Genomic DNA, 72,089 nt, shown 5'->3' on the forward strand with positions numbered 1-72,089 from the left:
TAGATGATTATCTATGGTAGTACTTTTGGGATAGAAGCGATCAGATCAAATGATGCAATTCTCTTTAATGTGTTCAGTTGTTGTACCCTCGAACAAATGGTTATGTATATATTCATTAATTTCAGTTCAGATCAGTTTGTTTGTGATAAGTTCATATTATTAATTGCACTATTAACACTTAAGAGAGTGTCATGAAGTTTATATAACTTGAGAATTCATAATTTGCAATCATGCAAGGACTGAACGAGGGAAAGACTTAAGCAAAGTAAGTAAGACAAATATCCAGAGATTCTAAAAAAAAAAATTCCAAGCATTATGCCCCCACAAGGAATAAGATTAGGGGCAAACCTTGAATGTGATAATCAGGGAGGTCGCAATTAAGATATAAAGAACCAGAACATAATGAAGTGGAAAACAAGGATTTTAACGTATAAGATAACTCCAAGTATGGGAGAAGGATGAAACATTTCATACTAAGGAAATAGAAGGTCGAGTAAGGAAAGGAGACCCGAGATGGTACTCATATGTGGCAATTCATGGACCTGTCTAAAAAGAACTTAGACTATTATCCCCAACCACCACCTGGAGGAAACAATGTGGTGTGAAATTCTTTTAGGACCTTTAAGTCTCTAAGCTCTCAGAGTTCCAAGGAAATAGCTGACCCAGTCGAGGAAAGGGCCTGGCTAAAGGAAATATAGGAATCATTTGAGATTCTAAATGAATGATGAAGCACAAAAGACTTTTTTTGTCACTTACCCTCCTAAGAGAGAGACCACCCGCTGGTGAAAGACCAAGAAAGGCACAGAGCCAGAAGATATAATAAACTGATTAAAGTTCAGACAATTATTTTCGGGAAAGTACTTCCCAAGGCTATGGAGGTAGTGTAAAAGCTTTAGAGCCAGAACAAAAGCGGACGAGTATGATGAATTAAGAATCTAAGTTGTAAAAGTTGTAAAGATTCATTCCGAGGACAAGAATCCCAGAACGATGTGATGTTTGAAGTAAATAATTAGTGGGTTCATGAAATGATTGTAAAAGAAAGGAAAATAAAAAGAAACTGAAGTGGAAAGGAATATAAAGGCGATAGAGTTTGAGGAATGATAAGGGAGTGGGGTGTGAGGAAACCCTAAAGAATCATAGTAATAGAAATAGAAAAGTTGTGATCGTCAGGATGAGGATGATTCACTATGAGTTAAAGTTGATGGTTGAAGGCATAAGAGATGTACATATTGTACCCCCTTTAAGTTGGGAGAATTCGAGGAAACCTTGAGATAGTTCGAAGGATAAATAATGAGACGCGGATAGACTGAGGAGACAAGGAAGTAAGAAATTAGGAAAATTGGATGAAGGAAGTGACCTTCAAGAATGTGGAGTGTAAGACCGGTGGCTTGATACCCAGGAAGGGAGACGCCAGGAATGAGAGATATCCCAACATTGAGATGACTGTTGAGATAAATAACAAAAGTAAATACGGAATTATTAAGAAGAAGTTCATGTTGAACACGACCAATATCTTCCAGAACATCCTTGTTATCATTACCGAATCAGGCAAGAAAAGTGGATAACCGTTATTGTCTTTTGGAGGCCATATGGATTGACCTCATTTTGGATAAGGATATTATTATGAAATTAGGCATATACTATCGAGGTGGGAATGATTGAATAAAGACACCCTCATCAAGGATATATGACTTGATTTATCCATGGAAGGATGCATGTACCTTTTTAAAGGTTGAATTAAGGATAGAACCTCGATAACTTGAGATTAATCCTAGGGGAATGCATAAAGGTTGGCATTTCGCCCTTAATAGGGACATCATGAGTTTTGGCAGTATGAATTGGAAAGGATTAAGGTAACAACAACCTTTAAGAATCAGTGGAGAAATTTTTCAGAAGTATATAGACAATGATTCTGGTATTAATAAATGGTATCTTGATATGCCCTGTATCTAGGGAATACAGGAGGAACGATTCAAGGATAACCTTAGAGGTTTACAAGAAGAAAGGTAATATTCAAAATTCTCAAGAATAAAAATGTTGATAAAGGAAATATGACGTAATTATAATGATGCCAAGTGGGGCACGTGTTAAACCACGAGAAAGTATGGATCGAACCAGTAAAGGCCGAAATTATTCAGGGCAATTAGGGCCTAAGATAAAAGATGTTCTAAGTATGTTTGAGAGTCAGTCGTGACAGTGATTAACCTCTAAAGACTGAAGAAATAACTTATGGAAAAATGGTGATATTTTTTTTTACTCATCAGATTTTAAGGAAAACATCTTCACATAAGCAGTGATTGAAATGAGGTAGAAAATTTATTTGGAGGTGGTTAAAATGACATTGACTGTAAGGAAATTTTACTATCAGGAAAGGCCCAAGAGGTGGCCGACACCTTAAAGGTAAGAGGATAATTATAGGCGCTTGTGCCAGAGGAATGCAGTGATAATGGTTGAAGCCGTGAAGGTTGTACTATGATTTGGAAGATTGACATTCCTTCTGATGACTGTGCAATACCCAACCGTAATAGTAGTTTGGTAAAGGTTTAATTCGTGTAATCGCCATGAGCGGGCTATCTATCTTAGAAGGAACTATCTTGAGAATAAGCCAGGACCATGTTTCAAAAAGGACTAAACGAACCTTTGAGTTAAGTCTTCTATTGAAGGCATATGATTAAGAATGGTATTAACCTGCTATCATTGCTTTGATTGAAACTCTTCTGCAATTTTATCTGCTTCATGTCATGAATATACGTCAGGATCTGGAATTTTCTTCATAAATTATGAATGGTGATTATGTTAACTCCTTAGAAGAATTCGATAAGGTAGGTATGGACTTTGTATGGTTAGATATTAAGATTTCATGGAAAACGAATGACGACAGTGGGTCAGCAGTGGACCATAGTAATGCAGCAATGATTCTGCGAGTAATGAGATGATAACAACCGTGAGAGTTGTATTGTAATGGATCTTAAGATTATATACCACTAATCAGGTCGTGGTAATGTACAAGTTATCGTTGATAGGCTAATTAAGTCGATTATCTACTTATGATATATTTATTCCTTCTTATCCATAGAGAGTCGTATTACTATACGAGGAAGGTTACGGTGCAAGCATAGAATTCTAGTAACAATGATGTCTAGAATAAGATCCCAGATTCGATTTTTCAATGTCGAGGGAATTTCAAAGGTGATTGTGTATAAGCTCGAGGAAGAGCATGGATCCATAGAATGATGGACAGAATAGCAAAAATATTTAGGCATGTGAAATACGATGTTATAATACTTGATGTTGATATATATATGCATATGTTTTGTTCTTCTATGATAAACCTCTATAGTTTAGAGGTAGATTCCAAGCCAGATATTTTGTGGCAGTATATTTTTATATATCTACAATTCTCTTCAATTCGTTCTTTTCTCTCCTTTTCATTTCATGTAAGCTGAGAAGAACAACCCTTCCAGAAGGGGAGGTATTGCCGAATGACTATCTATCTGTGTGATAGAAGCCTAGTAGGATACCATCTATTGTTTAATTGCTTGTCAAGTACTAAAGGCTGGCCACCTTCTGTACTAACTATGCGATGTAACAAGTGTTCATGATCATAGTGATCTCTCAATAAATTCTTTTACTTCTATATGATTGATCAAACGTTGGAAAATAGAAACAGTTGAAAAAGGAGTAGTATGAATATGGTGGTATTCGGAATGAAAACACATTCGTGATACTAAGGTTGACGCGTGTATTAAAAGGTTATAGAATGCTAACGAGCAAAGGTGTAACCAGTATAATATTAGGAACGGAAGATAGTAGCGATTACGAACTGGAAAAGAGTGGGTATTGACAAGCAAAAGCTATAATTCTAGAAGTTATGATGAGAGACTGTGCAATAGGCTTGAAAGAATTTGAAATGGTCACTTAACACGGATTGAGTTTTCTTACGATAATAGATCATATGTCATTATCGAGATGTCGCCTTATAAGATCCTTGAGGGAAGACAATGTCGATCTCCCTTATGTTAGGATGAAGATTGCAGAGCGCAAGATGCTCGGACCAGCAGTGGTCCAAAGGACCAAGGATATAATAGATCTAATCAGAGGACGGCTGGTGGTAGCCAAGATGGACATAAGAAGTATGTTGATTTGACACGAAAGGACAAAGAATAGGAAGTAGGGGACCTAGTGCTGTTATAGGTATTCCCTTGGAAAGGATGGATGAGGTTCGGAAAAAAAAGGGGAAACTAAGCCCAAGATACATTGGACCTTTTGAGATATTAAGAAGGATTGGAAAGTTAGCTTACGAGCTAGCCTTACCCCCGAACCTACAACAATTTCATAACGTGTTCTATGTGTCAATGCTAAGGAAGTATCATCGGGATGCCAGAAACATAGTGAAGTACGAGCAGGTGGATATGCAACCAGATCTGACTTACGTGGAGAAACCAGTAAAGATTCTGGATAAGAAGGAGCAGGTGCTTCGGAACAAAGTGATCAAGTTAGTCAGAGTGCTATGGCAGAATCATAATGTGGAGGAATCAACTTGGGAACTAGAGAGCGCAATGCTAGAAAAGTACCCCGATTTGTTTTCTATCTGATTCCGGGACGGAATCCTTTTAAGGAGGGGAGACTGTAATAACCCCAAAAATTTTGAACTTTTTGTAACCCTTATGAATAGTGATTTTGCCGATTATGCTGAATAAGAAAACTTTTCTTGCCACACTATGTAGGGGTTCTTTGATTGATATTCCGAGATTTTATTAGTACTCTATATGGTATATAAGTGTATGTAAAGATCGTCAGAATCCAAATCCGAACACTTTGATTTTTCCCGAAAATCCACCAGATACCGAAAGAATTTAGTATAAGGTAATAGGATAAAAAGGATTTAAATTCAAGGATTTTAAGAGAGGATCATAGAAGGAATATAATGTATTGAGAAAGGTTAAGGGAACCCAAGTAATAAGATCCCGGGTATGATCCCTCAAATGATAAACGAGAACGAAAGTTAAGCGAACCGTATAACAGATCAGCGGTCATTAGGCAAGCAATTAAGAGTTAATCAAGGAGGTTAGGGATGATGATGTCATCAAACCAACAAGAAGAGGACAAGTGTGGGAGGGTGATATCACATGATGACCTAAGCATGACATAAGGGAAGGAGGTGTGGTTGATTAATAACCACACAATTTTTCATGGTTAAAAAGGTGATTAATCAAAAACAAAAGCTAGCAACCAAGCAAACAAATCACAAAACACAAAAACACAAAGTTTATTTCACTTTCTTCATCAAAGCTCTCGGCTTTCTTCTTCTTCAAACAAAGAAAAAGTCAAAATCCTAGATCCAAGCTTTGTTAATTAGTAAGGTAATTATCTAAGGTTCCTTGTGTATAGATATAGATATCTTATAAGTTTAAGCTTCAATTTCCTTCACAAACTCTTCCTGAAAATCATGGAAGAAGAGGGTGAATAGTGTTTTTCAAGAACTTAAAATTTTGTTCTTAAGTTTTTGTTTAGATTAAGCTTTGGTAAGGACATTCAAGGGTGATTCCAAGCTCCTTAGTTACTTTTACTCACCAAGGAAGGTATAACCTCATACCCTAGCCCTACTTTTGTATATTTAGAGTTTTGTGTTTCGTATGGTTCATAAGATGCTTGGTTATTGTGTATTTAGAGATGGGTTGGTGTTATGATGTGTTTGGAGTTGTAAATCTTGATAATTAATTAAAGAACTTAAGTAAGCTTTTAGTTCATGATTGGGAAGTAGTATAAGTTGATAATATTGAGTTGTTGGGGCTGTTATGGTGAAGTATGGATGGAGTTTGGTTGTGATATTGATTGTGGGTTGATTGTGGGTTGATTTGGAGTGGTATAAATTTGGGTAATCGCGTAAACATAGCCGTCGTAATGCCCGATTTACCTTAGACTGTTTTTGTTCTTAACATCAGAACCCTTGAACTCACTGTTAGGTTTTGACCATTGCCATGTTTAGATAGTTCATGTTACGAGCTTCGTTTTGATATGTGGTTTGTTTGATTCCGATGTACGGTTTAGGAGAAACGACCGTTTTAAGTAACGGCGTTTCGCGAACGAAATATTTCCCCTCGCCTTACTTTGAGACCTTGGTAAAGGACATTAAATGACTAATTGGGATATGAAACAATTATGTTAAGTGGATTAGGCAGTTGGTAAGGTACTCGCGAAAGAATCGCTTTAAAATTTTTAATGGTTAATTTATTAAAAATGGTGGAGCCGAGGGTACTCGAGCGACTTAAGTGAATCGTTAAGCGCATAAGCGAACGTTAGGGGTCTAATTGGTTAAAGTCTAGTTTCTTAAGCGATCGGGGTTTAATTCCGACTTATGTTGTTATTCATAGGTTATCGGACCCACTCTAAGCTTAACTCTATCAGGGAACACTCAGGCAAGTTTTCTACCCGTTATACTGTTGTTGTGATGTAAATATGTGTATATGCATTATCTTGTGATAAGTGCATGTTTGTTATTAGCAAATCTTGCGATATATTGGAGCATGTGATATGGTATATATGCATGTCTGTTTCGTAATCTTGTTATATATTGTTGATTCAATTGCTTATAAGTGCATAATACCTATGCTAGAGATAAGCAGTAGTTGCGTATACCCTTAGTATAGGGGACCCAAAGGTGAACATATTTCTAAACCGGGAGTCGATGTTCCCGAGTATAATATATATATTTATATTTATATATATATTGATATAGTTTTCAAAACTATTAATCGAATAAGGTTTATTCGATAACTTTATTTTATTTAATGAATATTATTCTGAATATTCATTCGAGGACTTATGACTCCGCTTACTTTATTTAATGAATATTATTTTGAATATTCATTCGAGGACATAAGACTCCATTTATTTTATTTAATGAATATTATTTTGAATATTCATTTGAGGGCTTATGACTCCGCTTAATTATTAAATAATATTCTTTATTTTATTAAAGAATAATGTTTCGATAATCAAACTTATTTTCAATTATTCAAATAAAGATCGTACTTTCGTATAAGTATATCTTTGGTTATTTATTATTCATTTCAAGTATAAGTTTTAAAACTTTTACTTCAATTATTTTTATAAGGATTATCCTTATGGGAATATTATTTAAATAATAATATTCAGATATTTTCTTATATATCGGGACTGATTTATTTCATTAAATCAGCTTTACTCCAAACATTCTTAAAAATGTTTTCGAGTCTTCAAAATGATTTTAAAAGTTAGAGCGGATCCCAAAACTCGTTTTCAGATTTAAGGTCTTCCTTTCGAAGGAGACTTGAATATTCTCTCAAAAATCTTGGGGATCCGGCTCTGTGGTGTATTTTATATTCGCAACGAGGTTGCTGTTTTGAGAAAACAATTTGATTACTTGCCCAACGTTCGGGAAGTAAGTCCATCTAATTGAGTCGGCATAAGCGACATGCCGGGGTACGGTCTATGAAGGTGTAAGCGGCTGGGTAACAGTCCATCCACGCGTGAGTGGCCGGGTAACGGTCTAGCGCGAGGTCCTAATGCGGCCAGGGTGATGATCGGCGAGGAATTCATCCATCTACAGTAGAAAAGGTTACTTATTGGTATCTTTGCCTGATCAACAAGATATCAGGTTTATGCCAAAATTCTTTTCTTTCCAAATTCATTGGATATTACAACTCTGTTCATACTTTACATGACCGTGGTTTTCAGGAAATGTATGAGAGATATATATATGGATATATATATCGAGACTTAATGAAGTATATCGTAACTTCATTTCTTTTGAATGATATTTCAAGGATTGAATCTATTCAAATCATATCTTGTAGTCTCATCTATGTGATGAACTTTTGACATAGATTATACCTTGAACGGTGGTAGTTCAAGTAGTATTTGGAAAAGATATAAGTATATTGGAGTATCTTGTAACTTCATCTTTTAAACTTATATATAGTAAATGATTATCTTGTGCATGTCAAAGATTTTCAGAAAAACGTTGAGATAAGGTTAGATATATGAGATCACCTTGCAACGATATTTTTATACATTTATAAACTGGAACTTTGTGTATATGATGCATGGAAGAGGATTTCCAAGATTTTGAAAAGTATATATACATATGTACTGAATATTTTGCGACTTGGTCGCGTTAAGATATCAAACTTGGCTCATTTCTTCTTGACCAAGACTTTCATGAGTACGATGAGAATGCTCATACATTGTTAATTATTATATATATTATTTCTGTGGACTTGTTGATCACCCTTGCTTTCTTCTTTCATCACACAACAACATATAGAAAAGATGAACAGGACCAAATTTCCAATTCGCAAGCGGTTAGGAAACATTCCGCAGTTCTCTGGAGGCGTTGATGCCGCAGTAGCCGAGGTAGGAATTACCAGTAGGCTAGGTTTTCAACTTTTGATGCTCCAGACATATGTATCTATATGAATTGTAATAATGGCAAGGAAATGAAAATTTATTCAGAAATCCTTTCGAGGTATAACGATTTATAATTGTGGAATAAATTGACTTGGGTTATTTTGGTATTCATCTCTGAGACTATAACTTGTGGTGTGTGTGTGTATATTATGGGGTCACAGTACGCAGTAGTTGATTGTTTATTAATATTAAGTGTTATTAAGGGAAATGAAACCCGTGACAAACCGGATCCCCGACCCCGGATTTGGGGGTGTTACAATCAACCAGTCCAAATTTCTTTAATAAATCTTTAACATACTTAGTTTGGTTGATGAAGATTCCATCACTTCTTTGGCTGACTTGAAGTCCAAGAAAGTAACTTAATTCTCCCATCATGCTCATCTCAAATTCATTCTGCATGAGTCTTGAAAATCTTTGACATAATTTTTCATTTGTAGAGCCAAAAATAATATCATGCACACAGAATTAAACTAGGATCATATCACCACCATGTTTCTTGTAGAATAAAGTCTTGTCAATTGTTCCTCTAGTGAATCCATATTTGAGCAGAAATTCTGACAGTGTGTCATACCAAGCTCTAGGTGCTTGCTTCATTCTATAGAGAGCCTTCAATAGTTGATAAACAAAATCTCGAAATTCTGGATCTTCAAAGCCAGTTGGATGTTGCACATAAACTTCTTTTGCCAACTCACCATTAAAGAATGCACTCTTTACATCCATTTGATACACTTTAAAATTTGAGCGTGCAGCAAATGCAATAAATATCCTTATTAATTCAAGTCTTGCAACTGGAGCAAAAGTTTCATCATAATCAATTCCTTTTTCTTGTGTGTAGCCTTTTGAAACCAACCTTGCTTTGTTCTTTATTAAAATTACATTTTCATCCATTTTATTCCTGTACACCCATTATGTTCCAATTATTCTTCTGTTCTTTGGGGAAGGAACCAACTTCCAAACTTTGTTTCTCTAAAATTGATTTAGCTCTTCTTGCATAACAAATATCCAGTCAGGATCAAGTAGAGCTTCCTCAGTTTTCTTAGACTCAATTTGTGAAAGAAAACATGCATGTAGACATTCATTTGCAGTTGCACTTATAATCCTCTCTCCAGCTTTTGGATCACCAATAATTGCATCTCTTATGTGACTCCTATCCTATTTCCTGGTGTGATTTTATTGACTTGAATTTTCTGCATTTTCTTCACTATTGGCATGACTTGCAAAACTTTCTCATCTTTCTCCCCCTGAGTTTATGCCATCAAATTTAGATGTATGAGACGAGTTTTCATCTTCATGATTCACTTACTCAGTTGACTTTTCATTTATTCTGTTGCTTTTTTTGATCTCAGCTTCATCTTCAGAATCACTATCAATGTTTAAATTTTTAAACTCAAGGGCTTCATCTTCATTCTCATCAAGGCATTCCAAGCCTGAACACTTGTCATCATCAAAAGTCACATATGTGCTTTCCACAATTTTCTTGTGTTCAAGCACATAAACTCTACAGGAAATTCTCTCCAATGAATATCCGAGAAAAATTGCTTCAAAAACTTTAGAGTCAAATTTTCCCACATATTCACAGTTATCTCTTAGCACAAAGCACTTGCTTCCAAACACATGCAGATGCTTGACAGTAGGCTTCCTTTTTGACAAAATTGAGTAAGGTGACTTGCCAAGATTTTGTTGATGAGATATCTATTTTGAGTGTAGCATACAGTGTTGACAGCTTCCTCCCAAAAACCTTTTGGAAAATTGGCATCTTGCAGTATTGTTCTAGCAGCCTCAACTAGAGTTCTATTCTTCCTTTCAACTACCCCATTTTGATGAGGTGTCCTTGCAGCTAAGAACTCTTGAACAATACCCTTATCTTTGTAGAATTCAATTATAACTACATTCATGAATTTTGTGCTATTGTCACTCCTCAATCTTTTTACACAATTTTGATCTTCAGCCTGCTTCCCAATCTTCTTGATATGTTCAATAATGATGTGTGGATTTTCATCATTTGAATGCATAAACTCTACCCATGTATACCTTGAGTAGTCATCCACCATCACAAGTGCATATTTCTTTGAAGAAATAGATACACTACTAGAAAAATGTCAATAGACATCGGCTAAAAATCGATGTCTATGAATGCAAAAATCCTATGTCTTCGTGGGTGATGTTAAAGACCACCCCATTTAACATCGGTTTTAAACTGATGTTAAATACAGCATATAACATCAGTTATTTGTTTAAAACCGATTTCTATATCTTGATATTAAATTTCTCATGCATATATAATCTTCATATATCATCATAATATGGTATTTTTATCAATTTAAATATATTTGAGCTAAGCAAAATCTTTCAATTTAACTAATAAACTGATGTTACTAGTACGAGTAACAACAATTTTCATCAAAAACCGATGTTAACAATACCTTTGACATCAGTTCTTAATTGGTAACCGATGTCTATTTGTAACAAACTGATGTCTATAATACTTAATAACATCAGTTTTTTGTTTTAAGATTTTTTTTGTTGTAGTATTTAACATCGTTTTTTAATGATGTTAATGGTCCACTAGAACTGAAGTATTAAGCTTTGACAGACATCATTTTCCATTGTAACGATATTTATACCTGTTTTATTAATGCACATTTTAAAAATATAGATTCCAAAAACCAATGAACTACCAAAACCAATTGCTGCATAATACCAGTTATCTATAAATCTAACAATCAATATTCAAACATCTGGTACAACAGATTCATCTAATCCAAATATCAAGTACTACACATATCCATTCATATATTCTACTACTGTCTATACAAAGAATTTGACTTTGTACCGATAATAGCATGTAAAATATCATTTGAGGAACGCCCTTATTCTTCTGCATCTTCCCACTTCTTAGTAAAGCTCCTGTAGCCTCTGGTCCCGTATGATGACAATAAGTTTTTGCAGACCTGAGAGGATTAATTTTATTGTAGAATACTTCAAGCTATTAAAACAGTAACAAATAACTATACTAAAATAACAGAAATAAAGAAAAACACCAAAAAAAGCATGACATTCACCTGCCACTTTACTGTCTCAAGACTAGTTGCTAGTTGACGCCTATGATTGTTTACCGAGGCAAGTAGCCTATGGTCAGGATTACGGGTTTCTTGAGCAAGACTTTGCTCGAGCAACAAAACTGAAAACACTGATTCCATCCTATAACAAAAATCAACCATTTTAAGTTATAGCATAAGCAACAACTTAAACATCTTCTCTTATAATGTATAAGATAACACTCATACTCAATATACAGAGCAAATAAATCAAAAACAAGTTTTAAAATTACCATTTCAAGGACTTCTATTCTATTGTATGCCCTGTTAGAGATCACAATAAGATCTTCAACAACCAGGACTGTCAGAGTGTGTACAAAATCTGTGTCCAACATTCTTCAGCATCCTGTAGAATATCAATATGTATAAGAAAATAATGAAGTAAAAAGAATACAAGAACGTATGTCCCTAAGAGAGCCTAGTATCCACCTGGCATAGAAACAATCATGGTTCCACTACCCCTGCAATAACAAGCATGAGAAGCACTAGTCTAGCAGTCTGTGCCAAAATTCAGATTACTAAATATGTCATCAGCGAGATAATAAGACAACATGGGAAAAACAAGTAGAGTATCATGCAAATATCAGGTAGTTATAGAAAAAAGTCTTGTTAAATGTGACCAATGCCTCTTTAGAAGTTAGAACCAGCAGGGAGGCCTTGAATGATCAAACACCTAAAATTTACCACAAAACAGAAAACAAAAGGTAACTTCACAAGAATGAACATTCTATCCCTCTACTATCGAACTGGCATGGAAACAATCAATTACGATTACAATTTAGATTACTAAATACATCATCAGCAAAAGCAGAAGACAAGTAAAATAACCAAGTAGAACATCATGCAAATCTCGGGTATTTAAAAAGAAAAGAAGGCAACATATAAATGTTATTGTCTGCTCAAAACCAGAAGAGAGGCCTTGAATGACCAGTAAATCATTTTTGTACATCAACCCAACATAAATTCTTATTAATCTATAGGCATCAACTATACATGATACAAAGGATCTAACTGTAAACATGGTATAAAATATAGATACATAAAAACTTAATACAAAGCAAGTAAATCACAGACAAATATCTTGAAAATGGGCAATGCTCAAATCAAATCAAAATTTAAAGAACCAGAAAACTTACAAAAAAATCGAAATATCTTCTGAAAAAGAACTAGCAAGAAATCAAGCCCTGCAAATAACAGGTAGATATGAGACCAATAACAAATTCTCCTATTCTTATTTATTTACTTACAGTGCAATCTTTTACTCTACAGGATTATATTATCCGTCTATACGAGGATGATGGTCGCTAAGAATGTACAAATAAGCTAAATGCTGCTATACATAGTAATGAGGTGCTATCAGTATCAGTTGGAAACTTAGAATGAACTAATAGAGATTCAGTTTAAACCTTGAAGTATTACAATACTAGGCAAGAGGACTGGATGTCTTAGACTCATAGACACTATTTAAAGATGAATATAAAAAAATCATAACCACTTCAATCAAGAAAAGAGTATAATTTTGACTAACAGAAAAATGGTGTTTTCGGAGCAATTCTATAGATATCTAACTACCTTGAAAGCTACAAGCGGGAAGTTGGAAAAACTGGGTTATCCTAAAAATGTAAATCTTACGGATTTAAAAAAGACCAAGAGCAATTAGCATGGATTTTGTTTCTATCCAGCAATTTACACATTATACATTAACTTACCACCAAATGCCTCATTTTCTTGTGGATGCTTGCACTTATCTGGATGGACCATAAGCGACAACTACAACATAATAATTTAAATGAAGCACGTCACCGTAAATCCTAAAACTGAAAGGGGAAAAAATGAAAATACAGCCAGCTTAATGCTTATAAAGAAATTATCTTGCGATATTGCTTTTTAATTTCTTCAGGAGTAGAATCAAACGGGAGGTTAAGATACTCAAAAGGATTCAATTTGAAGCAGGAAAGAATCCTACACATAATAATAAAGAACCAAACAACTAGTTAACTAAAAGCGCATATATTGAACATGTAATTCACAATAATTATGTCAAAAAAACTAGTGAATTCAGCTATCTCAAAACAATAATAGAACTAATTAAATCATGATATCATCCAAACCCAAAAATAAGTAGTAATTTTCACACAATTAAACAAAGCTTATGTCGAACTAATTAAAAGAAAGGAGAAGCATAATAAAAGAGAAATGTGTATGTATAGAAAAATAGATATGAGGGGATGGATTGTAAGGTATGTATACCTAGCGACTTCATTATCGCGCTCAACCTCGCGCTCAACCTACAATAATCATGTTAAAGTAGAACTTTAGAACTTTAAAGTACAATTTATGTGGCACAAAATAAAATTAAAAGTATATAACAGAAGCATGGCCTGTTTTAATAGATTTTCAGGGGAAACTGGCAAACTGCAATTGTCAAAGAACCATCTAGGATTAGCCGGTGATAAGGTTATTTAAAGACCCACTTTGGACCTAACCTTAAACACACAATGCTTGATTATTAATACCCGGAGACCTTAAGTTTTTATTGCTCAAATGACAGGACTAAAGCTCACAAGTTGCTTTTTTTACCAACACTGTATATTCAATACTACAGTGCAATTCTTGTATTGTTGCCAATTTGGCTACATATACTAAAAAAGAAAGCAATGGCCTAAAACCTTGTCTTTCATTCCTCCATCAGCTCCTCACTTAAGATTAAGATTTCTAAAAGTTTAAAGGCCAAAAAATGTACATTTGGATTTGGAATCATGATGAAAATACTAATACATATAACACCTACCTTGGAAGGGTCAAATCCAAATCCACTCATTTGTATCATGCATTGTGTGTCATCTATAGCTGCATCACATAGACATTTTAATCCAATAGTAACTGATCTTGCTATATGTATTAAGCTATTAAAATCGTGAAACAGTTTTAAAAGTTGTACAATATACTTACCATTTTCTTCTCCTACCATAAGACTAAATAAACCTCTTAATCCAAACAGATTGAGGAAGTACCTGATAAAGAAATAGAACACAATCATTAGCTAATCACTGCCAATAAACATTACAAAAATAACTTGATATAAACTATAGGCATATCAAATAATCACAAAAATAATAGGGAATTAGAGAGATTACTTAATTACGATTGAATTTTATTTTCAACTCGGATACTGCAAGGTGAAGTGTCTAGGGGTTTTAATAAGAATGATCTAGAAATTGTAAGCGGACTTTCATCAAACACATAGCAATCAAATCAAACTTGCTTAAAACTATCATATTAAAACCATTAAATTAAAAGAATACAAACTATGAGCATCAGTAATTCCAATGGTCACCGTCTAATAAAAAAACAAATAACCACAAAATAATGAAATTAAGATGAATAAAGATGTAATATATGAGTTAATATTATAAAATAAAACCACAAGTAAGAATGGAAAAATAAAGAAGAAAAATACCTAATTTTGAGTAGAGCAGGATTGTAGTAACATAATTGAAAAATCAAGCAGAGACACCATGGCGATGCAATTAGGGCAAATTGTTTTTACCTATTTTATCAATTGTATAACATCTCTATATAACAAGATTTATTATTGCTAAATGTATAAATACATATACTACATTTCTTTTCCCCAAATTGTAATAATTTGGGGAAAAGAGAAGAGATTTTTACTGAAAATAAGAGCACAGAGAGGGAAACGATAGCAGGTGTGGGTGTTTAGAAAATGTGTTCTTGGTGGGTGTTCTCAACGCAAGTGAGGTTGAGAGATGATTTTTGATGTTTTATGTTTTTGATGTTTTTTGTTTTATTATTAATAAAAAGAGGGGGAAGAAGTGTGTGAAAAGAGGGGGGGAAATTTTGTTAAGGCAAAAAACAGGGGGGAAACATGGAGGGAATAAATTATTTGGCTAAGGGGGAAAAACGGGGAAGCCGCGCTGATTAATTTTTTTAAAACAGACATATAACATCGGTTGGGCTAAAACACTGATGTTTATAAAACCAAAAGACATCAGTTGCCTAAAACTGATGTATAAAACACCTTTTACATCGGCTCCAAAAGCAACCGATGTCTAAGAGGCGATGTCTATTCTACTTTTTCTAGTAGTGATAAGACATTAACTGGTCCAAACGAGTCCATGTGAATAAGTTGCAATGGTGCAATTATGGAATTCACATTTTTGCTTTTGTGACTGGACCTTTTCATTTTTCCTTTTTGACAAGCCTCATAAACTTCATCTTGTGCAAATTCCAGATTTGGCATGTCTCTCACTAATTCCTTTTTCACCAAGGTATTAATTGCTTTATAATTTAGGTAAGAGAGTTTCTTCTGCTACATTTTGCTTTGCTCAATGGATTCCTTGGTGTAGAATCAACATATACCATCCTTATTTGTAGAGTATAGTTCTGCAACAAACAAGCTTCCATTCCTTGCTCCTTTCAAAGCAACTTCACTAGTCTTTTTGATCAAGACCATCTACAAGTGCTACATCTCCCATGACAACATTTCCAGAATTTAACTTGCCATATCCAATTATGAATCCTTTGTTGTTGTCTCTAAAAGTCACCAATGGGACAACCATCTCCTTAAATTGTGATAGCAGGACCTTATCACCTATCATATGTCTGAAGCATCCACTACCAATGATCCATATGACTCTCTTGATTTTATCCTGTACATAATGAGGATTAAGTATGTTTAGCTACCCAAGTAGTGTTGGGTACTGTTGAGTGACATTTATGACACATTATAACGCTCCGTAAAGCTTTGGGTTGAAGTTTTATACTCGAGTTGTTAGTGTTTTTAACGTATTTTTGTATTGTTTTTGCATTACAGGCATTTATCAAGAATACAGGTGAATTGGCATTGTTTGGTTGCTAATTTGGTATTAGGATGTAGTCTAGAATAAAAGCTCGTGAAAAGACCAGCTCAAACCAACAAGAAATGAAAGAAGTCAAATTTTCTCCAGAGAAACGGCGCGGCCGTGCGTGCCGGGAAGGCAGAATGTCAGCGCGCCCGCACTGGTCAAGTGCGCGGCCGCGCCAGGTCGGGAATTAAAATCCTATTTCTCATGGTATTTTGATCAGATGGATTTCTACTCTGCATGGGATGCTATATATACATAACTTATGCTCATTTTTATTGAGGAGACGTACCAGAGGTTAAGGAGAAGGTGTGAGAAGACCGTAGAGCACAATTCAACCAAAACGAAGAAGATCTAGTTTAATCTTGTGATTCTTTATTTTAAGTTGAAACTTTGGATGCTAGTTTTCTTATTCGTGAACCTATACTCTTGTTTCGTACTTGGTTTTGTTCTATATAAAGACTACGTTTATTATACCATGTTTTCATCGGAACCTATATTGATGATGAGTCCGATTATGGGCTAATCGTTATTGTGGGGTTCTAACGGATTTATTTATGGATTTCTTTATTTAATTTGTTTCGAGACCTTAGTGTGTTGTATTAACTCAAATTTTTGAGACCTTGTAAAACGTTTAATGAATAGTAACCCTAACGAATGGGAAAAACTTTTGAGCCCACACTATGTAGTACATGAGAAAATGAGTTTCGGAGTTGATATTACGATTATACATACTAAATGAGTGTATGTAAACGCTATTAGTTTTCGAAGAAAACGAACTTTAAAAAACGACAGTATTTATGACTCATCGAGGATTACGGGAATCATAATATAATTACGAGATTAAAATCCTACGGATTTATATTCAAGTAGGATAAATAAAATATAAGGAATAAATACGAAAGGAATTACATCGCGAACGATTTACGAGTGAGTATTACGAAGAACGTTTAAGTAACCGAGCGAACACGTAAACGATTAAATAAACGTAACGCACTAACTAAACCATGGTAAGGAAGTAACCATGGTTACTTCATCAAATAGTGAGCTAACCATAGGATGATCAAGCTAGCTAGCAAAATAGTGTGCTAAGGAAGCTAAACCTTGTAGTTAGCTTGTAAGCTAGCAAGCTACAAAGATTTGTCCCTAAGATTTGCAACCAGGAATCAACCTAGAATGCTATACTAGGAGAATAAAATCAATTGCAAAGATATCACCTCATCTTCCTAAAAGCAACCTAGCAAAGCATCCAAGAGAAGCAACCAAGAGTAGTATAAATACCCCCCATCCCAATTGCTTCCATTCGGCAATTTGAAGAAAAAAAGGGGAATTCAAATTCAAATCTCCAAGTTCTAGCTCTTGTAAAATCATCCAATTAATTCTAAAGCCTCCTAGCAATTAAAATAAGGTAATAAAATTCTTTCATCTCTTTTTATCAAGGTTTGATGGGTGGGATAAATTCAAGAAACTCACTAGTGAATAGTATGAATAGAAACCTCTCTTTGGTTTCTTGATTTCAATGGTGGTTTTAGGTTCTAAAAATCATACCAAGCACTTCCAAGCCTCCACCATCCTCAAGAACACATCTAAAGCTTTCAAGAAAGGTAAAAAATCTTTGGCCCAACTTTATTTAAGATTCATTTTAAGATCCATTTAGTATGTGGTAGTAAACCTAGTGTAATGAGTGTTATTGGTGAAATCTTGATGATTAAGTTAAATAGATTTAAGGTTGGTTGTTGTTGCCTCAAGAACATGATGTTCTTGAGATGAGTTTGTGTGTTGATAATTATATGATGATTGTTGGTGGTTGTGTTAAGAGTTAGGGTGTAAACGAAACCCCGATCGTAAACGTAACTCCGTTAAAACCAACAAATCGTAACTTTAAGTTTCTGCAGAAAGTCCCAAAGTTGTAAACTGTAGTTTCTTGAAAAATAACCTTTTTTAGGATAGAAAATGTTATAAGGATCTTTTAGGCGCTTGAATCGCTTGATTCTGATTTACGGATCAAAAGTTATGACCGTTTGACTAAAAGTGATTTACGCGACAAAAACTACTACGAATCACGAACTTTGAAAATATAAAGGATAGACTTAAAAGTATTCATAAATCATGAGATTTTTACAGAGAGTAAAATATTGAGTTTCCTAACTTCCATAAAAATTTCAAATGAAAATAATGATTTCTCAATTTTATAAAAATATTGGAGCCGAGACCGCGCGAGTAGAAACCGTGAGAATCCATAAGCGGAGCCGACGGCGATAATAAGAACGAACCTAAAATACTTAGGAAAATGAAGTGACCATAATGTGAATATGACTTAAAGGAATGATAAGGGTAGTGTATATTGAGAGGGTGCATAATAAGTAGCGCATGAGTGTGGGTTACCGTAAATTAGAACGAAACCTAACGAAATGAAATGTGTTTATGGTTATAGATTTCCGAGCGGAACCTAGAGCATCCCCCACCTCGAGATACCCAGGCAAGTTTCCGAACCCAACTCCAGTTTTACTGTTGTGTTGTGAAAGAATGATTTTATTATCATTGCATAAATACCATGTTTGCCATGATACGTAGTTGTTGAATTTTCGCATAATATAACGATGTTGTACGATAAGTATATATCGTGAAATGTTATTTCGCTTTAAGCGTGACGTATTATATAAGACCGAAAGTCGGTCGGGATTTAAGATAAAACCTGAAAATCATTCCGGTGATATTATAGGACAGTTATAAGTCCATAGTAGTATGTTTTAAAAGGGACTCATCGTCCACTTACGAAACACTAAAACACTTCGAACTTTTATTAAAACGATTTCCCAACGATCATATTCCCTCAACTATATTTTATGGTTCGAATAATAAATACTATATACTTATTCCTTATTATGGGAATAGTATACTCCAACATTTATTTATTTCAAACCCGATTAATCACTATAGATTATTAATTATGGAGACACAAACTAGTTGAGAAATATTATTTTAAATATTCTTTTAGAGAGTAAACCCATTCGAGGTTTAATTATTTATCGATTATCATTTAATTATTTATTATTTATTAAAGGGTTTATTATTGATTTAAAAATCATAGATCCTGATTTAAAATATACTTTCTGATTTCAGAATATCATTCGAATAATTTCAGATCGTCGGTGAATATTATCCCGACTTATTTAATATTTTGAATATAGTTTCAAAGAGAAACTTTTCCCCCTTATTAATTATTTGTTGACAACGGTCAACTCACTTCCTTAGTACTTCCTCCGAAATTCTCCCAAGTACGTATATACATATATATATATTTATATCTTAGAGAGATAAGCTGTTTCTATCAACAAGCAAGACGCTTGGGGAACCTCGATGTAGTTCGAGTTCTCGAGATTGATAGAATTCTTTTAAAGGACATGGGAGGGGTAGACTCTGGTACTATGTGTGCTAGATGGACTACCAAAGGTACCGCAGGAGAAGGTACTCAGTGTACTCAGGAACTTGTGAAGTATGTGTATACCCGAAAATGGGACACGTAGCCCGAATGCGGCAAGGGTGATAACCGGGATACGAAGGTGTCATCCTTCTACTAGTAGAAAAGGTTACTATTATCGTATTACGACTGATCATCGTATACGGTGGCTCCAACAAGTGTCCTAATTCTTCCAATTGGAATTGCGATGCAATACCGTAACCCAAGCCTAGGTGCTGGGATTACTATTAAGGTATTCGCAGGATATTAAAATCCCTTAAAGAATTATTTTCATAAGAAGGTGTGTATCACCAAGGAAAACTATTTTTGAATAAAATATAATTATCATATATGATGTTATTATACAGTCATTTTCATACTGTACTTTATTATGCTGGGCATTATAGCTCAAGCTTGTTTTCTTAAATTGACACAACACAATAGTGAATCAAGATGCCTACCATGAGAACCACATCCAGGAAACGGGTAGGAAATGGCCAGCTGTTCTGTAGATTATTTGGTGCTGTACCACAGGTAGTCAGAATAAGTTTGATTAGTTTTCAGTTGTTTATAGTTCGGCTTATTTATAAGTATGACTTATGTAAGGTAAGAAATAAGAAACGTATATTTGGCCGGCGGACTAGCCTTACTTAAAGGTTCCTCCCCGGTAAGATTAATTACTTTTGGGTTGTAATAAATATCACTTGATGGTTCACAATTACTCTAGTTATGATGGTTCATTTCCAAGACAATAACCTGTAAGTGTGTGTGTGATAAGTGTGGGGTCGTGAAGCGTGAGTATTTATATACTGTAGTGTGAGTTGTGTGAGTTTAGATGGCGTGGCCTCCGAGACTCCTGACCCCGGGTTTTGGGGTGCCACATGTGTGGTGATTGTATGATAACCTAGTATTGGTTGGGCTTAATTGTCTTATGAGCGTCACGAACTTGTAAGATAGTGTGTTAATCTTTAATGAAGCAAAAGTGAATTTAAGGGTTTAGAACTTGCCATGCTACCATAGGTTCATGTATGTGATATGCATGATTGATATGTAATTTTAACCATTTTACTTGCCCTATGTAATCACGAGAGATAACTTGTGCATTAAACTGTTATGTTGTCCAATTCTGTAGACATATAGGGTCTTAATATAATTGGTGTCTATTCGGCTTCTAACTCTTTTATGGATGTCTGGAAGTATGGTATTCGTACAACGAAAGTTAGCATTTATAAGTTTCGTGTTATCTGATTAGTGTCATCACAATTACATGCTAAGGTTAAGAACGAAAAGCCTATTAAATGAAGTATTTAATGAAGTTAGAATCCCATGTTTGTGTCATATATTATTCAAACCTCTTTAATCTCTTAGTTTATGTTCTTTAATACAATTCTTAGTTAATCTTAGTAATAATCAACCTCAATTGTTATTCGTCTTAGCATTGGATAATATCCATACTATTTTTCCATAAATATATTGATTGAAATTAACCTAAACCAATCCATGTGGGAATGAACTAGAATTTATTCTATATTACTTGTGATCGCGTATACTTGCATGAATTTTAGTGCGTGTTTAGTAATTAACAAGTTTTTGGCGCCGCTGCCGGGGACTATCGGTGTTAATTTTTAGTTTATGTGTTTGTCATCATTGGTCGTTAACGTTCAATGACTCGGACATTATTATATATTTGTTTCCTTATTTTGTTCAGGTACTCTTGCGAGCGTGTATGTATACGCATTCTCGGAATCGTAAGAGAACACTGGATAAAGCTGAGGAAGAAGTTGTAGTCATTAAAGAGAAAGTTGAAGAAGAGATCTTAGTTGAGAGGGAAAAGAAGCACTTGTTGTAATGGGAGAACCAGAAGTGAATCCAAAGGCTTTGATGGACTACTCTCAAACGAAGATCGATGATATTTAGTCTAGCATTGTTCGACCAACCATCTTCGCTAATACCTTTGAGATTAGGCCGAGCACGATTCAGATGATACAGAACTCAGTTCAGTTTGGGGGTTCTCCGATAGAAGACCCCAACATGCACATCAGAGATTTCATCGAGATCTGTGACACTTTCAAGTTCAATGTAGTTCCTGAAGATGCTATTAAGTTGAGGCTTTTCCCATTCTCTCTACGGTATAAAGCTAAGTGTTGGTTACATTCTCTACCACCAGTGTTTATCACCAAATAGGAGGATCTCGCTCAGAAGTTCTTAAATAAATTCTAACCTATGGCGAAGACTGCTGCAATCAGAAACATACTTACTCAATTTGCTCAGCAATTTGGAGAATCTCTATGTGAGGCTTGGGATCGTTAGAAGGAGATGCTTAGGAAGTGTCCTTATCATGGGATGCCTAAATAGATGATCATTAACTGTTTCTATAATGGATTGGGTGCTACTTCTAGACCAATGTTTGATGCAGCATCGGGAGGAGCCTTGTAGTCCAAAAGCTACTATGAAGCTTATAAATTAATTGAACCAATGGCTGCTAATGAATACCAGAATCCTACTCAGAAACAATCTCAGGGCAAGGTAGAAGGAATTCTGGAGTAGGATGCAGTTACTGCTATTGCTGCTCAACTTAAGGCTCTGACAATGAAGGTGGATTCTTTGGCTAATTATGGAGTTAATCAAATCACTAGTGTATGTGAACTTTGTGCTGGTGCCCATGAGACCGATTAGTGTGCCATTTTTAGTGAATTAGCTCAGTTTGTGTGCAACTTTCAGAGGTCGCAGAACCCTGTACCAGCCACCTATCATCCTAACAACCACAATCATCAAGACTTTAGCTGGAGCAACACTCAAAATGCGGTTCAACGGCCTTATTAGCAGTATCCAGGAAATCAATTGTGTCATATATTATTCAAACCTCTTTAATCTCTTAGTTTATGTTCTTTAATACAATTCTTAGTTAATCTTAGTTATAATCAACCTCAATTGTTATTCGTCTTAGCATTGGGTAATATCCATACTATTGTTGCATAAATACATTGATTAAAATTAACCTAAACCAATCCCTCTGGGAACGAACTACAATTTATTCTATATTACTTGTGATCGCATATACTTGTATGAATTTTAGTGCGTGTTTAGCGACGAAAAAGTTTTTGGCACCGCTGCCGGGACTATCGGTGTTAATTTTTAGTTTATGTGTTTTTCATCATTGGTCGTTAAAGTTCATTGACTCGGACATTGTAACGTATTTGTTTCCTTGTTTTGTTCAGGTACTCTTGTGAGCGTGTATGTATACGCATTCTCAGATTCGTAAGAGAACACTGGATAAATCTGAGGAAGAAGTTGTAGTCTTTAGAGAGAAAGTTGAAGAAGATATCTTAGTTGAGAGGGAAAAGAAGCACTTGTTGTAATGGGAGAACCAGAAGTGAATCCAAAGGCTTTGATGGACTACTCTCAAATGAAGATTGATAATATTCAGTCTAGCATTGTTCGACCAGCCATATTAGCTAATACTTTTGAGATCAAGTCGAGAACGATTCAGATGATACAAAACTCAGTTAAGTTTGGGGGTTCTCCGACAGAAGACCCCAACATGCACATCAGAGATTTTATCGAGATCTGCGATAATTTCAAGTTCAATGTAGTTCCTGAAGATGCTACGGGATAAAGCTAAGTGTTGGTTACATTCTCTACCACCAGTGTTTATCACCAAATAGGAGGATCTCACTCAAAAGTTCTTAACTAAATTCTAACCTATGGCGAAGAATGCTGCAATCAGAAACATACTTACTCAATTTGCTCAACAATTTGGAGAATCTCTATGTGAGGCTTGGGATCGTTATAAGGAGATGCTTAGGAAGTGTCCTTATCATGGGATGCCTGAATGGATGATCATTAACTATTTCTATAATGGTTTGGGTGTTACTTCTAGTCCAATGTTTGATGCAGCATCAGGAGTAGCCTTGTAGTCTAAAAGCTACGATGAAGCTTATAAATTAATTGAAGTAATGGCTACTAATGAATACCAGAATCCTACTCAGAAACTATCTCAGGGCAAGGTAGCAGGAATTCTGGAGTAGGATGCAGCTATTGCTATAGCTGCTCAACTTAAGGCTCTTACAATGAAGGTGGATTCTTTGGCTAATTATGGAGTCAATCAAATCACTAGTGTCTGATAACTTTATGCTGGTGCCCATGAGACTGATTAGTGTGCCATTTCTAATGAATAAACTCAGTTTGGCGCAACTTTCAGAGGTCGCAGAACCTTGTACAAGCCACCTATCATCCTAACAACCGCAATCATCCAGACTTTAGCTGGAGCAACACTCAAAATACGGTTCAACGGCCTTATAAGCAGTATCCAGGAAAGCAATTGTGTTATATATTATTCAAACCTCTTTAATCTCTTAGTTTATGTTCTTTAATACAATTCTTAGTTAATCTTAGTTATAATCAACCTCAATTGTTATTCTTCTTAGCATTGGATAATATCCATACTATTGTTGCATAAATACATTGATTAAAATTAACCTAAACAAATCCCTGTGGGAACAAACTAGAATTTATTTTATATTACTTGTGATTTTGTATACTTGCATGAATTTTAGTGCGTGTTTAGCGACTAACAAGTTTTTGGCGCCGCTGCCGGGGACTATCGGTGTTAATTTTTAGTTTATTTGTTTGTCATCATTGGTCGTTAAAGTTCATTGACTCGGACATTGTACGTATTTGTTTCCTTGTTTTGTTCAAGTACTCTTGCGAGCGTGTATTTATACGCATTCTCGGATTGGTAAGAAAATACTGGATAAAGATGAGGAAGTAGTTGTAGTCATTAGAGAGAAAGTTGAAGTAGATATCTTAGTTGAGAGGGAAAAGAAGCACTTGTTGTAATGGGAGAACTAGAAGTGATTCCAAAGGCTTTGATGGACTACTCTCAAACGAAGATCGATGATATTCAGTCTAGCATTGTTCGACCAACCATCTCAGCTAATACCTTTGAGATCAAGTCGAGCACGATTCAGAGGATACAGAACTCAGTTCAGTTTGGGGGTTCTCCGACAGAAGACCCCAACATGCACATCTGAGATTTCATCGAGATCTGCGACACTTTCAAGTTCAATGTAGTTCCTGAAGATGTTATTAAGTTGAGGCTTTTCCCTTTCTCTCTACGGGATAAAGCTAAGTGTTGGTTACATTCTCTACCACCAGTTTTTATCACCAAATGGGAGGATCTCCCTCAGAAGTTCTTAACTAAATTCTAACATATGGCGAAGACTGCTGCAATCAGAAACATACTTACTCAAGTTGCTCAACAATTTGGAGAATCTCTATGTGAGGCTTGGGATCGTTGTAAGGAGATGCTTAGGAAGTGTCATCATCATGGGATGCCTGAATGGATGATCATTAACTGTTTCTATAATGGATTGGGTGCTACTTCTAGACCAATATTTGATGCAGCATCAGAAGGAGCCTTGTAGTCCAAAAGCTATGATGAAGCTTATAAATTAATTGAACTAATGGCTGCAAATGAATACCAGAATCCTACTCAGAAACTATCTCAGGGCAAGGTAGCAGGAATTCTGGAGTAGGATGCAGCTACTGCTATGGCTGCTCAACTTAAGGCTCTGACAATGAAGGTGGATTCTTTGGCTAATTATGGAGTTAATCAAATCACTAGTGTCTGTGAACTTTGTGCTGGTGCCCATGAGACTGATTAGTGTGCCATTTCTAGTGAATAAGCTCAGTTTGTGCATGACTTTCAGAGGTCGCAGAACCCTGTACCAGCCACCTATCATCCTAACAACCACAATCATCAAGACTTTAGCTGGAGCAACACTCAAAATGCGGTTCAACGGCCTTATTAGCAGTATCCAGGAAAGCAGTTGTGTCATATATTATTCAAATCTCTTTAATCTCTTAGTTTATGTTCTTTAATACAATCCTTAGTTAATCTTAGTTATAATCAACCTCAACTGTTATTCGTCTTAGCATTGGGTAATATCCATACTATTGTTGAATAAATACATTGATTAAAATTAACCTAAACCAATCCCCGTGGGAACGAACTAGAATTTATTCTATATTACTTGTGATCACATATACTTGCATGAATTTTATTGCGTGTTTAGCGACTAACAAGTTTTTGGCGCCCTGCCGGGACTATCGGTGTTAATTTTTAGTTTATGTGTTTTTCATCAATGGTCGTTAAAGTTCATTCACTCGGACATTGTTACGTATTTGTTTCCTTGCTTTGTTCAGGTACTCTTGCGAGCGTGTATGTCTACGCATTCTTGAATTCGTAAGAGAACACTGGATAAAGCTGAGGAAGAAGTTGTAGTCTTTAGAGAGAATGTTGAAGAAGATATCTTAGTTGAGAGGGAAAAAAAGCACTTGTTGTAATGGGAGAACCAGAAGTGAATCCAAAGGCTTTGATGGACTACTCTCAAACAAAGATCGATGATATTCAGTCTAGCATTGTTCGACCAGCAATATTAGCTAATACCTTTGAGATCAAGTCGAGAACGATTCAGATGATACATAACTCAGTTCAGTTTGGGGGTTCTCCGACAGAAGACCTCAACATGCCCATCAGAGATTTTATCGAGATCTGTGACACTTTCAAGTTCAATGTAGTTCCTGAAGATGCTACGGGATAAAGCTAAGTGTTGGTTACATTCTCTACCACCAGTGTTTATCACCAAATAGGAGGATCTCACTCAGAAGTTCTTAACTAAATTCTAACCTATGGCGAAGAATGCTGCAATCAGAAACATACTTACTCAATTTACTCAGCAATTTGGAGAATCTCTATGTGAGGCTTGGGATCGTTATAAGGAGATGCTTAGGAAGTGTCCTTATCATGGGATGCCTGAATGGATGATCATTAACTGTTTCTATAATGGATTGGGTGTTACTTCTAGTCCAATGTTTGATGCAGTATCAGGAGGAGCCTTGTAGTCTAAAAGCTATGATGAAGCTTATAAATTAATTGAACTAATAGCTGCTAATGAATACCAGAATCCTACTCAGAAACTATCTCAGGGCAAGGTAGCAGGAATTCTGGAGTAGGATGCAGCTACTGCTATAGCTGTTCAACTTAAGGCTCTGACAATGAAGGTGGATTCTTTGGCTAATTATGGACTCAATCAAATCACTAGTATCTGTGAACTTTGTGCTGGTGCCCATGAGACTGATTAGTGTACCATTTCTAATGAATAAACTCAGTTTGTGCGCAACTTTCAAAGGTCGCAGAACCCTGTACAAGCCACCTATCATCCTAACAACCGCAATCATCCAGACTTTAGCTGGAGCAACACTCAAAATACAGTTCAACGGCCTTATCAGCAGTATCCAGGATAGCAATTGTGTCATATATTATTCAAACCTCTTTAATCTCTTAGTTTATGTTCTTTAATATAATTCTTAGTTAATCTTAGTTATAATCAACCTCAATTGTTATTCGTCTTAGCATTGGATAATATCCATACTATTGTTGCATAAATACATTGATTAAAATTAACCCAAACCAATCCATGCGGGAACAAACTAGAATTTATTTTATATTACTTGTGATTTTGTATACTTGCATGAATTTTAGTGCGTGTTTAGCGACTAACAAGTTTTTGGCGCCGCTGTCGGGGACTATCAGTGTTAATTTTTAGTTTATGTGTTTGTCATCATTGGTCGTTAAAGTTCATTGACTCGGATATTGTACGTATTTGGTTCCTTGTTTTGTTCAGGTACCCTTGCGAGCGTGTATGTATACGCATTCTCGGATTCGTAAGAGAACACTGGATAAAGCTGAGGAAGAAGTTATAGTCATTAGAGAGAAAGTTGAAGAAGATATCTTAGTTGAGAGGGAAAAGAAGCACTTGCTGTAATGGGAGAACCAGAAATGAATCCAAAGGCTTTGATGGACTACTCTCAAACGAAGATCGATGATATTCAGTCTAGCATTGTTCGACCAGCCATATTAGCTAATACCTTTGAGATCAAGTCGAGAACGATTCAGATGATACATAACTCAGTTCAGTTTGGGGGTTCTCCGACAGAAGACCTCAACATGCCCATCAGAGATTTTATCGAGATCTGCGACACTTTCAAGTTCAATGTAGTTCCTGAAGATGCTACGGGATAAAGCTAAGTGTTGGTTACATTCTCTACCACCAGTGTTTATCACCAAATAGGAGGATCTCACTCAGAAGTTCTTAACTAAATTCTAACCTATGGCGAAGAATGCTGCAATCAGAAACATACTTACTCAATTTACTCAGCAATTTGGAGAATCACTATGTGAGGCTTGGGATCGTTATAAGGAGATGCTTAGGAAGTGTCCTTATCATGGGATGCCTGAATGGATGATCATTAACTGTTTCTATAATGGATTGGGTGTTACTTCTAGTCCAATGTTTGATGCAGTATCAGGAGGAGCCTTGTAGTCTAAAAGCTACGATGAAGCTTATAAATTAATTGAACTAATAGCTGCTAATGAATACCAGAATCCTACTCAAAAACTATCTCAGGGCAAGGTAGCAGGAATTCTGGAGTAGGATGCAGCTACTGCTATAGCTGTTCAACTTAAGGCTCTGACAATGAAGGTGGATTCTTTGGCTAATTATGGACTCAATCAAATCACTAGTATCTGTGAACTTTGTGCTGGTGCCCATGAGACTGATTAGTGTACCATTTCTAATGAATAAACTCAGTTTGTGCGCAACTTTCAAAGGTCGCAGAACCCTGTACAAGCCACCTATCATCCTAACAACCGCAATCATCCAGACTTTAGCTGGAGCAACACTCAAAATACAGTTCAACGGCCTTATCAGCAGTATCCAAGAAAGCAATTGTGTCATATATTATTCAAACCTCTTTAATCTCTTAGTTTATGTTCTTTAATATAATTCTTAGTTAATCTTAGTTATAATCAACCTCAATTGTTATTCGTCTTAGCATTGGATAATATCCATACTATTGTTGCATAAATACATTGATTAAAATTAACCCAAACCAATCCATGCGGGAACAAACTAGAATTTATTTTATATTACTTGTGATTTTGTATACTTGCATGAATTTTAGTGCGTGTTTAGCGACTAACAAGTTTTTGGCGCCGCTGTCGGGGACTATCAGTGTTAATTTTTAGTTTATGTGTTTGTCATCATTGGTCGTTAAAGTTCATTGACTCGGATATTGTACGTATTTGGTTCCTTGTTTTGTTCAGGTACTCTTGCGAGCGTGTATGTATACGCATTCTCGGATTCGTAAGAGAACACTGGATAAAGCTGAGGAAGAAGTTATAGTCATTAGAGAGAAAGTTGAAGAAGATATCTTAGTTGAGAGGGAAAAGAAGCACTTGTTGTAATGGGAGAACCAGAAATGAATCCAAAGGCTTTGATGGACTACTCTCAAACGAAGATCGATGATATTCAGTCTAGCATTGTTCGACCAGCCATATTAGCTAATACCTTTGAGATCAAGTCGAGAACGATTCAGATGATACATAACTTAGTTCAGTTTGGGGGTTCTCCGACAGAAGACCCCAACATGCACATCAGAGATTTTATCGAGATCTGCGACACTTTCAAGTTCAATGTAGTTCCTGAAGATGCTACGGGATAAAGCTAAGTGTTGGTTACATTCTCTACCACCAGTGTTTATCACCAAATAAGAGGATCTCACTCAGAAGTTCTTAACTAAATTCTAACCTATGGCGAAGAATGCTACAATCAGAAACATACTTACTCAATTTGCTCAGCAATTTGGAGAATCTCTATGTGAGGCTTGGGATCGTTATAAGGAGATACTTACTAATCTATGTGATGCTTGAGATGCTTGGGATCCTTATCATGGGATGCCTGAATGGATGATCATTAACTGTTTCTATAATGGATTGGGTGTTACTTCTAGTCCAATGTTTGATGCAGTATCAGGAGGAGCCTTGTAGTCTAAAAGCTACGATGAAGCTTATAAATTAATTGAACTAATAGCTGCTAATGAATACCAGAATCCTACTCAGAAACTATCTCAGGGCAAGGTAGCAGGAATTCTGGAGTAGGATGCAGCTACTGCTATAGCTGCTCAACTTAAGGCTCTGACAATGAAGGTGGATTCTTTGGCTAATTATGGACTAAATCAAATCACTAGTGTCTGTGAACTTTGTGCTGGTGCCCATGAGACTGATTAGTGTGCCATTTCTATTGAATAAACTCAGTTTGTGCGCAACTTTCAGAGGTCGCAGAGCCCTGTACAAGCCACCTATCATCCTAACAACCGCAATCATCCAGACTTTAGCTGGAGCAACACTCAAAATACGGTTAAACGGCCTTATCAGCAGTATCCAGGAAAGCACTTGTGTCATATATTATTCAAACCTCTTTAATCTCTTAGTTTATGTTCTTTAATACAATTCTTAGTTAATCTTAGTTATAATCAACCTCAATTGTTATTCGACTTAGCATTGGATAATATCCATACTATTGTTGCATAAATACATTGATTAAAATTAACCTAAACCAATCCCTGTGGGAACGAACTATAATTTATTCTATATTACTTGTGATCGCGTATACTTGTATGAATTTTAGTGCGTGTTTGGCGACTAACAGGTTTTTGGCGCCGCTGCCGGGGACTATCGGTGTTAATTTTTAGTTTATGTGTTTGTCATCATTGGTCACTAAAGTTCATTGACTCGGACAATGTTACGTATTTGTTTCCTTGTTTTGTTCAGGTACTCTTGCGAGCGTGTATGTATACGCATTCTCGGATTCGTAAGAGAACACTGGATAAAGCTGAGGAAGAAGTTGTAGTCGTTAGAGAGAAAGTTGAAGAAGATATCTTAGTTGAGAGGGAAAAGAAGCACTTGTTGTAATGGGAGAACCAGAAGTGAATCCAAAGGCTTTGATGGACTATCCTCAAACGAAGATCGATGATATTCAGTCTAGCATTGTTCGACCAGCCATCTCAGCTAATACCTTTGAGATCAAGTCGAGCACGATTCAGATGATACAGAACTCAGTTCAGTTTGGGGGTTCTCCGACAGAAGACCCCAACCTGCACATCAGAGATTTTATCGAGATCTGCGACACTTTCAAGTTTAATGTAGTTCCTCAAGATGCTATTAAGTTGAGGCTTTCCCATTCTCTCTACGGGATAAAGCTAAGTGTTGGTTACATTCTCTACCACCAGTGTTTATCACCAAATTGGAGGATTTCGCTCAGAAGTTCTAAACTAAATTCTAACCTATGGCGAAGACTGCTGCAATCAAAACATACTTACTCAATTTGCTCAGCAATTTGGAGAATCTCTATGTGAGGCTTGGGATCGTTATAAGGAGATGCTTAGGAAGTTTCCTCATCATGGGATGCCTAAATGGATGATCATTAACTATTTCTATAATGGATTGGGTGCTACTTCTAGACCAATATTTGATGCATCATCAGGAGGAGCCTTGTAGTCCAAAAGCTATGATGAAGCTTATAAATTAATTGAACTAATGGCTGCAAATGAATACCAGAATCCTACTCAGAAACTATCTCAGGGCAAGGTAGCAGGAATTCTGGAGTAGGATGCAACCTTTGCTATAGTTGCTCAACTTAAGGCTTTGACGATGAAGGTAGATTCTTTGGCTAATTATGGAGTTAATCAAATCACTAGTGTCTGTGACCTTTGTGCTGGTGCCCATGAGACTGATCAGTGTGCCATTTCTAGTGAATAAGCTCAGTTTGTGCGCAACTTTCAGAGGCCGCAGAACCCTGTACCATCCACCTATCATCCTAACAACCGCAATCATCCAGACTTTAGCTGGAACAACACTCAAAATACGGTTAAACGGCCTTATCAGTAGTATCCAGGAAAGCACTTATGTCATATATTATTCAAACCTCTTTAATCTCTTAGTTTATGTTCTTTAATACAATTCTTAGTTAATCTTAGTTATAATCAACCTCAGTTGTTATTCGTCTTAGCATTGGATAATATCCATACTATTGTTGCATAAATACATTGATTGAAATTAACCTAAACCAATCCCTGTGGGAACGAACTATAATTTATTCTACATTACTTGTGATTGCGTACACTTGCATGAATTTTAGTGCGTGTTTAGCGACTAACAAGTTTTTGGCACCGCTTCCGGGGACTATCGGTGTTAATTTTTAGTTTATGTGTTTGTCATCATTGGTCGTTAAAATTCATTGACTCGAACATTGTTACGTATTTGTTTTCTTTTTTTGTTCAGGTACTTTTGCGAGCGTGTATGTATACGCATTCTCGGATTCGTAAGAGAACACTGGATAAAGCTGAGGAAGTAGTTGTAGTCGTTAGAGAGAAAGTTGAAGAAGATATCTTATTTGAGAGGGAAAAGAAGCACTTGTTGTAATGGGAGAACCAGAAGTGAATCCAAAGGCTTTGATGGACTACCCTCAAACGAAGATCGATGATATTCAGTCTAGCATTGTTCGACCAGCCATCTCAGCTAATACCTTTGAGATCAAGTCGAGCACGATTTAGACGATACAGAACTCAGTTCAGTTTGGGGGTTCTCCAACAGAAGACCCCAACCTGCACATCGGAGATTTTATCGAGATCTGCGACACTTTCAAGTTTAATGTAGTTCATCAAGATGCTATTAAGTTGAGGCTTTCCCATTCTCTCTACGGGATAAAGCTAAGTGTTGGTTACATTTTTCTACCACCAGTGTTTAGCACCAAATGGGAGGATCTCGCTCAGAAGTTCTTAACTAAATTCTAACATATGGCGAAGACTGCTACAATCAGAACATACTTACTCAATTTGCTCAGCAATTTGGAGAATCTCTATGTGAGGCTTAGGATCGTTATAAGGAGATGCTTAGGAAGTGTCCTCATCATGGGATGCCTAAATGGATGATCATTAACTGTTTCTATAATGGATTGGGTGCTACTTCTAGACCAATATTTGATGCATCATCAGGAGGAGCCTTGTAGTCCAAAAGCTACGATGAAGCTTATAAATTAATTGAACTAATAGCTACAAATGAATACCAGAATCCTACTCAGAAACTATCTCAGGGCAAGGTAGCAGGAATTCTGGAGTAGGATGCAACCTTTGCTATAGTTGCTCAACTTAAGGCTTTGACGATGAAGGTGGATTCTTTGGCTAATTATGGAGTTAATCAAATCACTAGTGTCTGTGACCTTTGTGCTGGTGCCCATGACACTGATCAGTGTGCCATTTCTAGTGAATAAGCTCAGTTTGTGCGCAACTTTCAGAGGCCGCAGAACCCTGTACCATCCACCTATCATCCTAACAACAGCAATCATCCAGACTTTAGCTGGAACAACACTCAAAATGCGGTTAAACGGCCTTATCAGCAGTATCCAGGAAAGCACTTGTGTCATATATTATTCGAACCTCTTTAATCTCTTAGTTTATGTTCTTTAATACAATTCTTAGTTAATCTTAGTTATAATCAACCTCAATTGCTATTCGTCTTAGCATTGGAATTTTAGTGCGTGTTTATTGCATAAATACATTGATTGAAATTAACCTAAACCAATCCCTGTGGGAACGAACTATAATTTATTCTACATTACTTGTGATTGCGTATACTTGCATGAATTTTAGTGCGTGTTTAGCGACTAACAAGTTTTTGGCACCGCTTCCGGGGACTATCGGTGTTAATTTTTAGTTTATGTGTTTGTCATCATTGGTCGTTAAAATTCATTGACTCGGACATTGTTACGTATTTGTTTTCTTTTTTTGTTCAGGTACTCTTGCGAGCGTGTATGTCTACGCATTCTCGGATTCGTAAGAGAACACTGGATAAAGTTGAGGAAGAAGTTGTAGTCGTTAAAGAGAAAGTTGAAGAATAGATCTTAGTTGAGAGGGAAAAGAAGCACTTATTATAATGGGAGAACCAGAAGTGAATCCGAAGGCTTTGATGGACTACTCTCAAACGAAGAACGATGATATTCAGTGTAGCATTGTTCGACAAGCCATCTCGGCTAATACCTTTGAGATCAAGTCGAGCACAATTCAGATGATACAGAACTCAGTTCAGTTTGGGGGTTCTCCGACAGAAGACCTCAACATGCACATCAGAGATTTCATCGAGATTCGCGACACTTTCAAATTCAATGTAGTTCTTGAAGATGCTATTAAGTTGAGGCTTTTCCCATTCTCTCTACGGGATAAAACTAAGTGTTGGTTACATTCTCTACCACCAGTGTTTATCACCAAATGGAAGGATCTCGCTCAGAAGTTCTTAACTAAATTCTAACCTATGGCGAAGACTGCTGCAATCAGAAACATACTTACTCAATTTGCTCAGCAATTTGGAGAATCTCTATGTGAGGCTTGGGATCGTTATAAGGAGATGCTTAGGAAGTGTCCTCATTATGAGATGCCTGAATGGATGATCATTAACTATTTCTATAATGGATTGGGTGCTACTTCTAGACCAATATTTGATGCAGCATCAGGAGGAGCCTTGTAGTCCAAAAGCTACGATGAAGCTTATAAATTAATTGAAATAATGACTGCAAATGAATACCAGAATCTTACTCAAAAACTATCTCAGGGCAAGGTAGCAGGAATTCTGGAGTAGGATGCAATTGTTGCTATAGTTGCTCAACTTAAGGCTTTGACGATGAAGGTGGATTATTTGGCTAATTATGGAGAAAATTAAATCACTAGTGTCTGTGACCTTTGTGCTGGTGCCCATGAGACTGATCAGTGTGCCATTTCTAGTGAATAAGCTCAGTTTGTGCGCAACTTTCAGAGGTCGCAGAACCCTGTACCAGCCACCTATCATCCTAACAACCACAATCATCCAGACTTTAGCTGGAACAACACTCAAAATGCGGTTAAACGGCCTTATCAGCAGTATACAGGAAAGCACTTGTGTCATATATTATTCAAACCTTTTTAATCTCTTAGTTTATGTTCTTTAATATAATTCTTAGTTAATCTTAGTTATAATCAACCTCAATTGTTATTCAACTTAGCATTGGATAATATCCATACTATTGTTGCATAAATACATTGATTGAAATTAACCTAGACGAATCCCTGTGGGAATGAACTATAATTTATTCTATATTACTTGTGATCGCGTATACTTGCATGAAATTTAGTACGTGTTTAGCGACTAACAGGTTTTTGGCACCGCTGCCAGGGACTATCGGTGTTAATTTTTAGTTTATGTGTTTGTCATCATTGGTCGCTAAAGTTCATTGACTCGGACATTGTTACGTATTTGTTTCCTAGTTTTGTTCAGGTACTCTTGCGAGCGTGTATGTATATGCGTTCTCGGATTAGTAAGAGAGCACTGGATAAAGCTGAGGAAGAAGTTGTAGTCGTTAGAGAAAAAGTTGAAGAAGATATCTTATTTGAGAGGGAAAAGAAGCACTTGTTGTAATGGGAGAACCAGAAGTGAATCCAAAGGCTTTGATGGACTACTCTCAAACGAAGATCGATGATATTCAGTCTAGCATTGTTTGACCAACCATCTCAGCTTATACCTTTGAGATCAAGTCGAGCACGATTTAGATGATACAGAACTCAGTTCAGTTTGGGGGTTCTCCGACAGAAGACCCCAACCTGCACATCAGTGTTTTTATCGAGATCTGCGACACTTTCAAATTTAATGTAGTTCCTGAAGATGCTATTAAGTTGAGGCTTTTCCCATTCTCTCTAAGGGATAAAGCTAAGTGTTGGTTACATTCTCTAACACCAGTGTTTATCACCAAATGGGAGGATCTCGCTCAGAAGTTCTTAACTAAATTCTAACCTATGGCGAAGACTGCTGCAATCAGAAACATACTTACTCAATTTGCTCAGCAATTTGGAGAATCTCTATGTGAGGCTTGGGATCGTTATATGGAGATGCTTAGGAAGTGTCCTCATCATGGGATGCCTGAATGGATGATCATTAACTGTTTCTATAATGGATTGGGTGCTACTTCTAGACCAATATTTGATGCAGCATCAGGAAGAGCCTTGTAGTCCAAAAGCTACGATAAAGCTTATAAATTAATTGAACTAATGGCTGCAAATGAATACCAGAATCCTACTCAGAAACTATCTCAGGGCAAGGTAGCAGGAATTATGGAGTAGGATGTAACCTTTGCTATAGTAGCTCAACTTAAGGCTTTGACGATGAAGGTGGATTCTTTGGCTAATTATGGAGTTAATCAAATCACAAGTGTCTGTGACCTTTGTGCTGGTGCCCATGAGACTGATCAGTGTGCCATTTCTAGTGAATAAGCTCAGTTTGTGCGCAACTTTCAGAGGTCGCAGAACCCTGCACCATCCACCTATCATCCTAACAACCACAATCATCCAGACTTTAGCTGGAACAACACTCAAAATGTGGTTAAACGGCCTTATCAGCAGTATCCAGGAAAGCACTTGTGTCATATATTATTCAAACCTCTTTAATCTCTTAGTTTATGTTCTTTAATACAATTCTTAGTTAATCTTAGTTATAATCAACCTCAATTGTTATTCGTCTTAGCATTGGATAATATCCATACTATTGTTGCATAAATATATTGATTGAAATTAACCTAAACCAATCCCTGTGGGAACGAACTATAATTTATTCTACATTACTTGTGATCGCGTATACTTGCATGAATTTTAGTGCGTGTTTAGCGACTAACAAGTTTTTGGCACCGCTGCTGGGGACTATCGGTGTTAATTTTTAGTTTATGTGTTTGTCATCATTGGTCGTTAAAGTTCATTGACTCGGACATTGTTACGTATTTGTTTTCTTGTTTTGTTCAGGTACTCTTGCGAGCGTGTATGTATACGCATTCTCGGATTCGTAAGAGAACACTGGATAAAGCTGAGGAAGAAGTTGTAGTCATTAGAGAGAAAATTGAAGAATAGATCTTAGTTGAGAGGGAAAAGAAGCACTTGTTGTAATGGGAGAACCAGAAGTGAATCTAAAGGCTTTGATGGACTACTCTCAAATGAAGATCGATGATATTCAGTGTAGCATTGTTCGACAAGCCATCTCAGCTAAAACCTTTGAGATCAAGTCGAGCACAATTCAGATGATACAGAACTCAGTTCAGTTTGGGGGTTCTCCAACATAAGACCCCAACCTGCACATCAGAGATTTTATCGAGATCTGCGACACTTTCAAGTTTAATGTAGTTCCTGAAGATGCTATTAAGTTGAGGCTTTTCCCATTCTCTCTACATGATAAAGCTAAGTGTTGGTTACATTCTCTACCACCAGTGTTTATCACCAAATGGGAGGATCTCGCTCAGAAGTTCTTAACTAAATTCTGACCTATGGCGAAGACTGCTGCAATCAGAAACAAACTTACTCAATTTGCTCAGCAATTTGGAGAATCTCTATGTGAGGCTTGGGATCATTATAAGGAGATGCTTAGGAAGTTTCCTCATCATGGGATGCCTGAATGGATGATCATTAACTGTTTCTATAATGGATTGGGTGCTACTTCTAGACCAATATTTGATGCAGCATCAGGAAGAGCCTTGTAGTCCAAAAGCTACGATGAAGCTTATAAATTAATTGAACTAATGGCTGCAAATGAATACCAGAATCCTACTCAGAAACTATCTCAGGGCAAGGTAGCAGGAATTCTGGAGTAGGATGCAACCTTTGCTATAGTAGCTCAACTTAAGGCTTTGACGATGAAGGTGGATTCTTTGGCTAATTATGGAGTTAATCAAATCACAAGTGTCTGTGACCTTTGTGCTGGTGCCCATGAGACTGATCAGTGTGCCATTTCTAGTGAATAAGCTCAGTTTGTGCGCAACTTTCAGAGGTCGCAGAACCCTGTACCATCCACCTATCATCCTAACAATTGTAATCATCCAGACTTTAGCTGGAACAACACTCAAAATGCGGTTAAACGGCCTTATCAGCAGTATCCAGGAAAGCACTTGTGTCATATATTATTCAAACCTCTTTAATCTCTTAGTTTATGTTCTTTAATACAATTCTTAGTTAATCTTAGTTATAATCAACCTCAATTGTTATTCGTCTTAGCATTGCATAATATCCATACTATTGTTGCATAAATATATTGATTGAAATTAACCTAAACCAATCCCTGTGGGAACGAACTATAATTTATTCTACATTACTTGTGATCGCGTATACTTACATGAATTTTAGTACGTGTTTAGCGACTAACAAGTTTTTGGCACCGCTGCTGGGGACTATCGGTGTTAATTTTTAGTTTATGTGTTTGTCATCATTGGTCGTTAAAGTTCATTGACTCGGACATTGTTACATATTTGTTTTCTTGTTTTGTTCAGGTACTCTTGCGAGCGTGTATGTATACACATTCTCGGATTCGTAAGAGAACACTGGATAAAGCTGAGGAAGAAGTTGTAGTCGTTAGAGAGAAAATTGAAGAATAGATCTTAGTTGAGAGGGAAAAGAAGCACTTGTTGTAATGGGAGAACCAGAAGTGAATCTAAAGGCTTTGATGGACTACTCTCAAATGAAGATCGATGATATTCAGTCTAGCATTGTTCGACAAGCCATCTCAGCTAATACCTTTGAGATCAAGTCGAACACAATTCAGATGATACAGAACTCAGTTCAGTTTGGGGGTTCTCCGACATAAGACCCCAACCTGCACATCAGATATTTTATCGAGATCTGCGACACTTTCAAGTTTAATGTAGTTCCTGAAGATGCTATTAAGTTGAGGCTTTTCCCATTCTCTCTACATGATAAAGCTAAGTGTTGGTTACATTCTCTACCACCAGTGTTTATCACCAAATGGGAGGATCTCGCTCAGAAGTTCTTAACTAAATTCTAACCTATGGAGAAGACTGCTGCAATCAGAAACATACTTACTCAATTTGCTCAGCAATTTGGAGAATCTCTATGTGAGGCTTGGGATCGTTATAAGGAGATGCTTAGGAAGTTTCCTCATCATGGGATGCCTGAATGGATGATCATTAACCGTTTCTATAATGGATTGGGTGCTACTTCTAAACCAATATTTGATGCAGCATCAGGAAGAGCCTTGTAGTCCAAAAGCTACGATGAAGCTTATAAATTAATTGAACTAATGGCTGTAAATTAATACCAGAATCCTACTCAGAAACTATCTCAGGGCAAGGTAGCAGGAATTCTGGAGTAGGATGCAACCTTTGCTATAGTAGCTCAACTTAAGGCTTTGACGATGAAGGTGGATTCTTTGGCTAATTATGGAGTTAATCAAATCACAAGTGTCTGTGACCTTTGTGCTGGTGCCCATGAGACTGATCAGTGTGCCATTTCTAGTGAATAAGCTCAGTTTGTGCGTAACTTTCAGAGGTCGCAGAACCCTGTACCATCCACCTATCATCCTAACAACTGCAATCATCCAGACTTTACATGGAACAACACTCAAAATGCGGTTAAACGGCCTTATCAGCAGTATCCAGGAAAGCACTTGTGTCATATATTATTCAAACCTCTTTAATCTCTTAGTTTATGTTTTTTAATACAATTCTTAGTTAATCTTAGTTATAATCAACCTCAATTGTTATTCGTCTTAGCATTGGATAATATCCATACTATTGTTGCATAAATACATTGATTGAAATTAACCTAAACCAATCCCTGTGGGAACGAACAATAATTTATTCTACATTACTTGTGATCGCGTATACTTGCATGAATTTTAGTGCGTGTTTAGCGACTAACAAGTTTTTGGCACCGCTGCTGGGGACTATCGGTGTTAATTTTTAGTTTATGTGTTTGTCATCATTGGTCGTTAAAGTTCATTGACTCGGACATTGTTACGTATTTGTTTTCTTGTTTTGTTCAGGTACTCTTGCGAGCGTGTATGTGTACGCATTCTCGGATTCGTAAGAGAACACTGGATAAAGCTGAGGAAGAAGTTGTAGTCGTTAGAGAGAAAATTGAAGAATAGATCTTAGTTGAGAGGGAAAAGAAGCACTTGTTGTAATGGGAGAACCAGAAGTGAATCTAAAGGCTTTGATGGACTACTCTCAAATGAAGATCGATGATATTCAGTCTAGCATTGTTCGACAAGCCATCTCAGCTAATACCTTTGAGATCAAGTCGAGCACAATTCAGATGATACAGAACTCAGTTCAGTTTGGGGGTTCTCCGACAGAAGACCCCAACATGCACATCAGAGATTTCATCAAGATTTGCGACACTTTCAAGTTCAATGTAGTTCCTGAAGATGCTATTAAGTTGAGGCTTTTCCCATTCTCTCTACGGGATAAAGCTAAGTGTTGGTTACATTCTCTACCACCAGTGTTTATCACCAAATGGGGGGATCTCGCTCAGAAGTTCTTAACTAAATTCTAACCTATGGCGAACACTACTGCAATCAGAAATATACATACTCAATTTGCTCAGCAAATTGGAGAATCTCTATGTGAGGCTTGGGATCATTATAAGGAGATGCTTAGGAAGTGTCCTCATTATGAGATGCCTGAATGGATGATCATTAACTGTTTCTATAATGGATTGGGTGCTACTTCTAGAACAATGTTTAATGCAGCATCAGGAGGAACCTTGTAGTCCACAAGCTACGATGAAGCTTATAAATTAATTGAACTAATGGCTGCAAATGAATACCAGAATCCTACTCAGAAACTATCTCAGGGCAAGGTAGCAGGAATTCTGGAGTAGGATGCAGCTATTGCTATAGCTGCTCAACTTAAGGCTTTGACGATGAAGTTGGATTCTTTGGCTAATTATGGAGTTAATCAAATCACTAGTGTCTGTGAACTTTGTGCTGGTGCCCATGAGACTGATCAGTGTGCCATTTCTAGCGAATAAGCTCAGTTTGTGCGCAACTTTCAGAGGTCGCAGAACCCTGTACCAGCCACCTATCATCCTAACATCCGCAATCATCCAGACTTTAGCTTGAGGAACACTTAAAATGCGGTTCAACGGCCTTATCAACAGTATCCAAGAAAGCAATACAACCCCCTGGTTTTCAGCAACCGCAATATGCACCAAGGTAACAACTCCAGCTGTAACAGTCTAATGAAAAATCTAAATTGGAAGAGTTGAGGCTCATGTGCAAGAGCTAAGCGGTTTCTATCAAGACCTTGGAACATCAAATTGGAAAAATTACCAATACCTTGTTAAATCGTTAGCCTGGTACACTTCCTAGTGACACTGAAATACTAGGAAAGAGGGAAGCTAAGGAGCAGGTAAAGGCAATTATATTGAGATCTGGGAAGGTTGCAAATCCCGAACACTCTCAAGTGTCGGATGACGAAGCTGTAGCTGAGGAAGAAGTGCAGAAGGATGCTGAAGTGGAACCAAGGAAGACTACTATTAAACACACTCCTCCTGAGGGTAATACAGGGGAGAAACAGATTTATCCTCCACCTCCCTTTCCTAAGAGGCTGCAGAAGAAAAAGGTGGATAAGCAGTTTCAGAAGTTTCTGGAGGTGTTCAAGAAACTTCACATCAACATACCTTTCGCTGAAGCTCTTGAACAGATGCCTAGTTATGCGAAGTTTATGAAAGGTATACTCTCCCGGAAAGTGAAGCTTGATGACTTAGAGACCGTTGCTCTCACGGAGGAATGCAGCGCTGTGCTGCAACAGAAGTTGCCTCCGAAGCTTAAAGATCCTGGAGGCTTCACTATTCCTTGCACCAATAGAAAAGTGTCATTTGACAAATGCTTATGTGACTTGGGAGCTGGTATCAATCTGATGCCTTTGTCGATCTTCAAGAACTTGGACTTATCTGATCCAAAACCTACTTATATGACTTTGCAGTTGGCCGACCGTTCTATTACTTATCCATGAGGCATTGTTGAGGATGTTTTGGTCAAGGTGGATAAACTCATCTTTCCTGCTGATTTTGTAATACTTGATTTAGAGGAGGATAAGAAGATTCCCATAATCTTGGGAAGACCTTTCTCGGTGACTGACCGAACCTTGATAGATGTGCAGAAAGGTGAGCTCACCATGTGAGTGCTTGATCAGGATGTAACTTTTAATGTGTTCAATGCCATGAAGTTACCTACGGAAAATGAGGTGTGCTTAAAGGTAGAGTTGGTTGATTCTGTGGTTACTTCAGAACTTGATCAATTGCTAAGGTTTAATGCCTTAAAAAAATGCCTTGTTGGGGAATTCTGATAGCGGAGATGATGAAGGTGATGAGTAGTTGCAATATTTGAATGCTTCTCCCTGAAAGAGGAAGATGGATATGCCTTTTGAAACTCTTGGAATGGAGGAGCTGAATAAATCTCCCAAGCGCCTCAAGCCAGTAATTGAGGAAGCTCCTACACTTGAGTTTAAACCATTACCTGAACACTTATGGTAAGCTTTTTTAGGTGATGCATCTACTTTGCCTATTATTATTGCATCTGACCTTTCAGGTAGTGATGAGGAAAAACTCTTAAGAATTCTGAGAGAATTTAAATCGGCAATTAGATGGATGATATCAGATATTAAGGGAATCAGCCCTTCTTATTGTATGCATAAAATTATGCTAGAGGAAGGTAGCAAGCCTACTGTTGAGCAACAAAGAAGGCTAAATCCAATCATGAAAGAAGTTGTGAAGAAGGAAATTCTCAAATGGCTGGATGCAAGAATCATCTATCCCATTTCTGACAGTTCTTGGGTGAGTCCAGTTCAGTGTGTACCAAAGAAAGGAGGTATCACCGTTGTTGCTAATGAAAAGAATGAGCTCATTCCTACTCGAACAATCACGGAGTGGAAAGTTTGCATGGATTATAGGAAACTGAACAAAGTCACGAGAAATGATCACTTCCCTATGTCGTTTATTGATTAGATGCTCGATAGGTTGACTGAGCATGAGTACTACTGTCTTTTGGATGGCTATTCGGGCTATAATCATATTTGCATTGCTCCGGAAGATCAGGAAAAGACTACTTTCACTTGTCCATTTGGTACTTTCACCTTTAGAAGAGTTTCTTTTGGTATGTGTGGGGCACCTGCCACATTTCAGAGATGCATTATGGCTATCTTCTCTGACATGATTAGTCAGAATGTGGAGGTGTTCATGGATGATTTCTCTATGTTTGGTGATTCTTTTGATGAGTGCTTGCAGAATCTTGGCGACGTTCTCAAAAGGTGTGTTGAGACCAATCTGGTTCTCAATTGAGAGAAATGTCACTTTATGGTGCGACATGGCATTATTCTTGGTCACAAGTTCTCTAGTAAAATCCTGAGGTGGACAAAGCCAATGTGGGGGTCATTGAAAGTCTTCCCCCACCAATTTCTGTTAAGGGAGTTCACAGTTTTCTTGGTCATACAGGTTTCTATAGGCAATTCATCAGGGACTTCTCATAAATTTCTACACCTTTGTACAATCTCTTGGAGAAGGATGTCCTATTCAACTTTGTTGAACTCCCTGATTGGAATGAACCTTTTGAGATGATGTGCGATGCAAGTGACTATGTAGTTGGAGCAATTCATGGGAAGAGAAAGAACAACATATTTCATGTGGACTACTATGCTAGTAAGACCCTCAATTGTGCTCAACTGAATTATACTACTACTGAGAAAGAACTTCTGGCTATTGTCTACGGTTTTGAGAAACTTTGATCTTATTTGTTTGGGACGAAGGTGATAGTTTTCACTGATCACGCTGCAATTCGATATCTCTTCTCGAAGAAGGACTCGAAGCCTAGATTGATTAGATGGGTTCTTTTGCTTCAGGAGTTTGAATTAGAGATCAAGGACAGAAAAGGTACTAAGAATCAAGTTGCTGATCATCTTTCACATTTGGAAGATCTGTTAGTCGGTAAACACGCGCTAATAATACACGCATGTATACGAGTTCGCAAGTAGTATAAAATCCTTTCTAGTTCATTCCCACATAAACTATATTGGTTAACTAATTAATTCACGCACTTAAGCAACAATGTATGGTTATTTGTTAGATATATTTGATAATGTCATGGCTAATATGTTTTATGTTTAGCTTTCAGATCTTACTTGAACAGGATAAATCAGTACTTAACTGTTGATCAGTACTTATACTGGAAGTCAGAACTTAAGGGATATCAGTACTTATGTTATCAGGAGATAAGCATCAGGAGATAGATATCAGAACTTAAGTGCTGAAGGACGATCAGATAAGGACAGTAGCTGATTGAAGTTAAGAAGATCAAGATAAACATAAGAAGAGATATGCATGAAGAAGGAATTCCGTGAAGAATGGAATACTTGGAATAGAAGATATCTGATTGATATATTTTAGGAAGCAGAATTATATTCCATATCAATTAGCGATTATCTTGTAACTGTGTAGTATATAAACACAGACATAGGGTTTACACTATAAGTGTTATTATTATCGAGAATATTATTTACTGTAACCCTAGCAGCTCTCGTGATATTTTGTTCATCATTGAGAGATAACAGTTCCAGATTGTAACAGAGTTTATTGTTTCAATAAAGTTTGTTTTCTGTTACATAAGTTCTTGAAGTTTGATTTGATTGTAATAAACACTGTATTCACCCCCTCTACAGTGAAAGTGTGACCTAACAAGTGGTATCAGAGCCTTCTGTTAACACACATACAGTTAAAGATCCAAACACAATCATGTCTGACACAGAAACTCCAACTAAGCCTACCAAAACTGAGGAATCATCAAAGACATCAACTCAGAGTCGATATGAGACTATCAGAGTTCCCATATTGAGACCATCTGAATATCCCATATGGAAGGTAAGGATGACCATGTTTCTGGAAGCAACAGATCCAGAATACCTTGATAGAATCAAGGAAGGGCCTCACAAACCTACCAAGCTCGCTGTTGTAGTTGCAGGTGAAGCAGCAATGACCGTACCAAAGGAAAAGAGTGATTACACTGCTGAAGATATAGCATCTATTGCTAAGGATGCCAAGGTACGACACTTATTGCATAGTGCCATTGATAATGTAATGTCAAACAGGGTAACCAACTGCAAGACTGCTAAGGAGATATGGGATGCACTGGAAACAAGGTGTCAAGGAACTGAAACAGTTAAGAAGAACAGGAAGACAATACTCACTCAAGAGTATGAACACTTTGACTCTAGGACTAATGAGTCATTGACTGATGTATATGATAGATTTGTCAAACTCTTGAATGACTTGTCATTAGTAAATAAGGAGTATGATCTTGAAGATACAAACCTTAAATTCCTGTTAGCTCTTCCTGAATGTTGGGATTTGAAGGCAACAACAATAAGAGACAACTACAATCTTGATGAAACAACTCTTGATGAAATCTATGGAATGCTCAAGACTCGTGAACTTGAGATGGAACAAAGAAGCAAGAGGAAAGGAGGAAAGTCAAGGACAATTGCTCTCAAGGCTGAAGAGGAATCCCCCAAACCACCTTCCTCAAAGAAAGACAAGGGTAAAGCTCTTATCATAAAGTCTGATACTGAGTCATCAAGTTCTGAGAGTGATGATGACTCAGATTCTGAAAGCTTGCCTGAAACTGATGCTGATGAGGAGATGATGAAGCTGTGTGCTCTTATGGTGAAAGGAATCACAAAGATTGCATACAGGAAGTTCAGGAAGGGAAAGAAGTTTTCCAGAAAAGGCATAAGTTCTGATAAGAAGAATTTCAGAAGATCTGAAGGAAGAGGAGGAAAGTCTGACAGAGGAGATTACGCTAATGTTAAATGTTATAATTGTGGTGAGAAAGGCCACATATCTCCTGATTGCAAGAAGACCAAGAGTGACAAAGGCAAAGCTCTTGTCACAAAGCAGAAAAGCTGGACAGACACCTCAGACTCTGAAAGTGAGGAGAACTATGCATTGATGGCAAATGCTGATAAATCAAGTTCTGAGAGCAGTTCTGAAGCTGCTGAAACAAAGGTACCTCAGACTACTTATGCTTTTCATACTGATGATATTAATGAGTTGAGAAGATATCTTAAAACCATGTTTGTTAGTTATAGAGATCAAACTTTAACATGTGAAAGATTAACTTCTGAAAATCTTGCTTTTAGGAAAAGAAATGATTTCTTAGAAAAAGAGTTAGTCATGTTCCATCAAACTCAGCAGGATAGAGATGATGCTTTTTATGTTAGGGATGAAGTGCTAAAAATGAATGAATCTCTAAAAACTGAGTTAGAAAAGGAGAGAGAGATTATCAGAACTTGGACTAACTCTGGCAAAACAACTCAAAATTTGCTAAGCAGTGGAAACTGGAAAGAGGGCTTAGGTTATGGAGAAAATAAAAATGAAAAAGGAACTGTAGAAATTAAGCCTGTTGATAAGCAAAAGCCGAAGTTAAAACCTGTTAAGTTTGTAACTGAAAAATCTGAAAATGAGAAATCAGAAGTTAAAAAGGAATTAGCTTCTGACAAACTAAAACAGGAAAAGACAGCTGAAGTTAACATAGGCTTAATGACAAAGAAGCAGCTTAAGCATAAGCTGAAAGATGTTAAGAATACAAACAAGGTAAAATCACCTAGGAAAAACAGGAATGGAAAGGAAGGTGTGAATAAAAGCAATAACTATAAATCTGTTCCTGATTCTCCTAGGAAAGCGTGTCATAACTGTGGAAGTTCTAACCATCTGGCTTCTTTTTGCAGGAAAAATAAGAATATTAACTCCTTATCTTCAAAATCAGGAGTTAAGAGTCAGTCTGTTAGATACAAACCACAAAATCCTTGTTTTCATTGTGGTAGTTTATGGCATTCCATTTATACTTGTAAGGAATATCATAGTTTGTACTATGATTATTATCAAATAAAACCTTCTTTAAAGAAAGTTTCTGTTGTTCCTTCTAGTGTAAGTTCTGATTCAAAGTCTGGTAGTATAAGTTCTGATGAGAAAACTGTTAACATAAAATCTGATGCTAAATCCGCTGCAAATGTTAACAAACCTAAAAAGGCCAAAGGATCCAAGCAAGTCTGGGTCCTTAAAACTAATAATTAGTGGTCTTTTTGATTGCAGGGCAACAGGAAAAATATTTTAGTTCTGGACAGTGGATGTTCAGGACATATGACTGGAAATAAGGCCCTGCTATCAGACTTTGTGGAGAAAGCTGGCCCAAGTGTTTCTTATGGAGATGGCAATATCAATCTTGGGAATGTCATCATTAAAGATGTAGCTCTGGTCTCAGGACTTAAACACAACTTACTGAGTATAAGTCAAATCTGTGACAGAGGTTATCATGTTGATTTCTTTGCAGAACATTGTGAAATAGTTAGTAAATCTAAAGAAAAAATTGTTCTGAAGGGATTCAGGCGTGGTAACATTTATGAAGCTAAGCTTTCAACAAGTTCTGATGGTTCTGCAATCTGTTTAGTGAGTAGAGCCTCAACTGAAGAAAGCTGGAATTGGCACAAGAAACTCTCTCATTTAAACTTCAACAAGATAAATGAACTAATCAAGAAAGATCTTGTGAGAGGACTGCCAAAATCAGTGTTTGTTCCTGATGGTCTTTGTGACTCATGTCAGAAGGCTAAACAAAGAAAATCTTCGTTCAAGAGCAAGACTGAATCATCAATTCTTGAGCCTTATTATCTACTTCATGTTGATCTATTTGGTCCAGTGAATGTCATGTCTATTGCAAAGAAGAAATATGCGTTGGTCATAGTAGATGAGTTCACCAGATACACATGGGTGTATTTCTTGCACACAAAAAGTGAAACTGCATCTATCCTGATTGATCATGTCAAACATCTGGATAAATTGATCAAAGATTCTGTGAAAATTTTGAGGAGTGATAATGGCACTGAATTCAAGAATCTGATAATGGAAGAGTTCTGCAAAAATCATGGAATAAAGCAGGAATTTTCTGCTCCTGGAACTCCACAGCAAAATGGAGTTGTTGAAAGGAAGAATAGAACTCTCTTTGAAGCTGCACGAACAATGCTTGAAGAAGCAAAGCTTCCAACCTATTTCTGGGCTGAAGCTGTGCAGACTGCTTGTTTTACTCAAAATGCAACACTCATTAACAAGCATGGAAAAACACCATATGAGATGGTGAAGAACAAGAAGCCAAATCTCAAATACTTTCATGTATTTGGATGTAAGTGTTTTGTTCTCAAGACTCATCCTGAACAGCTATCCAAGTTTGATCTAAAAGCTGATGAGGGAATCTTTGTTGGATATCCACTTTCTACAAAAGCCTTCAGAGTCTATAATTTGAGAACAAAAGTGGTCATGGAATCTATCAATGTCTCTTTTGATGACAAGAAGATCACTGGACTTGAAGATTGCATTGATCATGATCAGCTGAGATTTGAAAATGAAGATTCATATTCTGATACCTCAAGTCCTGACAGTCTAAGTCCTGATACTGTAAATTCTGATGGATTAAACTCTGATGTTATTGAAACTGTGGTGACTACGTCAAAGGAAGATGCACCAATGCAGGGGGAGCATACTCAAGATATTATCACATCTCAAGAAGCATCAGAACATACATCTGGCTCTTCAAATTCTGATTCGTCAAGTTCTGATAAGCCAAGTACTGAAAATCTAAATACTGAAGGATCCAACTCAGAGAGCATAGTTTCAGGGGGAGCATCAGAAAATGAAACCGAAGACAGCATGAATCATGAGGGAGCATCCAGTTCTAGAGAAAATCTTCCATCTGCAAGGAAGTGGACAAAATCACATACACCTGATTTGATAATTGGAAATCCTGAGGCAGGTGTCAGAACTAGAACAGGTACTTCGAATGAATGTCTTTACAATTCTTTTCTCTCTCAGTCTGAGCCAAAGAAAGTGGAAGAAGCTCTTCAAGATGCTGATTGGGTGCAAGCAATGCAGGAAGAGTTGAATGAATTTGAAAGAAACAAAGTCTGGACCTTAGTGCCAAGACCTAAGAATAGATCGGTTGTTGGTACAAAGTGGGTATTCAGAAACAAAACTGACAGTGATGACATAATTGTAAGGAACAAGGCAAGGCTGGTTGCAAAAGGATATTCTCAACAGGAGGGAATTGACTATGATGAAACATTTGCGCCAGTTGCTAGGTTAGAAGCCATAAGGATAATCATGGCTTATGCTGCTCACAAAAAGTTTACTGTCTTTCAAATGGATGTGAAAAGTGCTTTTCTCAATGGAGAATTAGAAGAGGAAGTATATGTTGAACAACCTCCAGGCTTTGTAGATTCCAAACATCCAGATTATGTCTACAGGCTTGATAAAGCACTTTATGGACTTAAGCAAGCTCCTAGAGCATGGTATGAGACTTTAGCTCAGTTTCTTCTGGAAAGTGGATTCAACAGAGGAACTATTGACAAAACACTGTTCTATCTCAACCATGGCAAGGACTTACTTTTGATCCAGATTTATGTTGATGATATTATTTTTGGGTCTCCAAATGACAAACTTTGCAAAAAGTTTGCCAACCTAATGCAGTCAAGATATCAGATGAGTATGATGGGAGAACTTAGTTATTTTCTGGGCCTTCAAGTCAAGCAGAGTGAAGAAGGAACTTTTATTTGTCAATCTAAGTACACCAGAAACTTGCTGAAGAAATTTGGAATGCAAGACTGTTCAAGTGCATCCACTCCCATGGCCACTGCAACAAAACTGGATAAGGATACTGGTAATTCAGTAGATATTACTGATTACAGAGGTATGATTGGCTCACTTCTCTATCTAACTGCTAGTAGACCAGATATCATGTTTGCTACCTGTCTTTGTGTAAGATTTCAAGCAGATCCAAGAGAACCTCACTTAACAGTTGTAAAAAGAATCTTTAAGTATCTTAAAGGAACAGCTGATCTAGGATTATGGTATCCTAGAGAATCATATTTTAAATTAATAGGTTACTCAGATGCAGATTTTGCAGGTTGCAAAATTGACAGGAAAAGCACAAGTGGAAGCTACCAATCTCTTGGAGGCAGGTTGGTTTCTTGGTATAGCAAGAAACAAAAGTCAATTTCCACATCAACTGCAGAAGCAGAGTATATTGCTGCAGGAAGCTGCTGTGCACAGATTCTCTGGATGAAGAATCAGTTACTGGATTATGGGTTAACATATTTCAAAATCCCTATTTACTGTGATAATCAAAGTGCTATTGCTATGACAGGTAATCCAGTTCAACACTCTATGACAAAGCACATCAGCATCAGGTACCATTTCATCAGGGAACATGTGGATGAAGGTACAGTGGAATTGCATTTTGTTCCCACAGATCAACAAGTAGCAGATATCTTCACAAAACCACTGTGTGAAGCTACCTTTTCAAAATTGGTAAATGAACTTGGAATGATTTCAGGTTCTTTCTCTAAATCTGCTTAAACTTGTTCTATGTTATCAGACTTTATGATCAGTATTTACAGAATTAATCTCTTTGTATATTCTGTGCATTAATTGATAAATGTCTTTAAGTACTGACTGTTGTCTGATATATGTTTCTAAACTCTGATAAGTGATATGTCTGTTTCAGTAACTATTCAATCCTATGAGGATAACTGTGCTAGATACTGACCTACTAGTCTTCAATAAACAAATGATCCCATGAAAGAAGTAATTATTTCTGTGGAAATCTTATGACACAAGCAAATTCTGATACTTGAGTTTAGTTTAGTTTACTTTATTCATCTTATTACTAAGTCCCAAATTAGAATAATGCTACTCATCTGTTTAAGTTCTGATTCTAGTAAAACTGCTGAATGTACTAAGTGCTGATAAACCTCACTTATCAAAAGAAGAAGAACAAGAATCAAAGAATAATATCAGGTACTCCTTTGAGATCTAGAGTAAAAATGTGAATGGGACGACCCAAGTGCATAGCTGGTATTAAGTAAATATGCATTAGAAAAGCAAAATATTTTTCTTGGTGACTTTTCACACTCTATGATTACTGGAGAAATACTCTGATAATAGCATAAATTCTGATAAGCAGTCGTGACTCACTTACACTGAGAAGCCACTGTAAAAGAGAATTTTAAAGATGCATAAAATTAGCACAAAAACAGTTGAGGTGGACTCATGCATGAACTCATTTATCAGTAGGTTTCAGGATAATGACAGCTCTTTAGCAAAATTTTAATTATGACTTATTTCTAAGATGTACTGAAGTAGATCAGACTTTACTCTTTGTCTGTTATTTAGCTTAATGCACACACTAATCACTCCATCTGAATGATGAAAATTTCTGTGGTGGTCTATGTTATTTTAGATAAACAGTCATTGTGTCATTTTTGCACAAATTCTGAGGACAAGTTCTAGTTACACGTTCTGATGTTTAAGTTCTGACGTTCATAACTACGAACTTGTATGAGTATTTACTAAGATGAGCATTCCTTTTTCGAGTTAAGAAATTATGTTCTGATGACTGTTAAGTTCTGGTATAGGTCTAAGTTCTGATTTCTCAGTCTAATCCTTTACTTGGCTTATCTTTGAATGAAATTTAATAACAGTCTCAGTTTGTACTCAAATATGTTGAAGTGGAAGATTAATAGTCACTATTTCTTGTGTCTTGTGCGGTCTAGACCATGATTCCTCTTTCCAATGACTGTTATTCTTTTTCAAAGTCTAGGGAGACGAGGTAGAATTAATTCTACCTGTCAGCATTAAATATCTTTGCGTCTCTTGGCATTCTCTTGCCTATATATGCAACCACTTCACATCAGTCTTTCCATCACATTCTTCTCACACACTTATCCTCCTTCTTCTGTAAAAAAACACAATGGTTCGATACAACATGTTTTTGAACACACAAACCTTCACAATGGAGCTCAGTTGTGCCGAGTGGCAGCAGGAGTGGCATATAACAGCCATTCCTGAGGAGATCTGGGACTCTGTCCCACAGGAGGTGCTGGCTCACCTTCTATTCTTCGAGATGGATTACCATCGCCATCTGGAGCGCCTGGAGGAGGAAAGGCGGGAAGCTATCCGTCAGCAAGAGCGAATCATTCGACTCGCTATCTTGTTTGTCGAAGATAGGAAGAGGAAGATGACTTAATCTCGTCTTCTTCCTGTTCTTCTTCATCCTCAGCTTTGTCAGGCTTCTTAGCTAGGACTAAAGCTGTTGACGTTAGGATTAGAAGCTTAGGGAAAATCTTGTATTGATGTAATTTCTATTTCATATATGTATTGACTTGATATATTAATGAAAACTGTTTTTACTTCAAGATTTTGTCTCTGAGTTATTTTATCTTTTGTTGTTAAATCATGCTTGATATTCTGATGACCATTTAAATTTTGTCTTTATTTAAGTTCTGATTCTTTGTCAGCACTTATTCATCGAAATTATCTCGGTCATTTTTAACATGATTCATTTTCAGAATATTAATGTTGCAGTGAAAAATAATTCAATCAGTGCTAACGGTTTTAATTTTGAATTAAAACTGTGTCTCTTGATAACTGACATGGTTTTTCCTTGAAACAAGGCAACTGGGTAAGTAATCATTCCTGTTTTCTCGAGCCCAGTAACTATCCGTTATTACTGCATGTCTGACAGGTGTCCAACGGTAACATTTTTTTCCAGAGTATAAGAACAACAGAGAGAAGATTTCTTTAATCTTTTATTTTCTTTATACTTTATCTCTCTTCTTACTTTTACTCTCTTTCTCATTCTTTCTCCCGTTGGTTTTTCATACAGACATTATCTCAAACACCTAACAGGCATACTTGAATTTCAATATTTTTTCACATGGCACCAAAGGATTTAATCATTGATGGAGCAAAGTTTGTTCCAAACAACTATGCTGCAATTCTTGATCATGCTGAAGCTCCATCTGAATTGCATTTTGTGCAAGATCTTCTTGCACATAGTGAGGTTGGGTACGCCTTAACTCAGCCTGAATTATTTTCAAGTCAACAAGTTCTGCGGTTCTGGAGGACTGGAGTTTTTGATGATGGTGGTAAATGAGGAACTCCCAGTATTATCTTCCAAGTGGGTGATTCATCCTATGTAGTCACTCCTGGTACAGTACGAAGAGCATTACATCTTCCAGAAGATTGTACCTTCTCTATACCAGAGGAATCAGACCTTCGGGGGTTAATGACTGATTTGGGATATGAAAAGAGTCTGACGAAACTTGGACAGTTGAAACGGGCTAATATCAGAAGAGAATGGAGTTTCTTCTTCGATTGCATCACCAAGGCTTTTGGCAACAAGTGTTCAAATTTTGATGCCATCCCAATTCTGAGTCAGCACATCGGGTATGCTATTATCCATCAAACTCATTTTGATTTTGCAACTGGAATAATTGGTTTTATTGGGGATAGGATGACAGAGGATCGAGATGTTGTTTATTTTGCTAGATTCTGTCAACTTATTTATACGTATTGTACTGCTGAACCCCAGTTAGTCACCACTCAAAACCCACCTTTTAAGGTTGCAAAAAGGTACTTTAACGACCTGATAAATGCTGACACAAAGAAATCAATGGTGAGACAATTACAGATTCCTCAGTCTGTGAAACAGATTCTGGTAAATGCTGATCCTGCTACTTACAAATCTGTTTACTCAAATGTTCAACCAACTCACCATAACCAAAATCCATCAACCTCAGTACCTACCTCTCATTCTACTCAACCTACCCTCAGAACTTATCTCAAATCCTATCTCTCTACTTCACAGACTGCTCAACCTTCTTCTTCAGCACCTACTGTGAACCCTACATCCTCTAAGCCAAAGAGAACAAAGACTGTTCCTCAAATACCTCAAAAGAGGAGAAACATTACTTTGAGAGATGAATCAGATTCTGAGGATCAGATTCCCTCTTCAGAACCTGTGGTAAATGAAGCTGAGAAGGCAACTTCTCAGAAGGATTCTGCAATTGGGGGTTCTAGGCTTCTCAAGAGGCTTAGACGTATGACGGTTCCTGAAACTCCCAAGGAATCCAAATCAACAAGGAAGTACAAGAAACAGAGGGCGCAAAGGCCAGTTTCAGATGATGAGGAGGAAGCAGCTAAGGAAGGGGATCAGGAATCTCCGATCTCACAAGACAAGGAATTTGCTCCAGTCACTTCTTCTCCATCAACTCCATCTCAGGAACCTGTATCTGACAAGGCTAATTCACCTTCTATGTCTCTTGTTGATCCAGGCACAAGTGCTGAAATTGATATTCAGAACCTGGTTGTGCCTGAAATACTTTTCTTAGAAGCTCCAACAGCAAATGATCCTTCCACAACACCTGTTACTGATGCTGTTCAAACTCCTGAGTTATCACTAACACCTTCTCTGCATCAAGATGCTGATGATCAGATTTTAGGTGAGCATCAGGATATGGCTGTTGATCAGAACTTTGTATCAGATCAGCAATTAGAGGATGTTGAAGCCTCCATTGCTACTCACACAGTTGTCTTATCAGAAGATACTGATTCTCTAAGTTCTGATGCTGCAAATATTGGAGATACTGGTGAGGCTGCTACAACTGTAGATGCTGATGAAGCAGGTCCTTCAGGACATACTCCTCCACTGACTTTTCCTAAGTCTGAACTAGTATAGGAGTTTGTTATCAGGGATGAACCAGTACCTTGGAGTGAAACTCCTGCAGGTCAGGAGTGGACTAAGGAATGGAACTCAGTTTCATGTGTTCCAAATGCTTTACATCTTGCTGAGCACTTGACTAAAGCTGATGAAATGTTAAATTCTGATGATTTTAAAACCCAGCTTAGAGTCACTGCATTGAGTACTAAACATCTACAAGGTCTTCATTCCAACACTCATGCAGAGCTACACAAGATTCAGGAGAACTTTATCAAACAGGAACAAGTTTGGAAAATTGATAAGAAAAAGTTCTTCCAACCTACCATTGACAGGGTTGCTTATATTGAGAAAACTCAAGAGAAGCAACAAGCTCAGATTGATCAAATTCTGACAAATCAAGCTTCTCAGCAATCGCAACTTACTGAAATCCAGACCTCAGTGGAACTACTTATCTCTCTTTTATTACCTGCTGATGCCAAAAAGGGGGAGAAGGTAATTAAGTCCAAATGCAAAACCAACAAGTCACTGCAAGGAAAGGATGATGGAAAAGATGACCAAGGAAACTCTGGAATGGGTAGTGGTCATAGTCAAGGTAGAAGGTTTACATCAAAACAAGCTAGTCACAGAACAAGTTCTGATACTGGGAAAAGAATAAGTTCTGCTGCTGCTAAAAGGATAAGTTCTGATGAACTTCTAGATCTTGATGAGGAAATGTCAAGACAGTTATTTCTTCAAGAAAATCCAGGGATGGACTTGGAAAGTTTAAAGGAAGAAGAAGCCAGACTTAAATCAGAGAAAGTCACGTCTAAATCTGAAGCTTCTGGTAAAAAATTACTTCCAAAACCTAAAGGCATTGTGATCAAAGAAAGGATACATACTGAAGAAACTTTGGCTAGATCACAACCACAGATAGATCCAAGATCCAAGGGTAAAGAAAAGGTTGGTGAACCTATCAAGCCTTATGTACCTCCTGAGGAAGAAGAAATTACTGATGGAAAAGATGATCTTGCTCTGACTTCAAGAAAAGTTCTTAAAACAACCTCTGACATGGCTCAAGTTGTTCAGAGTCAAGAAATTGTAAGTTCTGATATTCAGAAGAAGCAAGTAACCTCTGACAGTGCTCAAGTTAACTTGATATCAGAAAATAAATCTAAAACACTTCTACCAGGATTCACTAAAGCAAAACAGACTCAATCTTTGAAGACTACTCCAAGTGGTTTTGAAGCAAGAGTAGTTACTGGAAAGGAAGCTAGAGATAAAACTGGATTGGGAAGTGCTGATGAAAGAAGAGTACACAACACTACCGATGATCCAACTTCCTTGAGTGAACCAGGTATTGGAGCAACTTCTGAGAGATTGAATCAACTAGAATCTGTACAAATGGTTTACCATACCTACTTGAAGGAACACATCTTGTTGTATTTCATGACAGATGGTAGGGTTTATCATATAAGACAAAATTCCATTCCGTTGAAGTATTTTGAAGAATTGGAGCATGTATTATTCTTACTTCAAGTGGATGACAGATTGACAGGGACTGCTGCAAATTATTTGAAAGAACAGATTCAGAGACAGAAAAGACTTTATTCTGTTAAGTCTGACAGCATATATGTTCCAAAGTACAGAAATCACAATGGTGATATTGTTGATATGAAGCCTAATACTGCACAGATCAGAACATATCTTGGTATTAAGGGGCTTGAATTCAATCTAGAGTCTAACAAAGCTTATGTCATAAGACTAGATCGGGAGTTGAGAAAAGCAAAGATTAATGATCTCAGAGCTGCAATATTTCAAACTGGTGAAGATACTGCAGAGCTTAAAGATGTCAAACGGAGAATGATTGATGAACTCAGATATGCTGAGAAATGTTTATTGAAGAATTATCTCAGAACAACTCCTGACATCAGAGAGATCAGAAAATGATGAAGCCAAGTCAAAGATCTACAACTACTTAAATTCTGATGTGTATACAGACCAAAGTTGTTATCAGAAGTTGAATTGGTAAAAGGTTTAAGGACTGTAAGTTGTAGTTATCTTGTCTATTTCTCATGCATTTGTACTTAATGTTTTTGACATCATCAAATATCTGTTAAACTTGTATATTTTGCTAATTTACAAGTTGGGGGAGATTGTTAGATATATTTGATAATGTCATGGCTAATATGTTTTATGTTTAGCTTTCAGATCTTACTTGAACAGGATAAATCAGTACTTAACTGTTGATCAGTACTTATACTGGAAGTCAGAACTTAAGGGATATCAGTACTTATGTTATCAGGAGATAAGCATCAGGAGATAGATATCAGAACTTAACTGCTGAAGGACGATCAGATAAGGACAGTAGCTGATTGAAGTTAAGAAGATCAAGATAAACATAAGAAGAGATATGCATGAAGAAGGAATTCCGTGAAGAATGGAATACTTGGAATAGAAGATATCTGATTGATATATTTTAGGAAGCAGAATTATATTCCATATCAATTAGCGATTATCTTGTAACTGTGTAGTATATAAACACAGACATAGGGTTTACACTATAAGTGTTATTATTATCGAGAATATTATTTACTGTAACCCTAGCAGCTCTCGTGATATTTTGTTCATCACTGAGAGATAACAGTTCCAGATTGTAACAAAGTTTATTATTTCAATAAAGTTTGTTTTCTGTTACATAAGTTCTTGAAGTTTGATTTGATTGTAATAAACACTGTATTCACCCCCTCTACAGTGAAAGTGTGACCTAACATTATTATTCAATGCTAAGACGATAACAAAGTGAGGTTGTTTATAACTAAGAATTAAACTAATAATTATAACTACAAGAATAAGATTGATTGAATTAATAAATATTACAAACATGGGATTCTAACTTCATTAAATACTTCATTCAATAGCCTTATTGATCTTAACCTTAGCATGCAATGGTGATGACACTAATCAGATAACACGAAACTGATAAACGCCAACTTTCGTTGCGCGAGTACATACTACCAGACATCCACAACAGAGATAGAAGCTGAATAGACACCAATTATATTGAGACCCTATATGTCTATAGAATTTGACAACATAACGGTTTAAGTACAAGTTATCTATCTTGATTACATAGGGCAAGTAAGATGGTTAAAATTACCTATGAATCATGCATGACAATACATGAACCTATGCTAGCATGGCAAGTTCTAAATCTTTAAATTCACTTTCGTGTCATTAAGAATTAACATACTATATTATAAGTTCGCGATGCTCATAAGACGAATATGCACAACCAATACTAGGATATCATACAATCACCACATACTAAGGCATCAAACAATTTAACTAAAGAAATCCATAAATAAATCTATTAAAACCCCACGATAACGATTAGCCCATAATCGGACTCATCATCAACGTGGGTTCCGATGAAAGCATGGTATATAAAACATAGTTTTATAACGAATAATTAAAACCAAGTACAAACAAGAATATAGGTTCAACAAAACAAGAAACGAGCATCCAAGATTACAACTCAAAACAAAGATTCACAAGAATAAATAAGATCATCTTCGCCTTTGTTGAATTGTGTTATAGGTCTCTTGTCGTCTTCTCCTTGTGCTCTGATAAGTCTCCTTTATTAAAAAATGATCTCGAGTTATCAATATATAGCAGTCCAATCAACTCAGGAGTCCAGAAAATAGAATTGTAATAGAATTAGGATTTTATTATCCCGAAACGGCGCGGCCGTACGCTTCATCAGCGCAGGCGCGCTGGCTTCCTGTACTTCGACGCGGCCGCGTGCTTGTTCAGCGCGGGTGCGCTGGGCTTCTGCCAGAAACAATTTCTTTTCCTTTTCTTTATCTTGCAACTTCAAGCCGGTCTTTGCGAGCTTTTATTCCAACACCACCTAGATACTATATTAGCACCAAAACAATGCTAATTCACCTGATTACCTAGATAACGCTTGAAATGCAAAAATACTCAAAAATACGTTAAAACACTTAACAACTTGAGTACAAATACACCAATCCAAAGCTTATTAGAACATTATAAAGTGTCATAAATGCCACTCAACATACCCCCAAACTTGAATCAATGCTTGTCCTCAAGCATAAACAGACTCAAAGAACAAGAAATAAAATGCATGAATGCAACTAATATGAATGCAATAATCCCCATAGAGTAACTAAACCAACCAATAAGCAACACCTCCACAAATGAAAATATTCGCATAAAGATCAATCAAATCTCTCAAATCAACCTACAAAATAGAGACGTGCGTGTGTGCAAATGCTTATATATATACTATTGCTACTAGATCGACAATCATGACTCACTACTTATCAAAACAATCGCAAGTTTATAAATAGAATAAAAGCTAGACTCAAAATAACTTATAACACTTCAATTCTTATATCAGAGTTTTTATGGATTCATGTTTTTATTTACAATAACACAACACAAGTATGCTTATTTGATCGTGCAATGAGTGAAGTCACAAAAGACTTATACAATAGTACCCATGTAGCAAGCGTTAGGTTAGCAAATCCCAGACTATAAAAGCCTTAGGTTACTAGGAACAAAGTCCCCTAAGAACTTAATAACTCGAGTAATAAAGAGCCCATTCGTGATCAATTATGCATAACACTTATTCTTTTTTTTCTTTTTTTCAAAAATTCTGAACAAGTGTGTTTCGCTCCATCTCGCTCAACCCTAGACTACTCATATAAATATGAGTCGGCTACTAGCCATTTGACACCTATCCACATAACTAGCAATGAAATCCAACTTCTCTAATTTTTAAATACAAGTTTCTCTAGCATGCAAATCAATCCAATAAGACACAACATCACCAAATATGACATCACTACACTATCATCAATATCACAAATCACTCGGAAAGTTATCTAAGGGATCATGTTATAATGCAAATGCATGAAACTACATGAACAAAATATCATAAAACTACCAAAAATAAAAAAAAACATGGCAAAATATGCAACTATATGAAATAAAACTATCATGAATATGTAAACTATATGAGACTCACACAAACTATATTCCTTCAACTACTACCCCCAAACTTTAAATATTCACTATCCTCAGTGAAGGTAATAGTAAGGAATCAGGCATACCTACTGTGAATCGGAATCCTCACCCAAAATGGGTGGAGTTTCAGGCGTGTTTAGAGGCGGATACACTGAATTCTCACCAAAAACTGGCCACTGGATGTCAACACCGGTGGATCTGAAAGCTGTCCCAAGTGCCTGAGTGAGATCGTGTACAAACCGACTATGGATGTCGTGTGTTAGGTCCCAATTTGTTTGTAGAAGGGGGGTTGAATACAAACAATACCGTTTAATCGAATAAAATGCGGAATAAAAAGGTGAAACAAAATTCAAGTTAAATAAAACTTTTATTAAACTTGAAAGGTGTTACAACAACGGTATCTGTTACAAGGGATTAATCTTAAATCAATTATTACAAATCTAGAATAAATTCGACATGAACTTTTTCTATTTTTGAAATGAAAAGATCAAATGCTAAATTTGATTTGAGATTAAGTTCTAGGGATTTTAATCCGCTAGATTGTTACACAAGAACAAGATAAATAATTCTAGTGGTTTAGATTTAACTTTACAATCTAGAATTTTGATCTTGAATAAAGCAGATGAAAAATGAAATAATTTGCTTTTGTTTCTGCTGTGTTCTTGACTTCTGTGTTCTATTTAAATAAATTGCATGAATGTCTTCTGCTTTCTGTTGTTTAAGTAAACAAAACAATCCAGTTGAATCAGCAAGACTTTCGGCAAGACAATCAAATGAACTCGCATGACAATCCATTTGAACTGGTAGGACTTTCGGTGAGACTATCCTTTTGAACTAGCAAGACAATCCCAATAGCTAGCAAGACAATCAGAATGAACTAGCAAGACTTTCGGTATGACTATCAATTGTCATACCGATTGTCATAGTAGTTCAAATCATATTGTCTTACTGAATTATTAATAGATTTTAATCTAATAACAATTCTGAAAATCCTTAATATTAATTCTGAATTAATTAATCAATTAATTCAATTAATCAATAAATTAATCTTTGCAGATATAATTTATTTTCTTAATTAAATTATTTGACTTAATTAATTAATAGAGAATTAATACTAATCTTGAGCAGCAACCATTCTTCTGAAAATCTTCTGAAAATTACTGTCAATTATGAATCAATTCCACCACTTTAATGTTGACACTCGATGTACTGTCTGGTTCATGAGTGACTAACTTCTGTGACGTTTCTTCAAGCCTTGACCTTGATACTCTTGATTTTCTTCAGACTAAATCCTTGTAATTAATTGATACCCTGACGAGATCTCTGTCACTTGATTAAATCCACAATCTTGATTTATATCACTGAGGCTTGATCAATTTCTTGAGCTTCTTCCAGTGAATTAAGTCTTCAAGTCTGTAGATGAATAATGTTTCTTAACCCTTTGACAGATGTTACTCTGTGAGATCTCTCTGACGATAGATCCACTATTTATTTATTACATTCTTATTTGAGTTAAGTTAAATCCTCGAATAAACAAATAGGCTATGACATATGCCTTTCAATCTCCCCCTATTTCCTTGTTAGACAATAACAACAAATACCTAGAGGATAACTCAACTAACAAATAAGAAAAAGATATAAACAGTAATACAAAGTAAATAGCAGAAAAGTTCTGGATTATATTTAACATTTTCCAGATTCCAAAAGAAATTTACAAGTGAATACAAGATAGATGTTCCTCTAGCCTGAACATATAACTACATTAGTCTATCTTGATTCATAAAGCTCTAATCATATTACATTGAGTTTTGAGCTAATGTCTTCTCTTCTGACTTCACCTTTTTCCAAATCTTGAAGCAACTCCTTGTCAAAGACACGATCCTTTTCTGAAATGAAGCTTGATGGTCTGACTGGTTGAACTCCAACTGACTTCAGCTTATTCTTGAACTGATTATACCTTTTAATATTCTTTTCACAATAAGCTTGAATCAAATCAGCAGCTTGAGTCTTCAACATGGATGAGTATCCAGCAGTTCTTAAATGATGTTCCATCCAAACCAGATGCTTAGCTGAGTAGTCTTTAAGAGATTGTACATCTAGCTGACAGATTTGAAGACAATCAGACTTAAAGAATCTCACCTGATGAGGATTGTTGACCACTTGAGGACTAGCCCTGCTGGCAAACTCTTTAAGCCTTTCTCGAAGAACTTCATTCAATTCTGAGCTTCTTTTTACTTTGTTGAGAAGAACCCAAATCTCTGACAAAAAATGATTCTCAAACAGATGAAGTGACACCTTGAAAGATCCTTCACTCTAACAATATACAAAAATGCTCATCTCATTTAGGGATCTGTCAAAAGCAGCTGTGATCCTTGAGACTTCAGTCTTGATAGCATTCATGTACATGTCATTGTTAGGATTTGAGATTTCCAGCTTGTCAAGAAGATGTAGGAACTGCCTATCATTGTAGTGCTCAGCTGAGGCATATCAAGTACTCTCCTAGCTTCATCCCATTTTTCACCAATCTTCAGTCTGACATCTCTTCTCCTTTCTTGAGCCTTAATGTCATGAAGACGTTGCTTTTGAAGAGTTTCTGCTCTTTGTATGTCTTTCGTCATGTCAATGATCTGGGAGACCTTTTTGAGTTCAGCTTCTTTTCTTTTCATCTCTGACTGCTGCTGCAGAAACTCTTTCTCAAAGATAGGATCCACTATAGCTTCCTCTTCCCATTCTCCAAAATCACTTTCCTCTTCAGCTTCAAATAAACCATCTTTATCTTCCAAGACTGGTTCAGTGGGAATGTCAAAAATATCAAAGTCATCCAGTTCTCCACTGTAGTAGACATCATCAGCCTTTCCTTTGTCTCTAGTAGAGGTATCTTTTTCTTTTCCCTTTCCACTACTCCCTTTCTTCTCCCCCTTAGTTGAGGGATCCTCTACTGACTTTCCTTTAGAACCTCCATGACCTCCATCACCTCCAGAGCCTGAGCCTCCACCAGACGGCCCTTCAAAGTAAGTTCTTTGTTCTTCATTAGGGCAGTGAGAATTCTTGATCATGAAATACAAGTGTTTCATTCCTTCATTAAGATGTTCCATGCCCGTTTCTATCTTTAGAAATCTGGAGGAGTCCAGTGCATGATTCATTTCAACCAGGTCTTCAAGAGAAGTCATTCTTGTATGTAGAGAGCAGAAGTTAGAAATGTCATCAGCTGATAAAGTTGGAGTTTCCTGAATGGAATTGAGCTTTGGTATGACAGTGGTCTTGAAATCTGAGATATCATTCCTAATGAGTGCCAACTGATTGTTGACAGAGGTGGAAGAAGAAGATCGTTCAACCACTTGTGCTTTGAATGATTTAGCTTCAGCTTGGCTTTTAGCAAGTTCTTCTTTTAAAGCAGCAATTTGAGCTAACAGGTTTTCAGTGTCTGTGTCTGTGTGTGCTCTCACCTGAATTTCACTCGTGTTTGGTTCACTCACCTCACTTGCTTGTGTTTCTCTCAATATAATTGCTCGTGAGGAGTCTTCCTGTTGCTGTTCTTCTGTACCTACAATTAAAATCACCCTAGCCTCTTCAAGAGAGGTCAGTGGTGGTGCAATGGGAATTCGCGAGTCCCTATCTTCAGTCAATACTATCAGTTCATTTGAAATAGATGTCTGAATTGCTTCAGGGATAGATTGACCGAGTTGCCCTCCACTTTCTCCAGATAAATCTGCGAGTGGAGAATCCCGTGAGGGAGCCAGAGGTGTTGGATCTGGGAGGGGAGAAAATGACTCTATTAAAGGTGGCTGAGAGTCAGATTTTCCCTCAGAAGCATGTGACTGCTCTTCTGCCGTAACTATGGCAGGCACTGTAACAGACTCTATGTGCACTCCTTGCTCCGTGTTCTGAGTATCATTTACTGGTATGTATAGTTCCATTGTGAGTAATGGAATTGTGCTTGACTCAGTTCAGGATGCCATGGCCCTATGACGAATTTCAATAGATTCATCCTGTTGAGAGAATGTCTCTAGTAACTGTTCATTGGCCATTTCAAAGTCCATGTCCTGTTGGGAGGACAAGGATGGGCTTTCAGATGCCTCAGTATATGTTCTTCTTTTCTTGGGAGGAGGCAGAGCTGAGGGTTCACTCACATTCAACAATACACTACTTCCTATTAACCTTCTGGGTAACATTTTAGACAATGGGGGAGAGGTTGAGATAGGTTGTGACTCTGTGTTTGGCTCTATGACCTGGGATTGAAGCTGTAGTTCTACAACTTCATGGTCAGTCCTATCGACCACTGGGGGTCTTTCAACAGAAGTAGGAATGGAGTGAGAGTGAGGAATTACTACCTGTAATGGAAGAGCATCTGATGTTGGAGGAGCCTGGGTGGCTTGAACCACTGGAGGTTGAGGTTGCTGTTCATGACCGGGAAGATTGAAAATAGGTAAGGGAATATAAGTGGCCATGAAAGCAGATACAAGTACTGGAACTTGCATGAATTTGAAGGTTGTGTCTTGGCGGGTGTAAATCTTTTTGCTTACAGGAGGGGGTTCGGTTACTGCAGAGTTAGCAAAAAGGGCTTTGTGCTCAGGTGTGAGAAGATGATCTGCTATAAGCATGAGAAAACGAGCATAGTAACACGAGACCCTACGATTTGTAGAATGATCACGTAAAGCAGTAGTGAGACGTCTCAAGAGAATGGGAAAAAGTAGTTTGCCAAAATTGATCCTTTGATTGAAAACAACCGCAAGACCAATATACTGCAGAGTGGAAGTGATGTTGTGAAAGTTGGATTTAGTGCAGTTGGCAAACACTATAGAAAGTGTATCGAAAAAAATGTCCCATTCAGACACCAAATTGGATTTTGAAAGTTTGGTTAAATTGATCACCCCCTGATAGTGAATAGCATGGAAAAAGTTTGTGATATCATTTTCAGAGGGTAAATTACAGAAATTTACCAATGGAAAATTTAACGCTTGATTGATGATTGTTTCATCAACTACATACTATGTGTTTGCCATGGTGAATGAAAAAGATTTTGAATCATCGGCCACAGTAGAGGTTGTGCAAATCAGTCTAAGCAGATCGACATTTAAAATCACATTTGATTTAATAGCAGAGCTAACAATCGAATGGTCATTTAAAAATCTAATCCATGGCTTAAATTTTTCCACATCACATTTTTCTGGATTAAAATAACCAACAAGATTATGCGAAACAATTTGGAAATTGAGAGCCATTTAAAAATAATAATAAGACACACACTTTCAGAATTTTAAGAATAATATTAAGAAAATTCGAATTAATTAAATTAATTTAATAATTCGAATTAAATTAATTATAATCGAAAAATTTAAACAGAAATGTATCTCGTTAAAATTCTTAACTCACACACACAGATTTGAAAAGCCAAAAGACACAAAACATAAATTAAAATTAAAATTAAAAATGCCCAAAATCAACAAACACAAACTGAATTTGAAGGAAAAAAAATGATTCGAAAAAAAGTTTTGAAAAATTTTTGGCAGCACTCTTGTATGTATATATATGTAAGTATATATAACAGGAGTAAGATTGCTGAGTAAGAACTCGAGCAAAGGAGATAATGGCGATGAAATTGGTGTTTGTTGTTCGAAGAGAGAGAGAGAGGAAGAGAGACTGTTGAAATTTTGAAAAACAAAAAAAACTGAACTGATGAAAATTAAAACACACACAAAAACGATTAAGTAGTATAACTGGTATGACAATCGGATTGTCATACCGATTGTCATACCGATTGTCACACCAGCTTAAAGACGAAAAAAACAAAAAAAAAACAAAACAAATAATAATATATAACTGGTATGACAATCTGATAGTCATACCGATTATCATACCAGTACAAAATAAAACATAAAAAGTCTGATATTAATTTTATTACTGGCATGACAATCAATAGTCATACCGATTGTCTTGCTAGTTATAAAATTAATCTGATATAAAAATAAACAAGTATAAGTACTGGAATGACTTTCAGCAAGACAATTTCAATTGTCTTGCCGATTGTCATTCTAGTATAACATAAATTAAGTATTTAAATATACTGAATAATTAACATAAAACTGTTAAAAACACATAAAAAAAACAGAATATATAAAATATTTCAATTTCAGAAAACTGAAATGAATATTGCAGAAAATATTTACATAATTAAAATAATTAAAATATTTCAGAGATAATAATATTTTCAGTCCAAAAATAGATTTCTTTTGAATTTTAACAAATTAAATTCAGAGAAAAATACTTTTAGAGAAAATAAAATATTCTAAGACATTAAAATTAACAAGTTGAGTAAATAAATAAGATAAGATAATAGAAATTACATTGAAATAAGCAAGAAATATGATAAAATGATAAAATAAATTTGCAAATGAATTTTTCATTTATGAAAAATTTATTTATAAATTCATTCAAGAACAGATCTCAGATATTAACTAGATTAATCACTAAAACTATTCAACATACCCAATTTACCAACTAATCTAGTAAATGTGGATTCATCAAGTGGTTTAATGAAAATATCTGCTATTTGTTCTTCTGTTGGAACAAAAAATAGTTCAACAGTACCATTCATGACGTGCTCTCTAATAAAATGATACCTGATGTCAATGTGCTTTGTCCTCGAGTGCTGCACAGGGTTGTTGGTGATGGCTATTGCACTTGTATTGTCACATAAAATAGGAATTTTGTTCAATACAGAGCCATAGTGTAATAACCCCAATTTTTGGAAAAATTTTGAAACCCTTATGAATAGTGTTTTTGCTGAATGAGAAAACTTTTCATGCCACTCTATGTAGGGGTTCTGTTATTGGTCTTCTGGGATATTATTAGTACTCTATGTGGTATATAAGTGTATGTAAAGATCGTCAGAATCCAATTCTGAACACTTTGATTTTTCCCGAAAATCCACTAGATACGGAAAGAATTGAGTATAAGGTAACAGGATAAAAAGGATTTAAATTAAAGGATTATAAGAGAGGATCATAAAAGGAATATAATGTATTGAGAAAGGTTAAGGAAACCCAAGTAATAAGATCCCGGGTATGATCCCTTAAACGATAAACGAAAACGAAAGTTAAGCGAACCGTATAACAGATCAGCGGTCATTAGGCAAACAATTAGGAAGCTAATCAAAGAGATTAGAGGGGATGATGTCACCCAACCAATGAGAAGAGGGCAAGTAAGGGATGATGACATAACAAATGTGACATAAGCATGACATGAGGGGGAAGGAGGTGTGGTTGATTTAGAACCACACAAAGTTGATGGTTAAAAATGTAATTAACCAAAAGCAAGCTAAAAACAACCAACCAAAACAAATCAAAGCAAAACACAAAATTTTTTTCATCTTTATCATCTTGCTCTCGTTTTTTGAAAGAAAAACAAGGAGGAGTTTTTCAAAAACTCAAGCTACACACCTTCAAAAATTATAAGGTTTGTTTCTTTAGCTTCCATAATTCATAACTTAGTTATGCTATAAGTTTGGATCCAAGAATCCAAGGTTTACCTAGTTAATCAATTCCTAAAAGTTTAGGGTGAATAGTAACTTTCAAGAACAAATTTTTGATTCTTGATTTTATTTGTAAGGACAAGGTAGCTTAAGCATAGATCAAGGCTTCCATGGGCATTCCAAGGATCTTTCATGGATTAAAAGCTTCAAGGAAGGTATAAACTCCAAACCCTAGCTTTAGTTTTGAGTATTTAGGAATGGTTATGAGTAGTATAGTATATGTGAAGCATGAAACTTGTTTGTTTAAGAGTTTGGGTTGGAATGGTGGTGATTGATTTGTTGAAATCTTAAGATTTGGTTAAAGAATGTAGTATAGTTTAAATTCAAGTTTTAGGAGTAAGTAAATGGATTATAATGAGTTGGTTTGGGGCTGTTGTAATGTATTTTGGATGGAGTTTGGATTGGATTGTGAATTGGGGTTGAATTGTGGTTGTTTTGAGTTGGTTTAAATTTGGGAAATCGCGTTAACATAGCCGTCGTAATGTCCGATTTACTTTAGACTGCTTTTGTTCATAACATTTGGACCCGAGACCTCCCTGCTAGATTATGACCATTGCCATGTTTAGATAGCTCATGTTACGAGCTTCGTTTTGATATGCAGTTCGTTTGATTCCGATGAACGGTTTAGGAGAAACGACCGTTTTAAGTAACGACGTTTCGCGAACGAACCCTTACCCCTCGCCTTATTTTGAAACATAGGTTAAAGACCAAAAAGGGTTAAGTAATTTATGAAACAATTATGGTAAGTGTGTTAGGCAGTTGGTAAGACACCCGCGAAAGAATCGCCTTAAAACTCATAATGGTTAATTTATTAAAAATGGTGGAGCCGAGGGTACTCGAGTGACTTAAGAGAATCAGTAAGCGCAAAACGAGCGTTAGAGTCTGAGTTGGTTAGAGTATAGATTTACAAGTGACTTTGGTTTAATCCAACTACTTGTTGCTTATAGGTTACCAGACTCGTCCCGAGCCATTCGTAACCCCCAGTCGCTCAGGCAAGTTTTCTACCCGTTATACTGTTTTTGTGATGTATATATGTATATGCATTATCTTGCGATAGATGCATGTTGGTTAATTAGCAAATGTTGCGATATATTGAAGCATGCTGATATGGTATATATATGCATGCCTGTTTCGTATTCTTGCCATATATATCTGTTGGTTCAGTTGATAATACCTATGCTAGAGATAAGCGGTATTTGAGTTACCCTTAGTATAGGGGATAAAAAGGTGAACATATTTCTAAACCGGGAGTCGATGTTCCCGAGTATAATATATATATTTTATATATATATGATTATAGTTTTCAAAACTATTAATCGAATAAGGTTTATTCGATAACTTTATTTTATTTAATGAATATTATTACGAATATTCATTCGAGGGCTTATGACTTCTTTATTTTATTAAATGAATATTATTTTGAATATTCATTCGATGGCTTATGACTTCATTATTTTATTAAATGAATATTATTTTGAATATTCATTCGAGGGCTTATGACTTCTTTATTTTATTAATTGAATATTATTTCGAATATTCATTCGAGGACTTATGACTCCTTTATTTTATTATTGAATATTATTTCGAATATTCTTCCGAGGACTTATGACTCCTTTATTTTATTATTGAATATTATTTCGAATATTCATCCGAGGACTTATGACTCCTTTATTTTATTATTGAATATTATTTCGAATATTCATTCGAGGGCTTATGACTCAGTTTATATTATTTAATGATTATTAATTGAATATTCATTTGAGGATGTATGACTCCGTTATTTTATTTAATGAATATTATTTATAATATTCATTCGAGGTATTATGACTCCGCTTATTATTTAATAATATTCTTTATTTTATTAAAGAATAATGTTTCGATAATCAAACTTATTTTCGATTATTCAAATAAAGATAGTACTTTCGTATAAGTATATCTTTGGTTATTTAATACTCATTTCAAGTATAAGTCTTACAACTTCTACTTCAATTATTTGTATAAAGATTATTCTTTATGGGAATATTATTTAAATAATAATATTCAGACATTTTCTAAAAATATTGGGACTGATTTACTTCATTAAATCAGCACTACTCCAAACACTCTTTAAAGTGTTTTCGAGTCTTCAAAATGATTTTTAAAAGTTAGAGCGGATCCCAAAACTCATTTTTATATTTAAGATCTTCCTTTTTAAGGGGATTTAAATACTCGCTCAAAACCTGAGGGATCCGGCTCTGTGGTGTATTTTATATTCGCAACAAGGTTGCGGTTTTGGTAAATGAATTGATTACTTACCCAACGTTCGGGAAGTAAGTCCATCTATTTGAGTCGGCATAAGCAACATGGGCTCAGTGGGCGTCCATGATAGTGTAAGTGGCTCAGTGGGAGTCCATCAAATGCATAAGTGGCTGAGTGGCAGTCCAGCATAAGGTCCTATTGCGACCAGGGTGATGACCAGTGGGGAATTCGTCCATCTACTAGTAGAAAAGGTTACTTATTGGTATCTTTGCCTGATCAGCAAGATATCAGGTTTATGCCAAAATTCTTTCCTTTCCAAATTTATTGGATATTGTAATTCTGTTCATACTTTACATGACAGAGGTTTTCAGGAAACTTATGTATCTATATAGGTGTATATATATATCGGGACTTAATGAAGTATATCATAACTTCATTTCCTTCAAAATATTTCAAAGATTGAATCTATTCAAGTCTTATCTTGTAGTCTCATCAGTGTGATGAACTTTTGAAACTAATTATAACTTGAACGGTGGTGGTTCAAGTAGTATTCGGAAAAGATATAAGTATATTGGAGTATCTTGTAACTTCATCTTTTAAACTTATATCTAGTAAATGATTATCTTATGCATGACAAAGATTTTCAGAAAAACGTTGAGACAAGGTTAGATATATGAGATCACCTTGCAACGATATTTTTATACAGTTATACACTGGAACTCTATGTGTATTATGCATGGAAGAGGACTTCCCATATTTTGAAAAGTATATATGTATATATATATACTAAATATTTTGCGACTTCATCGCATTAAGATATCAACTTGGTTCATTTCTTTTGACCAAGACTTTCATGAGTACTATGAGAAGGCTCATATGTTGTTAATCATTATACATATTATTTTGGTGGGCTTGCTGCTCACCCTTGCTTTTTTTTTCATCACACAACAACAGATAGAAAAGATGAACAGGACGAAGCTCCCGATTCGTAAGCGGTTAGAAAACGTTCCGCAGTCTTCTGAAAGCGTTGATACCGCTGTAGCTGAGGTAGGAGCTACCAATAGGCTAGGTTTTCAACTATTGATGAACCAGACTTATGTATAATATGAATTGTAATAATGGCAAGGAATATGTAAATTTATTCAGAAACCCTTTTAAGGTGTAATGGCATATAATTTTGGAATAAAATGATTCGTGTTACTTTTGGATATTCATCTCTGAGACTATAACTTGTGGTGTGTGTGTTTATTGTGGGGTCACAGTACAGAGTAGTTGATTGTTTATTAAGATTGGGTGTTATTAAGGGAAATGGAACTCGTGACAACCCGGATTCCCGACCCCGGATTTGGGGGTGTTACAGAAATGGTATCAGAGCTAAGCGTTATAAACCTCAGAGATGATGCGACGTTAAGATAATAAGTTCACTAAGATAATAAGAACTCTTGCCAAGTTCATAGTCGGACTACCTAACGTAGTACTGACAGTTAAAACCCTTATGGGAACCCTTATAAATATCGTGATAGAAGCATAGTTCGTTATCGTATGTGGTAGCGGGACTCCGAACCCTGAGGTTGAGAAGCAACAACGCGATGATGTTTTATTAAGTTATTGGAGATCAGATTGTGGATCCAATAGAGCGTGCTAACGCAGGACCAGATGATGTTCATATTGAGGATGTAGTGGTTGAGGATGTTGTCCTAGATGGGATTGTTGCTGAGGAGGATCCTAACAAGAATGAATAAAGGACCACTGAGGAATTGATGACCATGGTTAGGGCGACTACCAGAGGTAGGATTGGCCAGTCACTACCGGAGGTTCGTTCAAGTTTGTAAAGATAGTAGCCCCTTTAACGCGGCTTACTCATAAGACTGAGAAGTTTGAATAGACAGAGAAATGCGAGAATAGCTTTCAAGAACTGAAGCAAAGGTTGGTGACGGCCCCCATGCTGGCGTTGCCGGATGGAAAAGGAGATTTTATGATTTGTAGTGACGCTTCGCATAAGGAATTAGGGTGCTTCTTATACAGCGCAACAAGGTAATCGCGTACGCGTCAAGATAATTAAGGGAATATAAAATTCGATATCCCCACCCATGAGCTTGGGCTCGTGGCAATAGTTTTGCCCTAAAGATTGGAGGCACTACTTGTATGGAGAAAAGTACGAGATTTACACAAGCCATAAGTGCTCTAGTACATTTTCACGCAGAAAGAGCTCAACATGTGCCAAATGAGGTGATTAGAGCTAATCAAGAATTATGATTGGGAGATTCTTTATCATTCAGGGAAAGCCAATGTGGTGGCTGATGCCCTTAATAAAAAGGAGAGACTCAAGATAATAATGTCTTTGGGAGAGTTTATAAGAGATTTTGAGAAAATGGAAATAGAAGTGAAGGTAACCGGAGCCGATACCGAAAAGCTGTTTGAGATTGCAATACAGACCGAATTTTTGGAAAAGAACATATTTTGCCAGAAAAAGTGATGAATGAAGGCAGAGAATCAATGACTGGAGAAGAGATCCATACCGAGAAAGATGATAAGGGGATAGTGAGGTGTTCCTACAGAAATTGGGTTCCAAAAGTTCAAGAGCTTAAGGATGAGAACTTAGATGAGAGCCATAGTTTGAGGAATAAGATTTAGGGCAAACCCTGAATGTGATAGTCAGGGAGGTTGCCATCAAGAAAGAAAGAACCCATAACATAATAGAGTGGAAAACAAGGTTTTTAATGTATAAGATAACCCCGATTATGGGAGAAGGTTGAAACATTTCATACTAAGGAAACAGAAAGTCGAGTAAGGAAAGGAGACCCGAGACGGTACTCCTATACGGCAATTTATGGACCTGTCTAGATAGAACTTAGACTATTATCCCCACCACCACCCTGAGGAAACAATGCGGTGAGAAATTCTTTCAGGACCTTTAAGTCGCTAAGCTCTCAGAGTTCCAAGGAACAAGCTGGCCCAGCCGAGGCAAGGGCCTGGCTAAAGGAAATAGAGGAATCATTTGAGATTCTAAATGATTGACGAACCCCAAAAGACTGTTTTTGTCACTTACCCTCCTAAGAGAGAGACCACCCGCTGGTGAAAGACCAAGGAAGGCACGGAGCAAGAGATTATAATAAACTGATTA

General features: G+C 36.4%; 12 non-coding genes across 12 annotated transcripts; all 12 read right to left on the minus strand.

The window, feature by feature from the left end:
- Positions 1-22,112: 22,112 nt before the first annotated feature.
- On the minus strand, positions 22,113-22,219 carry LOC141669115 (small nucleolar RNA R71). The gene has a single exon (XR_012553409.1). It is a non-coding gene; the product is annotated as a small nucleolar RNA R71 (small nucleolar RNA).
- Positions 22,220-23,593: 1,374 nt separating this feature from the next.
- On the minus strand, positions 23,594-23,700 carry LOC141669137 (small nucleolar RNA R71). The gene has a single exon (XR_012553429.1). It is a non-coding gene; the product is annotated as a small nucleolar RNA R71 (small nucleolar RNA).
- Positions 23,701-25,102: 1,402 nt separating this feature from the next.
- LOC141669555 (small nucleolar RNA R71) lies at positions 25,103-25,209 on the minus strand. Its single transcript, XR_012553828.1, has one exon. It is a non-coding gene; the product is annotated as a small nucleolar RNA R71 (small nucleolar RNA).
- Positions 25,210-26,582: 1,373 nt separating this feature from the next.
- Positions 26,583-26,689, minus strand: LOC141669044 (small nucleolar RNA R71). The gene has a single exon (XR_012553343.1). It is a non-coding gene; the product is annotated as a small nucleolar RNA R71 (small nucleolar RNA).
- A 1,374-nt stretch (positions 26,690-28,063) lies between these two features.
- Positions 28,064-28,170, minus strand: LOC141670167 (small nucleolar RNA R71). Its single transcript, XR_012554410.1, has one exon. It is a non-coding gene; the product is annotated as a small nucleolar RNA R71 (small nucleolar RNA).
- A 2,908-nt stretch (positions 28,171-31,078) lies between these two features.
- LOC141669623 (small nucleolar RNA R71) lies at positions 31,079-31,184 on the minus strand. The gene has a single exon (XR_012553891.1). It is a non-coding gene; the product is annotated as a small nucleolar RNA R71 (small nucleolar RNA).
- Positions 31,185-32,588: 1,404 nt separating this feature from the next.
- Positions 32,589-32,694, minus strand: LOC141669180 (small nucleolar RNA R71). The gene has a single exon (XR_012553470.1). It is a non-coding gene; the product is annotated as a small nucleolar RNA R71 (small nucleolar RNA).
- Positions 32,695-34,098: 1,404 nt separating this feature from the next.
- Positions 34,099-34,205, minus strand: LOC141669110 (small nucleolar RNA R71). Its single transcript, XR_012553404.1, has one exon. It is a non-coding gene; the product is annotated as a small nucleolar RNA R71 (small nucleolar RNA).
- A 1,404-nt stretch (positions 34,206-35,609) lies between these two features.
- LOC141669005 (small nucleolar RNA R71) lies at positions 35,610-35,716 on the minus strand. Its single transcript, XR_012553307.1, has one exon. It is a non-coding gene; the product is annotated as a small nucleolar RNA R71 (small nucleolar RNA).
- Positions 35,717-37,120: 1,404 nt separating this feature from the next.
- LOC141669034 (small nucleolar RNA R71) lies at positions 37,121-37,227 on the minus strand. Its single transcript, XR_012553335.1, has one exon. It is a non-coding gene; the product is annotated as a small nucleolar RNA R71 (small nucleolar RNA).
- A 1,404-nt stretch (positions 37,228-38,631) lies between these two features.
- On the minus strand, positions 38,632-38,738 carry LOC141669026 (small nucleolar RNA R71). The gene has a single exon (XR_012553327.1). It is a non-coding gene; the product is annotated as a small nucleolar RNA R71 (small nucleolar RNA).
- Positions 38,739-40,142: 1,404 nt separating this feature from the next.
- Positions 40,143-40,249, minus strand: LOC141669141 (small nucleolar RNA R71). The gene has a single exon (XR_012553433.1). It is a non-coding gene; the product is annotated as a small nucleolar RNA R71 (small nucleolar RNA).
- Between the last annotated feature and the right edge of the window lie 31,840 nt (positions 40,250-72,089).

The sequence above is a fragment of the Apium graveolens genome, chromosome 6, assembly GCF_009905375.1.
Source record: "Apium graveolens cultivar Ventura chromosome 6, ASM990537v1, whole genome shotgun sequence".
NCBI lineage: Eukaryota > Viridiplantae > Streptophyta > Magnoliopsida > Apiales > Apiaceae > Apium > Apium graveolens.